Raw genomic sequence first — 51088 nt, 5'->3', positions numbered from 1 at the left:
CTCAGACTAATGAGCTTGTTACATGTTTTTCTTGACTTGGTAAGAATGCCATGGCTCTTGAACTTGTATTATTGACAAGATATTTGTCATTTGGTAGCTAGATTTTTTTTCCATTAGTAATAAAAATGGGGCTAACATTTTGAGCTTTTCAATGTGGTATTATTGGTTAAGTAAGAAACTGTAGAAGAAAGGCCTGCTTGATTTTTCTGTATTAGTTCAGGTCATAGTCGCCAATAACATTTCAGAGTTTTAGATGGTGAGGTTTCTCTCGAGCATAATACAGTGGGCTTGAAAAATATGGGAAAAAAAGAAAAAATGGTATGTTTTAAAAAAATTTGAAAAATGAGAGGAAAATAAAATATGTGAGAAAATAATAACGCAAACATCAAAAGATAAATATATTTGCAACAAATAAAAGATAGAAAATGAAAAAAAAACTGTTTGGTGTGAAAAAATTGAAAAAAAAGCGAAAAGCGCGTTTTTTTGTTTTAACGTTTTTTAATGCGTTTTTTTAAGTTTTAAATGGCATTTCATTTCTCATATTTTTTTCTCGTTTTTTCGAAAATAACTTGTTCTTTCTGACTATGGTTCAGGTTAGTTTCAGTTAGACTGCATATCAAATCTCTCTGCATAACAAAATGATTAGATTGGTATTTGCCATGATATCCTTTTCTTATCAGGAAATGGGTTGTATCATTTTTCACAAATAAATTGTCACAAATACTGTTTTTGGATTTTCGTCAATATTGAAGTTTTTCTTGGGTACTAACTGAGATATATCTTTGCCTTTGTCAAAAAAATTCAAGAGTTTAAAGTTATAGGTAATAGAAAAAATATGAAATTTGGGTTTCATATTTATTTTATTGCAAGACCATAGATAAAAAAAGTTGAAAATATTTACTAAAATATTAAAAAAAACATCAAGAAATATAAAGTGCAGTACAAATATTGGGGGTCTTATTGAATTTTATGCCCTTCTATGTTGAGAATCTTATTCATTACATTCCTTACACAGTTAAGAATTCTAGCCAGCCTATAGGCAACAAAGTGGGAAAATGGTGCATATAATAGTCACAGAAAACGCGTTTTTTTCGAAAGAACGCGAAAAAATGTGATAAATTAAATGACAGTTTAAAGCTTAAAAAAAACACATTTTTCTTTTAAATGTTAAAAAGGAAAAAAAACAAAACCTGTTTTTTTCACATTTTTTATTTTTTTCAGTTTTTTTAATGCCAAACAGTTTTTTTTTTTTTTATTTTCTATTTTTTGTTGCAAATCTACTTATCTTTTGATGTTTGTGTTATTAGTTTCTCATTTCTCCTATTTTTAGTTTTTAAATTTTTTTAAAAATTTACCATATTTTTCAAGCTCGTCGTATTATACAAAAAAAAAACCACGTCGTTTAAAACTCCGAGACGTTATTTGTGGCTATGATATATATATACAAAATTTCATAAAAACAGAAATTTAAAACAAATTCATACTCAATACACCATGAAGACAATGTTTAAAACTTAAAACAACAGAAAAAAATTATGGTTTGGCTGACCCAAAATTATGGTATCATGTGTAATATATGTCACATGGGTGCCGGTGAGGGGAGTGCATATCTATATATATATATATATATATAAATTTTTTATATAAGTAATTTTATTTGTCTATATTTTTAAACTTTCTTTTATCAACGTTACCTTGATTCGATATATCAATGAAAACTCGGCCAAAACATTTTTCAAAATGGCCAAAACTCATTTGACGTCGTGTCGGGCCGCACCAACACCAGCACCCACACCGATGCAGGTGCGGGTGTGCCACCATAGTTGGCGCACTGTGTGACTTAGCATGTAATTTAGATGATTCCTATAAAATGCCATGGAGATTATATATCATCCTATATTGTCTCAAAAAATATATGTAAATGTGTAGTCATAGTTTATTGGCACTGAAGTATTGCAGATCAAATTCTTCATGATACATTAGGGTTCATAGGGGCTTTTGGCAGTATGAACACTAACATATTGTTCCATGAACATGTCTTAAAAATTGGGGCAAATTTACGAAAAATTGCATTTTAATTTTTCATGAATGTACCCCCATTTTTTGGTACATACACATGGAACACTATGTTAGTGCTCTGACTGCCAAACACTCCCTAGGTTATACTTGATGCATATGAAAGAAGGCAAAGATTTGAAAAGTTGTTCAAAGGCAAACAATTATAAGGAGAACCTAACAACATAATGGTCATGAAATTGGATACAAATGCCTTATGAAAGATGTCACATGCATGTGCCTGCCCATATCACACCGAGAGTTGTTGCCATTAGATGCTATATTGAAGTTTACACTTATAAATAATGTCCAATGGTAAAAAGGTATATACATAAGCTATTGCTTGATTTTGTCCTTAAAAACTATATAGAAAGGCTATTTCTGTTTTTTGAACTTAATCTCCACCATCTAGGGTATGAAGTATAAAGAGATTATCTTTAAGTTTCACAAAAAATGTTTTATTAAAGGGCTCCTTTCTTATTGTAAATGAAGAAAAACTGGTTGGCTTTGGATGTCAGATATAAATACTTGGAAACAAGATCCTCCTTAGTCAACTATTAGGGTAATAAAAATTTCTTACAGGATCCAAATATCCAACTAAATGGGTTCAGGTCAACTAAGTATCCAAGAAAAAAACCATACTATCCATAACACACAAATAGAGGAGAAAGCTACTGACTGTGGTTGCAAAGCATAATTTTATCTACTGTGGCTGTAAAGCTAAAAAATTTTACAGATCTTCCACCTAGCATTCTGTGGAACTATTTGGCATCCATTTTGTTAGTGCACCAATTTCTTTTGCAGAAACGAGAAATTATCAAAATTCGTTTTCCGCAGACATATCTCATCTGCAACCAAGAGCCAAAGTTCTTAGTGAAGATCATCAATACTACTGATGCCAAATGTACCTGCGTGGTTACATCTGAAATCACCAACCAACATTAATTTTCTAATCTCCTCTGTCAAAACTGCTATTACTCTGTAAATATCTACAGTGAAAGGATGTGTCTGATCGCCCGACACGAATACATGAAGATGCTGAGCAATCTGAATCCAACTCTGTCCTGCTTCTTTCTGAACTCTTAGTTCATGCAGCTCCCTGCGTATTCTAGCTGCCTCATGCCACCTTGCTTTACCAGAGTAGATGTTAGAAAGCAGTACATACAGAGACGCGTCCTCCTCGTTCTCACCATCTTTGTCTCTAGATTCAATAGCTCGGCGACCTACTCGCTCTCCAACCACGGAATTCCCATGCACCATGCACGCAGACAGCAGCACACGCCACACTGCGCTGTCCGGAGGAAAGGGCATTATTAGAGCCAATTCCTCTGCTTCCTCTATCAAACCTGCTCTGCAGAGCACAGAAATGACACAGGTGTAATGGCCGACACAGGGAGGCAGCCCAAATTCTGTGCTCATTGATGTTAAAAGGTTTCGAGCCTCATCAACCATCCCAGCATTGGAGCAGGCGGTGAGGATGGCGAGGAACGTTACATCATCTGGTAATACACCCTGGCTTCGAAGTTCTGCAAACAATTTGAGTGCAGCGTCAACATTGCCCTGCTGAGCATAAGCCATGATAATGGCATTCCAAGAGACCAGATTGGGGGCTGCAAGAGAGTGAAAAGCAGCCTGAGCGTCATTTATAACCCCACATTTCCCATACATGTCGACTAGAGCGCTCCCCACAAAGACATTGGTCTCAAGTCCAATAGCCACAGCATAAGCGTGGATAATCCTTCCCTGGTCATAAGCTGCAGCATCTGCAGAAGCACAAAGCGCACCAGAGAGGCTGAACATATTGGCCTTCGCATCTGAAGCACGCATGAGTCCGAAAAGCTGAAGAGCATCCCAAGGACGTCCATTTTGCGAGCAGCAACAGATAATTCCTCCCCAAGAAACTTCATCTCTCTCAGGCATTCCATCAAACACTCGAAGCCCATCATCAACTCTGCCGCACTTGCCATACATATCCATAACCGAGCTACTCACGAATTTTTGCTGATCCAAACCGAGCTTAACTGCATGGGCATGGATTTGCAGACCGGGTTTCGCAGCCGATATTGCTGCACATGCATGGAAAATTGCAGAAAAAGTATGTTGGTTAGGGAGGGTGGAATGGCGGAGCATGGAGACGAAGAGATCCAGGGCGCGGAGGGGAAGGTAGGCATGGGCATATCCGCTGATCAGAGAGGTCCAAGAGACGACATCCGGGTCACGAATTTCGTCGAACACTTTGTTGGCACAACGAAGGGTGGCAGGCGACCTTGTGTATAAACAAATAAGGTTGTTAGACAGGAAAGGATCGAACTGGAATCCTCCTTTTATGATTTGCGTATGTAGTTTCTCGCCAGAGGTGAGGCTCCTGGAGAGGACGGCCTGCCGGAGAAGGTTAGACAAGTAAGATGCGTCCACCATCTTTCATGGTTGATCATCAGGAGGGAATACTCCACATATAGATTCATGCAGTTGAAGCTCACACAGCATAATATCAAGTACAAGATAAATCCACAAAACTCAACAGCAGATCAAACACTTGCAAGCTGCTGGTCACCATACTCCCGACCAAGATCTGATACAGAAAAGCTTGAACGGGGAGCTCTTCAGATTATTCAAAGCTTTGTGACGGTGATAACTGCTCCCACTTTGTCATTCGCAAACCTTTTGATCTTCTAGTGACACAGGACAAGCGATTTGATCTGCTTAAGGGTCAGATGTTTGACGTTCGCAAACTTTTTTACAAAATGTTCAAGCTTCCATGTTTTTTGTTTTTCTGAAATTTTTCAGTTCTTCTCTATCATTCGGCTTTCCGTTTCAATTTAGAAAACGATTTTGACAACATGGCTATTGATGATAAAATCTAGTGATTCCATTATGTTGGTCATATATACAAATCAAACTCATTGCGTTTCTTTTTGCGATGAATTGACTGCAATTGGACGTGCAGGTTATCATGTTGCGACGAGGTGATTTCCTTCCTTCTATGATCTATGTGCATTTTGTTATTTTACTTTTCCTTCGCTTGCAAATTTATGGCAGACTTGTGCTTTACTCTCACCTCAGCAACTATTCATTTAGATCATGAGGGAAGCTGAAATGCAGTTTGTGCGTTACATGCATTTTAACATTGTCCTCTTTTATGTTTTCTATACAGAGGGACGACTACTAGCTCTGGGAAATACAGGCTATGCTAATGCCAATATTTGTTTCATCTAGGGGAAACCAATAACTGTCTTAATTAATCGAAATCTCTTACTAGAAATAACATGATTTTCTATTTTTGTGTATGCAATTAATATGAGATGAGATAAAATGTTGCAAATTCATGAAAAAAACTATAACACGATGTTTTATGAATCTACTCCATTTCTTGTGGTACATTTATGGGATAATCACAATGTGTTACTGATGTCAAATGATCTTTTAGATATTAAGTTGCTATTGGAGACACCTATGTGATATTCTTGCTGTAATAACCCAATCCATTTCTAGGATTGGGCCCTGATTCAGTGGATCCCAACTCGCTCCCTAACAGTTTCGGTTTCAACTTAAAAAAGGTTAGGAACCAAGACAATCATATATTTAATAACCAATTTTATAAGCCCTTGAAGATCTCTCACAATCTTCAACACCAGACTAAATTTTACACGGGCCTTGGTTCGGCGGATCCCAACCTGTTCCCTGACAGTTTAGGCTCCAATTCTTTATAAACTTTTGAAAATCCCTCACAATTTTCAATACAAAACTAAATTTTTGGGATATTACATTTGCCTATTTACTTCGATGGATAATTTGATAGATTCTTGTCACATCTATGCCCATTGAGCTTAATATTAGTTATTCTAGAATGTTTTGATAATTGTGGCCTATTCAAAAATTACTTTGTTAGTGTTTCAAATTTCAAATTCTTTTGTCTATTTACATTCATTTCCATGTATTGTAGCTTCTTGGAAAACACTGAGGCTCTTACACAAGATTCTATGTACTTGCATGCATTTGTGTTGGAAACTATGCAAATGGGGTACAGATTTTGGTTAATTTACATCTCGAGAATGGGCAGCCACATGGCCCCCCCCAAAAACCAGGTGGGCATTGAAATACTTGATTGGGCTGCAAACATTTTTCAATGGATAGGGATGTCACTGTATCCAACTTGGATTGGACATCCCACTGATTTTTTAAATCGGATATAAAAAAAAAGTTTAATATTTAATTAAGAAATTATATCAAATTCAAATTTAAAAAGTGACACAAAATCAGTCTTCCATATACATAAATATCTCATCAGATTTAGATTCGAATCATGTTTAGTTTTAAACAAATAACCTATATCCAACGACCTTACATTTTGTAAACCAGCCAGATTCATTTCAAAATTCAGATTCTGATAATTCAGATGTGAATGTAAAAAACAGATTCAGATTGTGAAATCAAATTTTGGATTTGGATTCAGATATGACTTTTTTGTTCAAATCACATGTGAATATCCCAAAGGAATATGGTCAGTAACTGTTACAGCACCCACTTCTTGAAGAGGTAAATAGCATGATCAGTTGTGGTTCCATTTCAAAGAGATCTGTCACACAGTTTATATTTGACAGTTAATACCATATAGTTATGATTTCATCTGGCAAAACTTGATGTCCATATGGGAAATGTTTAGATTGAATACATAAATGAACATTGTGAAGATACTTTTTGTTTTGAACTACTCGACAGAAGAGTAGAGAAACTGAGAGAGAGGTACCTATGACAGGGCCGACGCTTTGTTTTTAGGTTGCATTTGTTTCACCACAGATCTAAGATCCGCAATGGTATGAGATTCCAAATCCATGGATTCAAGATCAGACCTCCTCCCTTCCAATCTCACCTTAAACCTATGGTTTTTAACATATAGCATGGATTTGAAATCTATGCTACCGAGATCCTCAGTTTAAACAATTGAATATCTTCCAAAACACACATTTTTATGCAAGATCTAAAGCTGTCAAACACAACCTAAGGGAATTGTCAAGTTGCAGATCCAAGGGTTTGGCTCTCCTTAAATCTATGGTTGTACCACATTGGAAATTGGAGAGCCATCCATGGATTTACATGGTGACTATGGATCTCAAGTCAAAGGGAGTAGGTGGGTCTTGACTGGGACCTGTGGACTTTAAATTACATGGATTACAACAAATTCATGATACGTTCCATGCATCCAAATAACAAATTTCATATCCTTGGTAAAAGTCAAGGATATGAAATCTTGGGATATAAAATTCCAAGATCATAAATCACTTTGTGGTTTTGTGGTCAATTGTCCAAGGTAGTGTTCAAAGAACAAGAGTCCAAGGTCAATTCCGATCCAATGCATCCATTTCATCCTTCATTGCCAGAAGCAGCTTCTGAGTCATGAGCTCAAGAGGAACAATAAAGTTGTGTTTGTTTCACCGCATATCTAAGATCCGCACATTTGAGGTTGGACCCTCCCTCCATCCACCCTAGTCCGACTTTGAATCTATCGTTTTTAACATATAATCTGAATTGGACTTTTATTTTCACATCTGAATCTGAACCCAACATTTAGATATACAACCAAATTTGAGGCACATCAAAATGAATATTGCTTAGTTGCTTAGTAAACCAAATTAAATCCAAATCAAAGTTCGATCAGATATTTACTTTAAAAAATGAATCTAAATTCCAATCGAAAATAGACAGGATATCATTTCTTAAATCCGAATGTGACTTGATTTCTTAATCGAATGTCCAATTTTTTCTACATTTTAACTTTTTTAAACTTTTCGTCGCATATCCGATTTTGAAGCGCCTGCTTTGCTAAAATTTCTTTTCGGATCGCATGTTAAGTTTGCTATTTTTTTTTTTTCTTTTGCAGATCTGACTCTAATTTGATAAAGAGCTAAGATTAATTGGCTAACAGGCTGGCCCTAGGAATCGGGACATTTGAGCGAAGGAATTTAAGAGATCGATCGAGATGCGTGCTGAAATTCAGGGCGATCTTATGCACTTCAAAAACCAACGTTTTTTTTGTATTCCTTTCGGCAAATTTCAACTGTACGGACACAAGGATCGTGTTGGGCACGTTGCCAGATCAGTTTTTCGTGATATCGACGCATGAATAAAAAGTTTACGACTCAAATTTTGAGAGCCTCGAGGTCGTCGGATTCAAAGCCAAGCGATGAATGGATCAAGATTTCCAAGCAATGAATCTCGCAAGTTTCTTGAATCTAGCGGATCACGTTCCCTTGGTCAGAGTTTTTTGAGGGAAAATGTTCGTAGATAAAAGAAACCCAGAGGCGCGTCAATTGCTGGTTGGAAGAACACTTTCCAAGCTTCTCTGAATCCGCCATTTCCCTCTCTCGATGTCAATGTGATCAGCATCGCTTCGGTGACATTGAACCAGAAGGGAGTCGACTCTCCCGATGATTGAAGTCCCGTACAGCTGCCTGCAGTGTTAAAATGGAGTTGCTTTAGTTGCCTCTGATCTAAGCAAAGGCGTCGACGGAAGGAGGAAGAAGAAGCGGAGGAAGATGAACAGAGGGAGGGATGAAAACTGATGCTGCGAAGCGACGGGATTAATTCTGTAAGTGTTCGTTACCTCTGCCTTGCTCATCACTTCGTTTCTCTAAATTCTTAATGTAGATGAGGGCGAGAGATTCAATCCAGCCATTGATAGTTCTTCGAGTGGGGGAGAATTCAGTCTGATTTTTCCTTGGGCGCTTCATCATATTGCGTTGCAAATTCATCTAATTCTCCAACACCGTTTCCTGATAGAACGATTCTGTTTTGATAGCTTCAGATCTCTGACCTAATTTTTTTCAAAGGTAAACAAGCATTATATTTTACTACTATATCAAAAAGAGGATTTGAGATTGTCATTTTATGGCCAAACACCGTGTATTTGAGGTCAGAGAAGAGACGATTCTGATCTTAAATCAATGGATTCCAATTCTCATTGATCTCAAATTACATTGGATTTCAAATCTAAAGCTATCAAATGCCCATACAACTCATCATACTAATCCGGCTACTGACTCAAAACCATTTGTTAAAAAATAAATAAACAATATTTAAAAAAATCAAATTGGTTTGCCACTTATTTAATTTGAATGAAGCTACTTTAATACCTTTGGCCTTAGCTGGCCGGGTTAGGGGTCATATCAATGCAGTGATTTTCGTGAGTATTTTTATGTTTTATGGTGGTAGGATGTGACATTCAAATTAAAGGGTGCATCGTTGCTATCGTTGACATCGACCCAACTTATGACCTCAGAGGTAGGAAGAATGGAGGGACTTTGGGGCCTCGTTTCGAATAGTGAGATGAACCAATATCACATCCCCCTCTCACCACGTGCCTCATATTTTGAGTGAGCAAGAAAAAGCTGAAGCCCAAGCTCTCACTCTTGTTCTTATCTAGTCAAGGTGTTTTTAGTGTCTGGAGATGATACTTGTTTTGACTTTAATCCTACTCTTAATAGAGCAGCGACTTTGTGATTGCAACTCTCGCTTTCAAGACAAGGTCAAAAACAATACTTTTATTCTTTATTTTCAAAATATCGTTAAAATAATACACCATAAAAACAGGCCCCTCCAAAGTCTTTTAAAAAGTTATTATTAAGACACCCATATGTTTTTCTGGCTTAGAGTCTACTTCAAGGCTTACATCTACTTAAATTGGTGGTTCAGTCTAGTGGTTGGTAGCTGTTGGTCACTAGTTTTAATTGCACGAACATCAACCTCTCTAATTATGTCAATATGGTGAGACTATAGTTATGTCAATATGGTGGGACTAGTGTATTAGTTGATGGGAATTCGGTGCTCATTATTAGACAAAGACGTAACCTTATATTACTTATATTACTTCATGTGTAGAAAAAGTGGCGCTTTCGCTTTTACTACGACACTTTACAATATTATTGAAGCACATTCATGAAACATGTGCTCAAATTTTTCGTAAATTTACCTAAATTTACCTAATTATTAAGATAAATTTATAAAACACTCAAATGGTGTAAGGCTGGGCACCGGGTCAGGCCACCGCAGGTACCCGGTACCGACTCGGGGTACCCGGGCCAGCCCGGCTTGTTATTGAAAGAGCTCGGGTGGGCCCGATAAACTCGATTTAAGTCAGATAATTTATTTTTTTAATTTTTTGTATATTTCAATATTTTATTATAATTAATTATATTTATATATTATTTTATATTTAAAATATTTTTTTAAATTTAAGCAGGCAGGTCTTGACCCAATGGGCAGGCTTAACACAGTGTTCCTACTCTTAAATAACCATTTAAGACCTTAACAGTCAATGTTTGAACCACTACGTGTAAGTGAAGAAGAACCCTTCAAGTATTTCGTATCTTTCTCCGTTACATCTTAAAAATTAAAAATGAATAAATTAAAGCAAAAATAATTTATGACGGAGCAGGTTATAGGTGGTATGAATTCAAAATGACCAAAATGCCCTTGTGGTAAAACGTAGGGAAAATGTCTTCCCATGTTAACCACTTAGCACGGAAAGCGCCTTCCATTGTGGCAATGTAGAAAATAAATGTTTGTATGTGTTATTTGTGGGTACCATTTTTATGCCATTTTGTGTACTATTTTTCTGTTTACGTTTTTTTATCTGCAATTTACATTAAAGTATCAATTTCTTTTAATATTTTTTTATCTTAATATTTTTAAAGATAAACCAGGAAAACATAAAGTAACTTCCTAACAATTTTTCTGTTTTTATAGTCTTTATATCTACGATTTTCACTTTTACATTATCAATTTCTTTTAATTTTTATTGACCTTAATATTTTTACTGATAAAATCCTAAGAGCATAAAGTAATTTCATTCGAGGCTGTTACAAATATTTATTGTCAACTTTAAAAGTTCGATACTTATTTTACGTATTACTTAGTTGTTCCTAGAAGTTGAAACATATTTCTCATTCTTATTATTTCTAAAATCATAAAATTACTGTTTTTCAAATTAATATATAAACAAGTCTCTCTATCTTTCTCATCAAATCTCTTTTGAGGAAGAGAAAATAACGAAGGAAGTTTCAATTCTTTCAAAACTATGCTGTCAAGATTTCATGTCCATGTAGAAATATGGCATAAAAAGTTGTATAGTTGTATATCTTTTTACCATCAAATCTTATTTAGACATGGTTTAAAATTAAATTGGCTTATAATTCTTCCACCCAGGAGCAGAGCCATAAGTTTTTATCTAAGAGGTACGAGACACTAGTATAAATTTTAAATTTTTAAGGAGCATCAATATGTAAATAAGAAAAATTATCCTAAATACCAATATTTTTTTTTGGTAGCTTCATGTAAGGATGAACACGAGTAAAGTCGAGCCCGAGTTCAGTTAGCTCTAGCTCGGCTCGATTAATGAAATTTTGAGCTCGACTCGGCACAAGCTCGAGAATAGCTTGACGGAAGTAGCTCGACTCGATTAAAGCTCGACAAACTCGTTTGAATAGAATTGATATTCATCGTTACATGTTGACCTCAAGCTCGACTCGATTAAGGCTCGACAAACTTGTTTGAATATAATAGATATTCATGGTTATGTGTTGAGCTCGAGCTCGACTCGATTAAGGCTTGACAAACTCGGAAACTCGTTTCAATATATCGACTTGATTAAGGCTCGACAAACTCGAAACTCGTTTCAATATATCGACTTGATTAAGACTCGACAAACTCGATTAAGGCTTGAGCTCGACTCGACAGTTACATGTTGAGCTCAAACTCAACTCGATTATTTGAATGAGTTGACTTGTGAACTGAAGCTCAAATCGTTAAGTAAATGACTCGGCTCGAGCTCGTTCATGAGCCGAGCTTTAACGAGTAGTAGCTCGACTCCTTGTTCATCCCTAACTTCATGTGGACAGTTGCCTACACCTGTCTCCACCCTGCTTCAACAGCCGTGTGAATCTCAGGGAACATACACCTGTCTCCACCGTGCTTCAACAGCCGTGTGAATCTCAGGGAACAGAGCAGTGTGAATCTCATTCACAAGTGACAGAGTTTGGAGAAAGAACATAAAAGGTTTTCCCTTTTTGTTGCAAGTGTCTGCACATTGCTTCCTTGCCCAAATTGGTTCCCATTTAATCGACGATCAGAACTTAGATATTAATAAATGAAGCAGCTTTGCTCCTATATTAAATGTTGGGAGCCCAGGTTTGGCAAAGTACTTGTTTTTGGCATCTTTTGATGCCAGATCTTCCTTTTTGTATATGACTCAAACACGCCAAAACATAAAGAGGAAGAAAAGGCCATCTTTTTTTCTGGTCATTTTTGGCACGCTATTTTTGTTGTTCCAGTCAGCCACAAAGCCAAGAGAATGTTTTTTGGAACGTCATTTTTGGAGGCAAAAACATGTATTCGGGTAACGGTCAAAACTGAGTTTGTGAAAACTTAATTTTAACAAAACGATATTTTAAAAAAAACGTGAACAACCCAGGTTATTCACGCCGATCTTATCTAGTCATCTAAAACACGCAAACTATGTTTCAAAAACTGGTTACAAATTAGGTTTTCACAAAACGTCTTTCTTGTAGGGCGTCTTCCAAATATAACTTGAGCCTTCGCCTATTAACTCAATTGGGCACATAAATTCTCCAATGAATTGGATACTGTTTAGGTATCTTTGCTGTCAAATCAAACAACCCTTGAAAGCACATTCTTCATCAAAGCAAAAGGAAATAATGGTTTTCTTATGGACCTCTAATAACTTTAGAGAACAAGAGTAACCCAGCAACATAAATCATATGTCTAATTGGTAGACTAGACTACCAATCTTTGTTTTCAGTTCTCAGTTCTAGTAGTGTTAATTCTTTGTGCTGCTAAAAAAGGATAGAAATATGCAAGTTAAAGCGTGTCCCGAAGCACCAAAATCAGGCGGAATGAGGGAAAGGTAAGAGCTTGGATGTTAGTCGGGAGATAGAATGAAATACTCATCAGTTTTAATCTTCTTAATGTTGTTTGTTTATTGATAACAATACAGATGAAGAACTCTCATCTCATGTTTAGGCAACCTTTGTAAGGTGAAACGAATGGCAATCTGACCCTCTCTGTAGGAAGGCTAGACTTGTTCGACTACTTGGTCTTCCTACTAGTTACCGAAAAACTCGAGAATTTGGGAGAGATACTAGAAAAAAAACATAACAGATTTGTTATTAAATGCTTTATTTGGTCTTGAAGTAAGCTGGATGAGCTCGATTTACCGCGTCCATAGGTTTATCGAGAGCCGAGCTGTTGATCACATCGCTTAATCCGAGAGTTCTGTAGAACTCGTTTCCTGACCTGACGCGCTTATGCTCCATATAGCTTGAGCAACAGCTCAAAGTTTGTAGTCTGTCTCATTCTTTCCCTGTGGGAAAGTAAGCTGAGAGCTTATTCTGTTCATGGTGGTTGGGCGCTTTATTCATTTTCGTAACCAACTTCCATAAATGCATCTTCTTTTACTTTTCAATGCTAGAACAGCTGGTCCAGCAAGGAATTGGATTCCTACCCACCAGTTATCCATCTCCTCTGAACCAACCGCGTGGATGGAAAGAGTGGATAGACTCTTTCTGCCTGTCATCTTCACATGCTTTGTCTCTTCTTTGCTACTTCCTTCCCTCAATTCAGTCTAAATTAATTGCTGATGAATAACTCCGCGAAAAGGAAAGAACGAAGTAAAGGCATTTACTCAAGTCATCGATAGGTGGTAGATATTACTGACCGCCGCTGTCATTATTAATGTTTTTCGTTTAAGTCGTGTTGAGCCTCGGTGATTTTCTGCTGAGCTCGAGTCTGGTTAGTACAATATGTGTGGGTACTTCTCGAATGCGAAAAGTAAATGAGCTGATGCGCAGCAAATGAAAATTGTTTGGTTTGTGGCAATGAACATGAGAGAATGGCTGCAAGGGGCCATACCAGCCGATTTTTTATGGGAGCCATTTCGGCCCACATAAAGCATCGTGGGTTGCCGATAAGGACCGGTGCCCACCGATGTTAACGTCCCTGATCACAAGGCATTAATTGGTTTTCTTTGATAGGTGGTAAGGGGTTGTGTAAGATTTTCTTAGACTGGAGTTTGTGAACTTTTCCTTTTCATGTGGCGTCTGTAATCAGTGACATGAAAGGAGACGAGTTTCTTTTGCCGTATGAGGGAGATTGAAGGAACCCCAACAAGAAGTTAATCCCTCATTTTTCATACCAGAAACAGGTAAGTTTGCCCTGTTCCTACATAAACCAATATTGATTTGTTCGGCTTCATAAGTAGCGAAGTACTTTTGGCTCCATTGATTTTTTCAGTAAAAAGCCTATGCCCACCAACCGTGCTGTTGAACCCGTGCCTCTTGTTTTTTCCATTCATCTTTTGAAGGTGGGGGCAGAGATCATCCCTTAAGCGTGGCCATCCTGTATGGTGCCAAAAGTCAATTCACGTTTCCTGTTTTCCCAGTGATCTCCCATTCTTGGTTGGAATTTTTTATAGTATAAGTTTTAGTTTCTGGAAGGTGATGATTTCACCTACCTGATTTTCCTTCTATTAACAAAATTTACAGTATAAGTAACTCTATTAAAGAGGAACCTCGTGATTAGTAGTAAAATTGGAGTGTTTTTTCTGAAGTCCTTCCGCTATCGTAGTTTTTGCCGAGACATTCGTGCATTAGATAAGTTGTTGTGTCAACTTGTTAAATGAAATGAGAAGAGCTGTTTGGCACCCGTTTACTGTTACTGTGATTTGATAACCTGTGCAGGCCATGGGAGGTTTATGTCCTTATGAAAATAACAGTAGACATTTTTATTATTTCTCGAAACTGCCATGCTTGTCAGGTGATGATGGAAACGCCGGTCATCGCGGCATTCAAGTCCACGGTCTGAAAGGCGTAGGCCGAACTCTTTGTCTTTTTCGTTTCGCCATTCTTCGTCGGCATCGTTGAAGTTCCGGCAGGAGAGGAGACGTACCGCTTTGATGAAGAAACAAAATAACGTGAAGCGGCATTGAGGAAGGTGGTGCCAAGATGGAGAAGAAGGAGAAGGTACTTCAGTACAGGAAGAGATTAGACAGCACGTTGATATCGCCTAAACTGACCAGCAAAGACTCGGTGAGAGCTCTTGTCAAGCGTCAACTTTTCCGGTCTTCCTCCTCTGGGCAGTTTGAAGGTTGGTGGATGGCTTCTTTCACACCCGTTTCTTTTGAGTTCATATTCGTGTTCCTGATTATTGGTGCGAGCAAAATCGTCCGTAGCTTCTGTAATTATCTGACTTTCGATCATAAGCTCGGTTGTGGGGAGCCATGAATCCGCCGCCATGTCTAGCGTGATTTGTCTATCTTGATCCTTTTTTCGTTCGACATGTCGATCTGAAATGAATTTGCCGAATCGGGATCATAGGATATCTCTTAAGAGCTGAAGCATGTAAATGCGGAAATCTCTGATTCTGATGATTGGTCGAGGACTCGATTATTTGCAGAAAAAAAAATGATATTATGGTCTGAATCTTATATAGACGTTTTTGTTCCAAAACGACGATTTGACTTCTCATCACTGATCATGTCAAATAGAAGAAGTCGCGTCTGGCTTCGCGCCAGATCATATTCAAGGGATTGGCTGTTTCACCATTCCTTTTCCGTGCACATGATCAAACGAGACAGTCTCTGAAATCCATGGTTCGGAACAGGCGGCTGTTCCCTTGTCCCTTGAGCAATCTATGAATGTTAAGCTATACCGGTGCCGATAACCCATCCTCGTGGAGCAAATAAAACTCGTCGGATCAGACCAAATAAAAGTTACATTTCTATAAGGAAAGCAAGCATCAATTTACGATTGTCTGAGTTTTGAAAAATTAATGAGTCTCCTAGAGGATAAAACGAAAGATTTGCTAAAGCCTTCAGGCCTGTCAGGGGGTTTGGCTGCCTTGCAATAGATTTATGATGCGTAACATGTGTTAGGAGCTAGTCATCGATTTTCACCAGAGTGGGCTTTATCTTTGTTCTCCTTTCTTTCCCTTGCGGCTTTTATGCAATGGGAAGAAAATGATCATGCTTAAGAGCCATTACCAAAGAAGAAAGGGCACACGATGAGTGAGTGTTTTCTTTATCATGAAAAACACGGGCCAACGATTCTTACATGTAAGGTGCTAATGTCTAAATTGATGTTCAAGGCACGTCTGCATACCCAAACCATCTCTTGCAGCAGTCCGTGAATTTTCTTCTATGCTGGTTTTTTCTTGTGCATTATCCGAAGTAGTTGCTGCATTCAGCTCTTTGTTTGTGCTTTAAAGTTTAAACCTCATTTATGATGTTGACATTGTGAAGGCGATCCAGAGAAGGTTGTAGAAAAACACACTGCAGATGTCTGGAATTTTCTTCAGATGCTGAGAAGTGTTCCAGGAAATGAAAATGATATTGCCAAGAGTCAATCATTGTCGCAGAATGATTGGAAGGTGAATTCTGTTGTAACTTTTTCCTGAAGTTGTTGGTTTAGAAATAAAGAAATATTTCTTTAATGTTTTTTTTTTCAGATTAATGATTTTTATTTCTATGCGTACATTAATCTTGAATGGTTTTAGCTATCATAACAATCCTTCAACTATACGCACGCATGCTTAAACACATTGATAAGCAAACACATAAAGTACATATCGATAGAGTAATAATGTAGATCTTTATTTCAGCATTTTAAAGTTTTGAAATTACTAGGGAAGATTGTTTTATTCAAAATAATGTTAAATTATTTTTTCTCGGAAAAATGGTGCTGCTAATCATTCTTACTACATGCTCAATCTGCTTGGGCTTCCTTAATTTTCCTTTTGATATGTAAAAGTTATGGGATTATGTTGGATTATCATTTGGAAAGCAACCAGATGCTTATAGCTGTGAAAAATTCAGACTACACAAGTAAACAAAAGTGTCTATATAATAATCAAAAGTAGCTAAAAATGATTTTGTATGGTGCATCTACTTTCCGCTAATTCGTATGGTAGGACCTGGTCCTCTGTTTTTACTTTGACAAACTCAGGGCCATCTTAATGCTTGGTCCTCTGTTTTTACTGTGACAAACTCATGCGTATATAACTTTGCGATTCCAAGTCAATTCATTCAAATTGTGGTTAATAATCTTACCATTTTGCACATGCACTTTTATTGTATTTCCTATTGTTCTTAGGATCTTGAATACTTTCATGTTCTTGTAGTTAAAGAAAGATGATGGTCAACTCCGTGTGATGTATCGGGAAGCTCCAAATGGCACTCCTTTCCATACTTTGCTTGCAGAAGGCTATGTTAATGGTCCTATTGATGTTTGTAAGTTCAGTTTCTAATTTTTCTCTTGGAAAAATTTAGCAACGGCTTATTGTGTGCAATAGCTTGTTATTCCTGCCTTTAGTAATTTCCTATCCTTTTCCAGGTTTGTGTGTTTCATGGGAGTCTGAGCTCTATTCCAAATGGTGAGAATATTATGTTTTTTGTTTGTAAATCTTACAAGTGGGAGTCACTCTTTATTAGTGAGACAACCAAATACATAACTGCTAAGTGCACAATCTCAGCAAATGTGTATAGGTTCTTGTCTGTTCATTTTGTTTGGTGTTTCACAGTGGCACTCTAACAGATAAAATTCATCCTGAGGTGAAACAGCAAATAAAACACTATTTGTGCATGTTATTTCATTTTAGTTAGATGCTAAGTTATGTGGGTACTTCGAGAAGGTCTACGTACCCACATACCTGTGTCACCGTACCCGTACCCAAACTGGGTACTTGGACATACTTTGGTACCTTTTAGACCGAGACTGCTTAATTTTACATTACTTAATTTTTTCCAACTCAGTTTTCATTTTGTTTTTAGAGTTATTGTTCATTAACATGAATGTTTTTATTTATATCACTTGTTTGTTTAAATGTTGCTTTCATTTTGATTTTTTGTGTTATTTTACACACATACACACACATTATATATATATATATATATATATATATATATATATATACATATATCCTACCATACGCCCGTACCGAGATTTTCTAAAGTTGCCGTGCTCATACCCAGATCTGCACCCATACTGGTACCTATGTGACTTAGGTTGGATGTCATGACATTGAAGTGGCTGAGGACATATTCTGCACCATGTAAGAATCTGTTAGTATGGTGCCCATCCATATTGATAAGTCTGAGTGTAATGTCCAGATTGGTAATTATGTCACCTTGATATAGATGCTATTAGATAAAATCATAAAAGTAGTGAACAATTTTTTTGGTGAAGTGGCCTAATATCATGGTTGTAAACATGGAAATATGTTTCCATAGTATCACTATAAAAGGTTTGGGCAATGTGCATACGCCTGAATTCTGATAGACCATTTTTATACATACATATTTATATGCATTCACCACTTGTTTTGACTATAAAAATTATAAATACGTAGATCTTCAAAATAAGGGGAAAATATTTGGGTCCGGTAAGGGCAGGTTGGTCGTATCCCCCTTGGGTTCTTTTAAATTATGCCTTGTAGGATCTGAATTGTAGTGAGGATAATCAGGTGTTCCATAAGGCCAGACCTGAATCTTGATTGCCAAGGGACACTCTGGAAGCTGACCAACACAATGACGGCTATCTACTAGCCATTACTTGCATAATGTATGCTAGGTCCTGAGGTCAAACCTTGGTCCCAAGCAGGTCAGTGCTGCATGAATTGGTTCATCTTCTAACTATTATACTTTGATTAAGTTGTACCAAGTAGCCATCATAGTGAACTATCATGCTTTATCTTTCTTTCTTTCTTTCCAAAATCAAGCAGTTGACCGTTACATTTTGACTGATTAAAAAAATTTATACATCTTGTGTGTTCATAAGTTTGAGAGGCTGAACTTCTGAGATATGACAAGATTAACCATTATCACTGAAACACAAATTATGTGCACAGTAGTTTCAGGATCTACATGAAACCCACTTAAAAAGAACTTGCATCATCCTATGTCATTTTGGATATGCTATTTGAAGCCAATGTCATCTGCAAATAGATAAGAATTAGACGACTAACTGCACATAATACTTGCTTGGTTTCTAGGATAATCCAGAGATGTTTGATTTGAGCAACATAAATTGATGAGAGATCTCCATTCTTATCTTGTACCACAGAAAGCATAGCATGGTTTTCCATCTTCCTACAGCTCTACCTCTAGTGCAGAGACGAAAATGTGTACTAGGTCATACCACATTATATCCGACTTTCTGTGTGGTCTACTGACCAGATACTTGAAATGGAGACTGGTGGGGTTGACTGCTTGTCATGATCTAATTAATGGATTTGGAATACTCATTTCGGCTCATGATTTTAAGCTATTCTTTATCAGGTGGCCCCAAGCTGTAATTCCACCATTCAAAGTCCTCTTGTCTACATCTTTGAAGAAAATTCGTGTTGGTGAGCAGATTTCACTAGTGAGGTTAGTTTTACCACCCTTTTACGTTTTTATAGGTTTTAGGATGTTTTCACTTCTAAAGCTGCAAAATTTCTGCACTGGAAGAAAGGATGAAAGTACCATGGCCGCTTTCAGTGAGAGAGGCTATTGTGCACTTTTTTGAGCTAGAACTCTATGAAGATGGACTTGTCATTGTGCTGTTTAATTCGGTAAAGATTCTTAAATCTAGAACTTTCCAGAATTTTTTTGACTGGCTAGATAGGATTTCAATCTTGTTATGCATGAGATAATAGTCTTTAATCCTGTCATAATCAGATTGATGTGGACCACGTAAATGTGAGCACCGATGGCTTCACCTCTGATGGAATTCCGGAGCCAAAAGATGTTGTGCGAATGGATTTGATTGGCGGCTTTGCATTACAAAAAGTAAGCTCAGATAAGAGCTATTTTAGGTAAGTTCCACTTCCTCTGCACTTTGGAAGTTATTGTGCCATGACCAAAAAAGTAGCCCATGTAATAATATAGGTGGGTGCTTTCAAATGGCAGAAACACCGGTAAAGCCTGATGGTTCAATACCTGACATGCAAAACATGAAGTGTCTCATGCCTGTGTTTGAGGTGTTTTGCATATGGTCATATAGATTTTCATGCAGTGACCGAAGAGTTCATGGTCAAATCTATACAAAAGGAAATAGCCAGAAGCTATTCTGTCCTCTTCTTGTCTTCTCCTTTTTTTGTTCTACACTTTCCAGGCCATCAAGCCTAGACACTGTCAAGAGTGAAGTTGGTCATTTGGAGCTCAAGCTGGCAAGGTCTACATGCAACATGTGGATTTGATAGTGGTACACTTTCAAATGATATCAGTAAATTAAGAGATGGAATGCACTGGCTTGCTATCAAGCCTTATTGAGAAGTTGTGGATGTTTTTCACTTCTGAATAATGAGGCTGCCTTTTTATTCCCCCATCAAACATTTCTTCTATGTGTTGTCATTTACAATGTAAGATGATGGAACCACCATGATCAATCTTGTGACCTGAAAATGTTTCTTAAACCATGGATCTCACTATTAGATTTAATGCCCATTTGCTAAACTAATTCAGCGGGCTTCCAAGTAGCTTCACATCTTTTGGTGGCTTATTGTGAAATTGATATTACACTAGCCTGGTTACTGCAGACCCCATTTTTTGGATTTGTTAGTCTACCTATCAATGATTCATGGGGAAAGATATAAAAAATACTAAATAAATAATGCTGTATATCTAAATGAATGGCTGAATTTGTGCCTAGAAGGGCTTAATAGATGTCAAGTTTGAAGACTATGTCTTGCTGGCCTTTTTTGTACTACATCCACCACCTATCTGTGTTGCTGCAGAAATACCACTTTAGCTTTGAGTAGTCCAACTAATGACTAAGGTTTCTAACATGCTGAAAATCTGAACATGTGCTGGCACACTGAACAATCAACTTACATTCTGCCAAGAAAGCTGTGGTTTATGTAGCCCTTTTCCGGTCTCTTTAGTAAAGGAACTTCATCTTGTGCTGCAGAACAATTGCAAACCTGGATATGAAGTTAGAATTTATGCCGCCTGCACTTATTAATTTTGTGGCGAGGCATCTTGTGGGGAATGGTTTTAAGCTTTACGAAAAGGTTCTATTCCTTACTTTGAGAATTCTTGCATTACTGTTTTGCTATTCTGCTGGATGACATTACCCTTATAAGTATCCTTCTCAGTTTTTCATTGATGTGGTTTCTATTGGGTATTAAATAGAAAGTTTGATTTTCTTGTGAATATCTCATGGAATATCTTATGGATTTTAAAATTTCAAAGTATAAAGCTAACAGAAAATATTACAATGTTTTCGGTTTCCCACTAATTTCTTGCAAGTACATTGATAAAAATAGAAAATAGTTATTAAAATGTTCGAAAAGAAATCCAAAGGATTAATATGCTTTTTCAATTAATGAAAAATATTGCAATTATGCAATAATTTTTCCTAGTATTGCAATAATGCAATAATGTGAACACAAAAAGAAAAAGAAAGTTTATCATAGGATTGCGTTCCCTCCCACAAAGAAAGAGAGGAGGTGGTGTTAAAACTGAAAATGGAAATTAGGATTACTTAAATGTTAAAAGTCAGTGTTCTGGCCTATATGTGGAAAAAACCTTCCACAGAAGAGACAAATCTGAAAAAGCAATAATCACTTAAGAAGTTAAGAACTGAATGTACTGGCACATAAGTTATGAGATAACTATTATCAAGCAAAAGAGAAAGAATGGTATTATTTCTCATGTGAGAAACGTGATTCATTTTCATTTTAGTCCAAAATCTGAAATTAAATGTAGTCCACAATAATTATTTAGGTTCAGTTTACATCCGAGGATGAGCAAACCTAAAACTAAGGTTTACTATTTAGTGATCTAGGAAAAAAATTGAATATTTGACAATGTGTGTCTGCTTACCTAAAGCCAACAACTCGGCTAATTGAATTTTATATATAAGCATCCACCTGCCAGTTGCTGTTGTTCATCATCACTATTATAGATGTAAAGTTATGTTTAAATAAGTGTGTTTGCTCCAGATACGTCACTGAGGAATGTTTTGGATATTCTAAGATTTTGGTCAGTATGCCACCTCAAATAAGGGAGACTCAAATTTGGATGGCCAAATTTGCGTTCATATGGTTGGTGAATGGTCATGTGGCTTTTTGAGTTCTCAGATGTCAGGGTGTGACCCTGGTGATTGAAAAAAATCAAGAGATGCTGGTGATCCAAGTGCTGCGTTAGCAACTGATAGAAAATTTAGGAGGTTGACCCACTTGTCGCAGTCTCCTCAACAATCAGACCTGCCATGTGATAGGAGCGTTAGTGCATTTTAGATTTTGTTCCTTAGTTCTCAAGCTCTGAGCAACTGTAGCAGTCAGAAGTCATAGGCATCTTATCTTTGTTATGTTGGAAGAAATGGATCTCAGGGTTTACTGCAATCGACCAAGAAAACTGACACTACAAGGACTTCTAATTAACAATTTGTCTGTTCCATCTAGTTGCCAGCAAAACCAAACACATGAATCATTTAAGCAAATCTTGGTACTTAAAGGCTAATTTTCAGCTTTAACAACATAGTCCTGCTATTTAGTTTTACTGAAAACACTTTGTCAAAGGTAGAACATCAGTGACCAATATTTGTATAGATTGTGTTTATTGTTTTAATTGTTTATCATGGTTGTTCTTTGTCAAATGCATTACTGTTCTTTTGGCTGCTGAAAAATTCCTTTGAATCTCTTCATACAGTTTTGAAATAGAATGGTTGACAGTGAAACTTCGTGAGCTGTAATGTTTTTTCCTGTTCTTTTCTTTTTATTCATCAATTCTAAAATGTACTTTGGCTTTGATGATCCCTTTTTTAATTGTTGAGAAAGGTATTACCCTTTTGCTTCTCACTTGTGATTTAACTAAGATAATGTACACAGTAGGTGTACTCAAATTTTTGTTATTTTGTCCTCTTTTGTGTTTGAGATTATTTTATAGTAAAATCGTTGTCATCCGCTCTTAATCTAACCATGAGTTTTGCTGTATGTCATATTTGCAAACTTCAAACGTGGTCTTCCTCTGACATAAATGTAATGGATCACTGGTTTAGGCCATCATTTCAGCAGCTAAAGGTGACAAAGATTTTGACACAGTCTTGGAGAATGGACCATTGTATGTTCAACTTCGCAATGGTCTGCTGAATCTTGGAGAGTCAGTGGATGCTGCAGACCATTCTAGAAGTGAACACTCCAGTGAAATAACTGATGAACAAACAGTTGCTGTTGTTAGATCTCCTATGCATGTTTCTGAGATTGAAATAGATGATGCGCAAGTGGCAGAATCATCTTTTGGATCACCATGCTCGTCAGAAAGTAGTGGTCAGGAGAAAGGAACAGTTAGTCACGAAGTCAAGCTAGCTTTGGAGATGCTGGATACTGCAATATCTCTTGTCCGCGAACATACCCTTACTCTTCAATCACCAATCCAGACAAATAATGTTTTGGATGAGTTGGTGTCATCCAATTCAAGGTCGAATGCCTAACATAGGTTATTAAATTTGCTTCTGAAAGCAACTGAACTGTTCTCATGAGAAATTTGTTTTGATAGAACGAATGGCCTTTTAAGGAAAGAAGCAGAGGTGCACACTGAAGAAGCTAATGAAGGAATGATTGCTAAGAATATGAGGTGAGTCTTGTATGTTTTTTGTATTTCCTGAACAAAATCTAATTAATTTGCATTCACCTTCCAATTTTTAAAAAAGCACAATTCCCTGGTTATCACCTCTCAAAGTTTACCAACTTGTAGGCAGGGGGTCAACAGGTCAGGTTTTTCCAGTCAGGTTCTACCAACCTGGAAAATGAATGTGAAACAACACATGTAATTTAAGAAACAATTTAGACATATATTTGTGGTCAAATTACATGTAATATATTCTTTTGACATATTACTAGTAGAAGCTGCCTATGCTTTCCGGTTCTTTTTGTGGTGACACCTGTGGTTATGATGTGGTGCTGTTTGTTTGATCATTTTTTAGTCATTCAGTTATGCAGGACGAAGCATATTAAGTTTTTCAAAAGCTAACATCCATATACACCTTCGTATGGCAAAAATCTTCACTCTCCACCAATTTTTGTTTTTCATTACATCCACTTAATTTGGGGTGTTATTCATAATAAAAAGGTTCTCTTGGTCATACCTTTGGAGTTAGACTGATCAGAAAAATCTCTCTCTCTCTCTCATTTTCTCTGAATATTTATGCTGAGAAAAGTGAAGGTGTAGTATTATCTTTGAACAAGACTTTTCTAGCTACCCAATTTTTTCTAGACAAGTGAAACTAACGGTAACAGAAACGAGGATACAGTAAAAAATTATTGTTCTAGATATTCTCTGAAAGGTGACATTTTTTGCTGTTTAGATTGTGAAACAGACTTCTTAATTACAGTTATTGCTAATGCAACATCTTAGCCTATCCTAATGAGATAATCGGCTATTTGTTCATCAGTTATACTATGGTAGATATTTGGCATGAACGTGTCAATATCTATCTCCATCTCTTATCAATCTGTTGCATGTTATAAGGCAGAAAAAGCTGATTTTAGCATTCGAGTGGAGAGAACTCAACTTTGATTTTGTTCTACTTTGTTGCTAATAGGGATCTTGAAGCGGAACCAGCTACATCGCTGTTGCCAAAGGTTGGCATTGCAGGAGAAGAAACAAGTCCTTGGGATGAAGAGGCTGCTGACAAGTCAGACTCAGACAACTCCAGAAAGGTTTTTGGTGAAGTTGATGTGAAGACTAATGGCATTCACAAGAGTCGTTACTCACCTTTCAGATGGAAAATCTTTGAGAAGAAACAGCGGATTTGTTGCTTAAACATTGTATAATATTCAAAAAGCGGTGCTGTTCCTACCGCGGTCCATCGGCAGGTCAACATTAGCAGTCCAAATGCTTGAAGTGGTTCACATGGAATTGTGACGACCTGCTGACCCGTGTTGAGAAGCCAAACTTCCAGGAAATGGGAGTCTAAATCATGCGCTGAACAGGAGTTGCATCTGCAGCCTTACCATAGAAAAATGAAGTTATATTATGTGTTCATCCTGACTTTTAGAATAACAAGATCTCTCTGCAATCTTCCCCTTGTTCTTGATTCTCTTCCTCAATCTTAGAATGTGATTTCCTTAATCTCATGGCAAACACTCTCGTCATTCCATTGTAAGTGCCTCTGGAGATGACGTCCACTATACTTTCTGTTAGTCATGGGAGATAGAGTTCGAAGCCCCGGATCTGTTCTAGTCGTTGTTCATGTTTAGAGTCTGAAATGGAAATTTTGTATGGTATCATGCCATGCCAAGAGATTTGATGGATAGCATCCGGAAGTAAAGGTCTACACATAAGGATGGGGCACCGGCCACGCGGCCTACAGGCTTGGCTGACAGCCCAGCGGTCTCCACTCTTGGTCTCTTCCTCATTCATCCGTTTGCAGCACTGGTGGAAGCTATGCGTCCCAATTAGCAGATCGGTTTACAGGCGACCCACGGGGTGCATGGCCTCCTGTTAGCAGGCTAAGTGCTGCTGCTAATCCGTACAGTTGCACCATCTCAGTTTGAAATATAATGGCTGAGAAGAGGAAAAGTTCATATTAGTGTGCGTGCGTCGGAACAGATCCAAGTGTTTCATGGAACACTTGAACAAGTGTTACGTGAAGTCTACCCAACTTTGGAACAGATTCATTAAACACCCACATGCTGTACCTAATGCTAAACGGCCTCTTTATGGTGACTCGGTGAATATCTACAATCAACTAACCAGAGGATGTGCATCTTTGACGACATCATGTAAGTGTGTTTCAACTTGGAAAAAGAAATACAATGGCCGACTGTATGTACAGATGCATATTGGATCGATTGAGCTTGGCGTGTCCTGCATACACCGTACTGGCAAGGAGGCTGATACACACCGTATTGGCAAGTCACAAATACGAGCCCATCATACGAAATGGTTCAATGTCCAATTGTGAAGCCCTTGGAACAAAAGGATGAACTGAACAGTAGCTGCACAAGGCAGTTTAAGCAGTTCTTTGCAAAAGATTCTTCATCAAGGAGGCTTTTTGGAGGAGAATGTTTGCTCTTTAGATTGTCAGGGAAAAAGGCGTCCAGGGAGGAGAATATTTTCTCCTCAAGCCTATCCCTGGTGAAGAGATTAGATGGGCTATAAGAGAAGCAAATTCTGACAGTTTTCCAGGCCAAATGGCCTCCCAAATTTGTTCTTTCAGAAATATTGGATATTGATGGCCCAGATGTTTTCTAATGTGGACAGCAACTTTTTCCTTAAAGGCACAATGATAGCGAGAAAATCTCAATGCGTTCATTCTAAAGAAAGATAATTAAAATCAGATCTCTAATTTCAAATGCTCCAACTACTTAGTTTTAAGTATTCTAACTAAATTCCTAAAAGGAGAAACCAACCAATAATATGCCCATGCAAGTGCATTTGATATGCAAAACAACTTAGATCCAACTGCAAAAGGGAAAAAGGAAAGTACCTTTCTTTTTTTTCTTTATGGTGATGGTGAGTCCCCACCACCAAGCCTCCTTATGATGTCCACGCCATTAAAAAATTAAAGCAATAAAAGAGCAGGGGTTGACTTAATTAGATCAATTACAATATCTTAAAGAATTGACATGATTCATAATCCTACTGGAAGTATCATAGTTTAAATTTTTCTATCGGAAAATATTTTTCTGGCTTTTCTCCGAAGTAGTCTAGTAGTTGATAATTGGCATCGTATCCTTGCCTCATATTGCTTTGCAAATTAAATTCCTATTTTTTGACTGTTAATGCATGTCGACCCTCTTACAAAATGTAGAAGTAACTATTTGTAATGCTTTATCAAAGCGCTGCGTGATAACTATAGAAAAAGAAAAAAGTCTATTATGATTTTCCTCAAAAGAAAAAAGTTGGCTTCCGTCCTTCTACTCGGCAGCTTAAACTCATGCTTTCTGAAGTAGCATTTCATAGGACGAAATATATGAACGCGATGCCCATCTTCAAAAATATAGGATTCAACATAAACCATGTCGATCGCTCTACACGAGTTTTAAAATGAACGATTAGCCCTTTTTGGCCTAAACATGATTTAGACATCAGAAAATCATAATATTATGCTGATTCTTACACTTTTGGACGAAGTATTATGTGAGTGGTAGATTTTGTTCGACTCTCAAATAGAGGTCCATTCACCTCATGGACCAAACATAACCAGAAAGTAAAGCCCCAGTAGCATTGTCGTTCACAGAAAGCTAAGTGGCAGAAAATATCTTTGTTAGATTTCATAACCTTCCGTTGCTGCAGTAGACAGCTTTCTACGCTCAGTTTAGTCAAGCGCATAGGCCGTTTTCTTCCAAGGTTGTACAGTAGGCAGAGGACGGGACCCGTACCGAATTACTTTTCATGCGATAAAGAGAAGTTTGTATAACATAAGCGTAAAGATTGAAGCTATCCAAATTTTTACTGATTACGTAAAAGGAGAATTCCTCAAACACCGAAGGGTATTGAAGATAATCCAAGGGGAAGGAAGACAAAAGGAGAGATGGAAACACACAGCATAAACGCATGAAAAATTCTGGCAAAAAAAATGCCAAGCAAATCAAAATTTCAGCATTCAACTTTCCGTCATGCTAAGCAAAGCACCTTTCTTCCTGTAAGCATTTTAATGATAAAGAGAACAGTTGCGACTTAGGTGGGCTTTATACAACAGGCAACTGCATGTACATCAAACGCTGTTCCAATTGAAATCCACCAGAACTCTTAAACAATGAATGACAGACAAGCTATTGTTAGTCACATCTATACCTTTGAAGGTTTCCGAACACCAGCACCCAATTATGATTCTCCAATAACAAGAATAATGACACTGTCTGAATAGTCAACGACGCTTTAATGCTTTTTCAAGATGAGCTCTTATAGCTCTCAATGTCTGCAAACACCAGCTGTGGTTGATTCTTCCTCATAAGCCAGGCGTACTTGCACATCTTTATGTAACTATGAATCACCAATGACAAGAATAATGAAAAAAATATATGCCCTTAAAGCTTATGTATCTGAAGAGTCGTCAAAGCTTTAGCGCCTCTCTAAAACCAATGCTGAAGTTGTTCTGTAGGCCTTTCTTACCAAAAGCTGGATTACCCTTCTGCATCATTGCTACAAACTCATTGTAATCTATTCGTCCGTCCTGAGAAGTTGAAAGTTCAAAAGAATTAATTCCTGTCTTATAGTAAAGAATTACAAAAACAATAAGATTGTATTTGATCCATATACAGCATAAAACAAACACACTTTCCAAGGTGGCGACCAATGGCCTAAAGCACACTGCTGAAATGTAAACATGCCCAAACATCTAGCAGTAATTAAGCAGACAGCCTTCACACAAAAGACAAAAAAGGAAATTTTAGTCAGTTTGTAGAGGCAACTCACATTATCCTGATCTACTTCATAGATCATTTCTTCTAGGCGTACATCTTCTATACCAAATTCTTCACAGGCCTGTTGAAGTTCATCTTGTGTGATGTAACCACTGCCATCTTTGTCAAAGTATGAGAAAGCTGCAAATAGATGGTCCTCCCTCTGTGCTTTGTTCAAATGAAGAGTTGCAGCAATAAACTCTCCATAATCTATGGTCCCACTGTTATCCACGTCTGCCTGCAAATTATGATTTGAACAAGTGCATTGGTCGGACCGGAAAAAAAAAACCAAGAGATTTATCATTCATCATATGAACATGGTACGTATTAGCCATATATCTGGATCCTAGACAGAAATGCAGAAGATATTATACCGACAAATATGCTGTTCCCTAAGTCTTGATGGCTTTTTAAAATATTGTGTATGAAACACAAGGGCCATGGTAAATACCTAGTGCTTTGTCTAGGAAACAGAAGCATCTTTCATGGGACTGTTTGTCTATGACTATAAAGCACAGTGATTTTCATTAAACCTGAAGAACAACAGAAAACTTTGTTTACAACAAAGAGCTGCAAATTAAGTAGCATGCTGTAAATTTACAGCATGTCATTCCTGTTTTGCAGACTTAATGGGGGCCTGAAAAAAAATTTAAGTCACATAATGAACTAACTAATTGAATGACATCAAAAAACATTATCAAGATCTTTAAACATGCCGGAAACTCAAGGAAATCAAAAAAGAAAGATTCTTGGACCACAAAATTTTCAGCTGCTGCATAACATTCATACAAGAACTGGAGATACTTACTGCTTCCATTAGAGCATGGATTTCATTCTCCGTCAGATTAGCACCAACCCTTTTTAAACCTGCCTTAAGCTCCTCAAATGTGATAGATCCACTATTATCAGTATCTATCATCCTGAACATCTCTTTCAACCCAGCAATCTCTTCTTCAGAGAGACTATCAGCAATGACCTGTAGGGAGGAACACCATCAATTAATCAAAAATACAAATTGGATATGAATCTTCTAACTCATTTCTGGGAACAAAGATTATCAGATAGTTCCCACATCTCCTAATGATGTTCATAAAATACAGATGAACTACTATGAATCGGCACATATGCCGCAAGTTGATTAAGAAAATGAATAGAATAGTTAAAGGGCAATACTTACTCTCAGGGCCATTTTCTTGAGCTTATTCATGGCAGAGAATTGCTTCAAACGGGACAGAACTGCAGAATCAAGAGGCTTATCGGGAGCAACACCATCAACTTGAACCCATGGGTGACCTGGAAAGAAGCCATGAACATTAACTCATTCAGAGGAAAAAGTTTCATGAAGTCCTGACTATCAGAAAGGCCTTGTTTATTCCATTTTCCAGAAAGGTTCTTTAAAAAAGCTTGACACTATTTGATCTTAAAAAAAAAGGATGCAATGCTTATGAAAAATTATGTAAAATGCTACAATGAGAAAAATAAAGCAGAATAAATAAAATTGACATACATCTGCACAAATACAAACCAGATAAGAACATATTATTATGAGGATAAAACTTTAATGTGGTCAACCGTGTGAAACACTATATCCTGAAGCAGGTAGAAGAAAATGCTAAGGCCAACTAGTCTTGCAGATCCAATTGGTTGTTCAGCTGGTTCATGTAGCATTTTTCCTTCACAAAGGCTGATTATACTTTCAAGAGGTTTTAGTTTTCTTTCTTAGTTGTTCGTGGACCCAGGTTACATCCGATCAGATTATTTCAGAACAAACAAAGAAAAGTAAAGCTTCCATGAATTGTTTTTTCATAAAAGGAAGGATCTGAACCACCTGCCTGCAAGGTTGATATTTCAATGCAGTGAAACAGGCTAAAAAATAAAAGTACTTGGAGGTACACTGATAGGAATCAATTACACAATCACAAAATATCACTACCTCCATACCATTTTGGTCAGGAACTCAAGAAAAAATAAGCATGACATGACCATCAAAAACTGGCCATAGAAACTTCAAGCAATAGAGTAGGAAAAATGATTATAATGCAGCCTTGTTTAAATGAAACTTCAATTTTGATCAGGCATAGAACCATCTTTCTGCACCTTTTATAATTGTTTGCAACATTTTATCTGCTGGTATATGAAAAAGTTGGTGTCCACATACTAATCAGATTGAAAAACTAGATTCCAAAAAAACTATCTTGTGAAAAAAAAAAAAAAAAACATGAACTGGCTACTTTGAAGCAGCCAGAAATTTTCTGTCGGTTTTCTCCCTCCTCCTTCTGTCTAGTTAACGGGAATATAGTCATGTTTTAGTCAAATGGGATGTTGTTTCCTTTTAGACAAATGATTTATCAGCTTTAGATATCTTTAAAAATAATAAGCTTCCAATCAGTGAAACTTACATAAGACCTCATGTGCTGTCGGCCGTTTTTTGGGATTCCTAGTGAGCATTTTCTTTAGCAGATCCTTTGCTTCATCTGAGATTGCAGGCCAAGGATCCATTGAGAAATCAAGATCACCATGCAAAACCTGATCGAATATTCCCTGCTCAGTTTCTGTGGTAGAATGCAAATAATGAATGGTCAAGTGTAGCACCTCCGTTAACAAAAAACTTTGTAAAATCATAATGGAGAATGAAACAGAATACCCAAGATTCTTACCAGCCCAAAATGGTGGAACGCCAGATAACAAAATGTAAATGATGACACCTGCACTCCAAACATCTGCCTCCGGTCCATAATGCTTCCGGAGCACTTCAGGTGCTACATAGTAAGGGCTTCCAACGACATCACTGAATGTTTCTCCTGCAGAGAGGTTCCAGTGGATGGTATAAGCATAACCATGCATTCTAAAGGGACAAGACGCTATAATTGTTGTCTTCTTGTGTTGTCCGCACAATGTGAATGTCCAAATTTGAGATGTATAAATTTTAGAAAGTTAAGTCTTATCTGAAAAGACTCTAATTTTTCTGAAAATAGCTAGTTCATTATCTTTTTGCATTGATCTATGCAGCTCTTCGAGTGTCTAGAAGTTGACGGCAAGGAAAAAGGAACAAAGGCCAAAAGAAACTAGTTGAGATTGACCATGTTAATGCAGTTAAAGAACTTGGTGTATGTGGATAAAGCCATTATAGATGTTGGCAAAAACCTGATGGTTGAATGGATCTAGTTTTGTTTGTTCGCAGAAGAGGGCTTTATTCAAGCAACAGTCTCTCAGAAAATTCAGTCCTGGGTTTTGTGATTCTGTGATTGGTGTTGCAATTTGTATAGGATTTGGTGACAGTGTAAGAGATGATCTAGAGATGCACCCGGTTGCACATTTGTGTATGTACGTTTAGTTGCATATCATATGGCAGATAACGAGTAAATCACACTGGACAACAGGGAGCTAGGGTAAGAAAACCTTCATAGCGTGAAATAAAAATGGCAGATCTCCAACTAGTAATGAACCACGTAGTATGATCCACATGATAATTCAAGTTTTTACCAGAAACTTTCGTTCATTTCCCAGTGAGTTTTTTTTTTTTTTTTAATGTTCGTAATGGCTGACTCTCGGCTTGCTAGTGCCTCTATAGATCAACAATCAAAAAAGAAGAAAGAACAGGAGAAAGTAAGAACAGATAATTAGGCATTGAAGGCAATGACATCCTAAGTTCGTAACCAACTCATACAAGCATCAGATTTAAATGAAATGTGCATTTGATTCCGATAGTCATGTAACGATATTACGTTCGTTCAGAACGATGTGTATTCAATGTCAGATAAATTTATGAGCGCAAAGTCTAACCATCTAGATTGACATATCTATAGTGATATGGTTGAAACTCCAACGAGAGACTACGGAAATGAGGGTAGAACTTGTACACATGCTAATAGAAGCAAAATTCTAGTGTGAAGAGAGAAGCTCAGAAAGGAGAGCATCAGAACCTGACCATGTAAGGAGGAGAAATGGTACAGTGAGCAAATGTACCTGGTTTAAAGAATATTGATAATCCAAAGTCAATAGTTTTGAGAGAAGACTCCTCTCTCTTATCAACAAACAGGAAATTCTCAGGCTTTAGATCACGATGCATGACTCCTAAAGAATGGCATGCTTCCACGACGCCCACGATGACTCTCGCGAGATCAGCGGCCTTTCTCTCTGAGTAATGCCCCTTGGCAACGATCCTATCGAAGAGCTCTCCTCCAGCACACAATTCCATCACCACATGAACAGCAAGTGCATCTTCGTAAGCTCCTGTGATCGATATCATATTCGGATGACCAGCAAGGTGGTGCATTATCTGAATTTCCCTTCTCACGTCTTCAACGTCGTCCTCGGCTACCAACTTCCTCTTTGCAATAGATTTGCAGGCATACTCCTTTCCTGTGGTCTTCTCTACGCAGAGATACGTAGTCCCGAACTGTCCCTGCCCTAGCTTCCTTCCTAAAGTATAGAGATCCTTCAAATTTTCTGTCTTCCTCCCGAGAATGCAGCGCCGAAAACTGGGCTGCCTCTTTACTTCAGAGTCTGATGATGCTTTCTTTGGTTTTACCCCCTCGGGTTCTGATGATGACTCTGCCATTCTTACGGGTGAAGGAGGCTTATCTTGAACGGGGAGCGGCTCGCTGGGCTTTGATTCTTCTTTCGACTCCGCTGTTGCTTCGGAACTTCCCGTTGGAAGAATCTGATCCGTCGCCTTCGTCTTCCACAGGCTGTAATGGCCAGTGGCAACGGAGGAGATACTCTGCAAGAAGCCATTTTTTGTAATGTTCGGGCCAACACACGTATTCCCCATCAAATAGCACTCTTAGTTTCCAATTCTAAGACCTTCTCCGAGATCTATCCCACAACAGATTCGTGTTCTTCTCCAAGGAGTATGCACTAACAATCGCGAAAGAAAGTTCTCCTCCTTGATCCGTCTCCCATCATACTAAGACCGAGATATTGACCAAGAAAAGTGCTAATTCCCACCAAAATCAACTGCATTTATGAAGAACAATAGCAAATGCCAACGGCCAGATGGTACCATCAAGTTAAAACCGAAGTAGAATTGTACAACGGGATCGCAGATAAGGGTGGTCGAGAGTGAGACTCCCGATGAAGAACACGAGATGAAAATCTAACAGATAGACCCAAAGAGATCGAAATGGAACTCCAATAGCCTAGCTGTGAACAGAAAGAAACACTCCGTAAATTGAGAATCAAGACAGCAGAACAAAGTCAATGGGCGATGACTAAAAAAGAGCAGGAAAAAAAAAAAGATGAAGAAAGAAAAAGAAAGAAACAAAGAATAGGTCAGAAAGACTAAACGGAATGAACTAGTAACAGACGGAGAAAACGACTACGCTTGTCATTTCATTTCCAACGCACACGAAGCTTAGATAGAAAGCGAGAGCGGCAACGCGGCAACGGGTAGGAGGGAAGACGGTGGCGCCATTGACGGAGGGGGACAGAAGGAGGGAACGAGGGAGGCCCGATAGTATAGATTTCAACCCCACGACGTCGGCTTGATTGTAAAACACACCACCTCTTAGCAATTTTTAAAAACATAAATTGCACCTCGAGAAAAAGGCGCAAATCAAATTTTAATTTCAGCAAAAGGTGAGGAAAAAAAGGCCTAGCACTTATTAAGAACCTTCTGCCCTCTTTCTTCAACAATTAATAAATAAATAAATAAATTATATTTCTGTAGCCTTGAGCCGAGTTTATCATGGACCGAGCCAACTCTTCCGTAGGGCGGGATGGACTGGGTCCAGGCACGCCAAATTGGACTGGGTCAAGGCAATGAAAGTGAAGGAAGTAATGGGCCCGTTGCCGGTTAGGGATATGTCAATAATTCATATGAGCCATACTAAAATCTTTAAAATTTTTACTATCTTCACCATAATTTTTACAAGTTTTATCGGGCCAAACTACAATATTTTAATTAAAACTTTTTTTTTTTTCATTCACAGGATCGGGCTCAAATGTAGCTTTGAATTTTTTATGCCAGTTTGAAACCGGATTTGATTTAGTAGAGAAACTGAATTTGTTTACAATAGATCTGCTTATTCAGTAAATATTATGTTAAAAATAATCATATAGGTTGGTGTAGGCAATTGACCACATAACTTCTTAATATTTCTTTATTTTCACATTTACCGTTTCAAATATCTAGTTGTTTGTGCTCCGAAGACATTTGAAAGAGCACTATTCTAATAATTTTTTCTGGCTTCAACACTAGAAAATCTCATTTTAAAGCAGTCAATGTTATCGGAAGTGAGTCCGAGACGGGCATTGACCAAGTTTGGCCGGGTCAGTGTTTGTAAATATCGGTATCGTGTTGATTTGTATCGCTTCGGGCAATGAAATTTATTATCATATTTATACTTTGTCATATTACTTTGTATGAAAATATTATATTTTTTATTGGAGTATCGGCTGATGTGGGGATAAACGAATCGACCCGGTTCATGCCAACGTCACGTCAACCGGACCTGAGGCGGAATTAGGGCGACGATATTGCTGGCGTTGTTTCTTGCGAGAAATCTGCAGATTTGGATTTCATTTCCGAATTCCAATACAGCTTTCCGCCGATGGAAAAGCTTGTCATAAATTTGAATGGAGAAGGAAAGTTTGATTCCAGCTCAAGATAGGTTGTTTCTTCTGGATGCCAATTCTTCATGTAAATATTCGGATATACTTTTTTTTTTTTGGAATATTCAGATTCTAATTTGGATTTGGATATGAATGAAAAGTTTCGTGTTTGAATCTGAAATCTGATTTGAATTTATTATTGGTCAGTGAAAAGTTTCGTGTTTGAATCTGAAATCTGATTTGAATTTATTATTGGTCAGTCAATAATTTGAAACGCAAGGGAATGGAAAAACTTTTGCAGCTTTCTCATTAAAATTAAACCCTTGAACAAGAAGCAAGTCTCTATGTTAGGACGCCTAACAAGGAAAAGAAATCCTTATTGGATTCCAAGTTTATCTATAATTTCTGTGGAGAATAGTAGTACTAAGCATAAGCATCGGCCGACCCAACTCATAAAAAGTCGGGCTCGGGTCGGTCGGACATCCGAAACCAAGCTAGGCCTGACACCCCAAACTCGGTCCATTAAATTATAAATATATATTTTAATGTAAAATAATATATAAATATTAAAAACCATAATAAAGTATTTATAACTATTTATAAAAATAATAAAATATATTAAAAAAACTGTTATCGAGCTCACCCAAACTGGCTTGATAACATTTTGGGTCGATCCAATGCCCTTTTTTCTTGATCCAAGCCCAAGCCCGAGCCAAACCGGGTACCAGGTACCTACCGGCCTCCCGATGCCCAGTGTTAAGTAGTATCCCGTGTGGTTGAATGAGGTGCTTTGTAGTTTCGTTTCTCATAGATGGCTATCTATGCAAATTTATTATGTATTTAATCCACTTTTTCAGACTTTCCATATTTGAACCATCCCTGAGCTGGATCCCCTCCATGGGAAGGATCCAAATCCAAGTGAAGAAGAAAACTTTACTAAGGATGATGATTTATTGGGGGAGATTTTTGGAGGTGGAGGGTCTTCATTTGGTTGGTTATTTTAATGCATTTGGGAATTAACGTGCAGGCACGTATTTTGCCAACTTAATAATTAAATATTTTCCACCGTTCCCACCTGTGAAGCTAATCAGAACTAATATTAATCTACTTTGTAAAGGTCAGACATTCGTAAAAAGAGACGGTGTTGAGCTATTTTATAATTTTTTTTTACTTTTTAGTCTTTTTATTTTTTATAAAACTCTTTCATTTATGGGCATGTAACCAGCTTTAGATATTTACAAATTACAAAAATATGTCCAACCAATTAGGATTAAACTCCTTTTTCTTTAAAAAAAAAAAAAAAGGAGGACCGAAACTTGCTTAGGAGCATACGAGTAACGCTGGGCTTGTTAAAAATGAAAAAATCAAAGCCCGGCATTCAAAACGAGCTAGCCCGAGGCCCGACCTGTTTCTAAACGGGCCGGGCCGGGCCCATGTAATATCGGGCCTCGGGCTTCGGTTTATGCCTGAGGCCCGGCCCGACCCGATTATTAAAGGGCCGGGCTTTGAGGTGGGTTGCTACTTGCTAGCCTCTAGCTCACTCAAAAAATGAGCACGAACGTAAACTATATGTGCACTTAATAAAATAACAAAAACAAGAACAACACCAACAAATAGAAAGTAGTCCTTTGGAGGAGCACTCGATGCAACCGACGATGAAGTAAGTAGAGCAGCTGTGTGATGGCGGCGACCGACGGGAGGACCGGAGGAGGCAGCCAAGGGGCGACGGCCAATGAAGAAGACTGTAGGAGGTAGTCTCGAGCTCGCGGCGATGAAATTTCTTAATGAAACCAAAAGAGGAAAAGAAAACCTAACCCATAAAAGTTCCAAATTCTCTAAGTTCATTCTTTTTAAAGAAAGAAACAAAAAAAAACTCATGTCGGGCTTATCGGGCCGCCACCGATCACAGTGAGCCCAGGCCGAGCCGAGCCCGATAAATTTGGCCCGAAAACTTTTTTGTCAAAGCCCGGGCCCAAGCCCGTGGCGGGCCGGGTACCGGGTACCTAGCGGTGGCCCGGCCCGATGCCCAAACTTACATATTAGCATTCAACAACAATATAACGTTGCAGGAAGTGTTTGATTATTTTAGATTTGAAATCCACAAAAACATTATATATATATATATATATATATATATATATATATATATATATATATATATATATATATATATTATATATATATATATATAGTTCTTGTGTCTTATTAATATACCTTGTTTTAAAGGTAGATTCATAAAACCCTCACATAATTGTTCTAATGGTAAAAAGTAAAGGCACTTTGTGAGTGTTTCATAAATTTGTCTTAATGATTGATACATGTTCATTACACATTAGAACTATTGTTTCATAAACCTACTCTTTTGAAGTAGATTCACAAGACACTTACAAAGTGTTTCTATTGCAAAACTACCTCGTGGTTTAAATGGATCAATGAAATAAATGTGATATATTTTTCTTCTATCAAATTGAACAAATAAAAGTTAGTTCAAATGAGAGTCCACATGCATCTACAAAACAAATCAAAATGATATGACATACTTAATATCAGCATATCTAATATCTCGGACCCTTCATGAGATATATGGTCAAATGGTTGAGGTATATCAATGTGGAAATAAATAATTTGTGTGAATGCGTGGGCAATTGCCCATACAAGCGTCCACGTGCCTCTGCTACTGCTAATGATATTTTTACGAGTATACTAGGTTGGATTAATATTATAACTTACTTCACAACTTGGTGTTAAATGAGAAGAAGTATAGCATTTTGGAACCAGGAATATTTGAAGGCATGCGTCACAAAATGCTGCATTTGGAATTAGTGACATAAAAGATGACGAATTTGTATTTGACAGCGCCATCGCCGTCTATTCCATTTTGGCTTTCCCTTTTTCTGCCGACTTGTAACGGCTGTTTTATGCTCTCGAGTGCTTCGCGGGTAAATCAAGAAAGAGGGTTCGCCCTCGGATCTTCTTGACTGGTGCGCTCTTCCTTCCCCCCTTTCTCTTTCTGATTCTCTTGGCATTGGCTCCAAGAAGATCGTTCTCGTGCGTGGGGCCTGTTGTTTGAGTCATGCCTGCCTGCAGTCGTGTAAGAGCAAGGAAAGGAATGAAGCGAGAGGATGCAGGCGAACCTAGGTTCAGGCGGAGGCAGAGTCGGTGGAACGCGACGAGCTTTTCCGGCTTCGGAGACCCCTTTGCTGGGTTTGCGAATCGGAGGAACCTAATGTGGAATCTCTCGCAGCAGACGAGGGGCTTTGCAAGATCGTCTGATCGGCAGCCTTAAACCTTCTCTCGCATCAGATGAACCCCTTTCGCCTCCTTTGGCAGTCATCGGAGGGTCTGATTTTCAAGTATTGTTCGTTTCTCCATTCTTTCCTTCATACCCAAACCACTGTCCATTTCATAAACTTTCCTCTTCTTGTCCATCACGTTTCCGTCCTATTCATCTTGTTTAGCATTTTTTTTCTCTCTCGTTCCTTCTTCATCGATTTCAGTCTAGAACCGCGTCTCTTCAGAGCACGAATTTTCTTGCGGACGAAACATTTTGCTCGATCCTCTCACTACAAGAAAACTGGGCGATGCCCACGGTCGTCGCCCATGGATATGACCGCTGGATTCTGGACACTGGCGAGGACTGGAGGGGTCCATTTCGAGGGGAATATCACTCGGATCATCATCGTTTCCTGCATCATGGCTGCCACTGGCGGGTTAATGTTCGGATACGACGTTGGGATTTCAGGTAAACGATTTTGATTAATTGTTTATTAATTTTCTAGCCCCTACATTCGAAAATCTATTATTGGTTGCAGTATATTGATCGCAGATCGTAGTTTTTTCCATATTGTTCCTGTCATTGGAAGGCCGTCTCGGTTCACTTTTAACTATTTCTTAATTTCTTTTCGAAAATATGAAAAATCGTTTAATTAGCTTTAGAGATCCGTCCGTAGATTCTATGCCTTAAAAGTTTTAGTTTCATCGCGTGATTCACACTTGTTAGAAGGCATGCTCTTCTCTGCAGGGTTGCCACGTCTGTTTTTCTTCTTCTTGTTTCATATCAGGATACAAGGAAAAATATTGTTTTCCGTCTAGCGAAATTAATCACAACTTCCTGTTTATTCCTCAGCTCTACATTATGTTTTTCGCCCTTAACCCCCAGCATGGTATGCAAACTCAGGATCTGAAAGTTATCTCACCTTTCTGGTGTTTGAGAGACATTTTTGATTTTTTTATTGCCTATTTAATATTGCTGCAATAACAGCTTTGTTGTTATCTTTATTCTATGTGAGGTTCTACTTTCAGTTGCATCCTTTGGAAGCTTAGCAGTAAGAGCCGAATTCTATTTTGTTTGAGCATACCAAGCATTTTATACAGATTCAACATTAGATTGATAATCATGATAATTCTGCCATTTTGCCCTTCTTGGTTAATAGTTATTTTTATGTTATTGAGAGATATTGTCCATGCATGTGCTTGTCTACCTAACATATGCACACATAACTAGCTGAAAGGGACGGTGTATTTTTGACAATTTGCATGTACACTAATTTTTATGAAATGTACTGAAATTTAAGAATCAATAAGGTTGATTTTGTTGCTTAAATGTGATACAAGTTTAATCTGAGTTGAAATGTTGGCTGTTGCTTGACCCATACATCAAATAGATCATCCTGAGTGCAAATCTCACCCTGACAGTGGCTTTCTGCAATCACAGAACTAGACCCTAGATGTGTCGTAGGTAAATCTGCACATAAAAAAAAAGTGTCACAGGCAAAAACTTTTCAAGCAATAAAATTGTGACATAGACGTAGAAACTGTGTAGTTTATTACAGACATACGTCAGAGTCATGTTACATTGTTACTTCTATCTTGGCGATGCTTTATGATTTTGATTACATCTAATTTCTGCAAATTCCTTAAAAGTTAAAAGCCCTAAGCTTATATGCCTTCCAGACCACTGGTTGCTTTGTGCTGTTGCTCATTGAATGAGTATTTTCTATGTGATCTAGATCGGCGTACTACTTTGTCCATTTTCAGATATTGTGGTGGAACCAAGTGGAAAGTTGTTCTTATTTTATAAGAAAGGAGTTCCTGAGAGATAGCTGCTCTGCCTGCAAATTATCATTCATTTCTCCTTCAAATATGGCCCTGGTTTTTGTAATTTGCAACCCATTAGGATAGGGACTATTTCTGTTAATTAGATTAAAAACAAGGGTAGAAATCAGTCTTACAATGGCCAATTTGAAGTCCCAATATCACAGTCAAAGCCACCACAGGGAATAAATCATGAATATGTTTATGAATGAATGACCATACAAACTTGCAGTCAGGCCATAAGTTGCACAGGAAGAACATTCACTTATTTATAGACTATAAAATTGAATAAAGAAGATCAAAGAAGAAGATTGGCTGTTGGACTAGTTCCTACACAACAGTTACAAATGTAGCTGTTGGAAATAGTCCACGGCTAGCACTGCTAAGAAAGCTAAAAAAAAAAATGAAGCAGTAAACAAGATGAAGAATATACTGCTAAGAAAACTAAAAAGAAAAATATGAAGCAGTAAACAAGATGAAGAATATATATATTATATATATATATATGTATTCTTCATCTTGTTTACTGCTTCATATTTTTCTTTTTAGTTTTCTTAGCAGTACTAGCCGTGGACTATTTCCAAATATATATATACACATATATATATATATATATATATATATATGTAGAGAGAGAGAGAGAGAGAATATTTATAAGCTTAGAGTAGTAAGTTGAAATTTCTATCAAATCATTGTACTCTTTTTTTTTTTTTCTTGCAATATGTTGGTCCTCCAGTCATTTTTCACTAGTCTGTTTAAGAATATTAGAGTTAATGAAGGACAACTTTTCTGATTCTCCTCCTTTGTTGTCAACATGGTATGAGAGGTGGCTTGAATCTAGGGCCATCTGACACCATCTCTAAATGTGTTCTGATATACTCGATTGCAGGTGTTTTTCTTAGTCGTTATGGTCTACTTCCTAGACGTGTTCATCACCAAAAATCTGCTGTTAGGAGATCTGGGATCTCGTCAGTTGCAACAAACAGCAATGCCCCTTTCTCTTGATTGCCCAGGTAAACCTAATACTTGTGAACATCATCTAGATGGGCACATATATGATGTTGTGCTAGTTGCTATTGGAAACTCAGATGTGGATGTGAGCGTTTATCGTGGAAAAGAAATCAAATGCGTGTCTGATTTGTGGGCATGGAGAAGCAGTTCAGTTGTGGGTCTGGTTGTAAGCTTTGTGGATGTTGTTGAAAGGTGAAATGTTTAAAACTGTTTTTTTGTGGAAATATTCAGATAATATATAAAGTCTGGTCACTGTCTATATGTTTTGAATTTGTCGATGATTGCTGTGAAGTCGTTGAAGTCTGACTTGTATGAAGTAGTTTGGATCTGATTTTAAAAAAAAAAAAAAAATTCATGATCATATATGAAGCTGTGCAATTGCTGGTTATATTTGAACATTGAAGTAATAGAATAACTTTATTGATCTTTCTATTTCTTTATAAGGTTAGATTAGTTAGTTACATATAGGTTTTGAGCATAGTTAGTTACATGTAGCATTGACATACATCATGTTTCTAGGCTCACTTTTCTTGTTTGCATGATTTGTTATGTTGATTGTGCGAAATGAAGGATCAAGTGCACATGTAAGGGCTATTTTTTTTATTTTTTTGTTTTATTGAAGTTTGTTTATATGTTTTTGGTTATTTCTGAGTGCTTGCATACTTTAGAGTAAATTCTGCATCTTCAGCCTGTGAAGAAACAAAAAAGAAGTGATCTAGTTTTCAACCTGTATAATTCTGTTCTTCAGCATAATTTTGTTTGAGATTTAAAATTCGTTTAAAAACATTAAATCTAGTTGAAAAGTTCTAATTTTTGGTCTGGGCATGTTTTAACTTGTCTTACACAAAGACCTAAGGCTCCTTCTGGAAAATCTGTTTGGAAGAGACTCATTTTGACCTGTTGGTTTCAAACTGTCAATTTGAACCACACTTAATTCAGATGTTACCATCATTTTATGTGTTGTCTTACTAAGTTCCGTATAAGCACCTTGATGAGTTATTTGACATTTGTTCCATCATTCAGACAAACAATTTTTTAGGGGAGACCCTCAAGATCATCATGTTCCCAATTTTTCTAGTTTGAAAAACCCTTGCATTATAGACTGTTTTTAGTTTACAATATTCACAACTTTCACAAGTTTTGTAAATTTGGACATTTTATAAGTAAAATTATATCTTATAAGAATTTTAATTTTTCATTTTTCTTCAAATTTTGTAAATGCAGTTTAAAACTCATAAATCTTTGCACTTTTGAGAGACTTTGATAGTTTGGCTTTTCTAAGCTCACATTTTCTGCAAGTAGAATTCTTTGCACTATTTGAAAGATTGCTAAACATTATAACAAATATATTTTTGTTTTACAAATTTTTTTACATGTTCTATGAGGCTTCCTTCGTTTTGCAAAACAGGTTGTAATTCCCCTTCACCAGATAAAATCAATCAGTGCTTCATATACACAGTGTAATTATGTTAAATATTTGATTATTGGTTTAGAAATAGTAACTATAATTGCAATATTTATTATATGCCTTAAATTTTATACTTGCTATTTTGATTAATTCGTTTAGGAGGGCGCTCCTCCAGCAGGGGCTGTTTTGGAAAGAAAGAATGTTTTTCTTACCAAACGCCCCTTAACTGGAGGAAGTGATGGCACAGCCTTATTTATTCTGGGTTTTCTATGCAATATTTTGGCTCAAAGAGGATAAGAATGAGTGACACAACCAGGAAATCTCGGCATACGAATTCATGCAACTACATGTGAAACACAGCATCAGGAATGCCTTAGCTGTGGGCGATCACACTCTGCAAGTACCTCTCAACATTGTCTAGCTGGCAGAGTTCTTTAATGTAGTCCATGGTAGCAGGAGTATCCATCCTAAATGCTGAAAGTCCTCTCAGAATTACTGTAAGTACGTCTATCACTTCTTGCTGCCTTTATGGCTTCCCTTGCTGCACAGTGCACTGACGCTGCCATAAGTAATGGTGGTTCTCCACAAGTTGTTCAGAAAGGTACGTGATCAATCAGGACTTGTGAGACTGATGAACCAGGCCAGGGGTTGAAAATTTTCCCTGAGACCGACACCAGTATGTGGTCCAACGGGATTGCGCCGGAAAAAAAAAATCAGCTGATGAACTACGCTAGGAGTTTAATACTTCGCTTAAAAAATGTGGTCTAACATTTCTGAACATTACTGAAACCATATGTTGCCACCTATATATAGATCACATTCACTTGAATTTTTTCTGAACATTCAAAGTAGTAAGAATGAAAACATGAAGTATAGCAGCATGGTGATACATAGCACCTTTTGAAAATTTCAAAAGCTTAACACAATCTTTAATTTGCTAAGTTTTTGCACCTATTGCTTTGAACTCACATTTGTACTGTTGTGTGATTTTGACATTTCTTTTTGGTTTTCTAAGGTGCCGTTTTTGAAAGTTCTCTATGTAATATTTTTGCGTGATTTGTAGATTCTTGTCCACCATAACATCTATCTTTATTTTTCAAAGTTTTGTACATATTTTGAAACAACTAGAGTCTTTTTGAGGAATTTCAAAAATTTCTACTAAGTGTTTTTAAAACATTTTAAACTGCTTCTAATTTGCTAACTTAACAACTTTCACAAGTCTGATGAACTTTGTTACCTTTTTTATAATGAACACAATTGAACTTTTTTACATTTTTTTTTATAATGAATACAAACCTTTTTGTCTAACTTGACCAATTTTAATAAAAAAATTTGCGAATTTGAACTTTAACAAGTCTTGAAATTTTAATAACTTTTTAGATCTTTGGTTTTTTTAAAAATTTCCATGTGTTGTGTTGAACAATATAATGGATTTTTGGCTCAAATTTTGAAAAAACTTAATGTTTCTATCGCAAAACACTATTGTAATATTTGAAATTTCTTTGAAACTGACAAGGGTTCTTTTGACTGTTACAAAAGTCTTGTCTCTCAAACTCTTTTAGTTTACAAGAACTCATAATCTTGACAAGTTTTGTCAACTCAGATGTTGAAACTTTTCTTATTTGCATTTTTTTGAAAAAAATTGCAAGATGTGATTTGAAAATTATTTGATTTTAGAAAACTCTTGGCACTTTTTTTACTTCTTTTGGAAACATTTTGAGGTGTCATTTTGAAATTTACACTTTTTTGAAAATTTCAAGGTATCTCACTTTTACAAAATTTTGCAAGCTTTCAATTGGTTGATGTTTTTTTTTTGTGAAAAGTTTTCAAGGAACACATCAAGTTTATAAACTTTTATGAGTGATTTTGACAATGATTGTAACATGTTTTTAACTATTTTTTGTGAAAATTTTGCACTATATGATATTTCTCTTTGTTTGGTAAATGATTTTGTACGTTTATTAAAATTTTGCTTTTTAAAACTGTTTTAGCTTACAAAACTCGTATTTTTTTCATGTTTCTCAACCTTGAATCAGATTTCACGAGTCACTTGTTTAAAATTTCAAAGCTGAACACATTTTTCAATTTTTAAAATTTGCACTTATTATTTTGAACTCACATTCATTCGGAGAATTATTTTTTGTTTTCTAAGTTATTACTTTTTTAGAAGTTTTTTTGTTAAAATTTTGGCACTATTTTCAAATTCTTGGAAATCATGTCATTTATTTTTATTTTCAAAATTTTGTACATGTAAACATTTTTAGACACTTTCAAACTGCTTCTGATTTTAAACTTACAACTTTGACAAGGAAGACCTTTAAAGTTTTAAAAACTTGTCACACTTCAATTCTTAAAAAGTTTTGAAGCTTTCATATCAAAATTTTTTGTGTTTTACAAATTTGTTGCACTTTTTACACATTTTATATGGAACACAAACTCTTTGACTAACTTGACAAGTTTTAGTAAAAAAATTTCTAATCACATGCAAATTGTTACAAAACTCACAAGTTTCATACGTTTAGCAACTCCCTATTTTGACAAGTTTGGAAACTTTTCAAAGCTTGGTACAGTTTAGCTTTTGAAAAAAAAGTTAAGTGTCGTGTTGAATTTACAAATGGGATTTTTAAGCGAATATTGAAAGTGATTTCAGCTCTTACAAGGCAACATGTTTTTCAAGAGTTTTTGGTAAATGTATTTCTATTTACAAAACCTTTACACATTTATACTGTATTTAGTTTATAAGAACTCATAACTTTCACAAGTCTTTTATTTTAGATTGTAAGAACTCCCAACTTTCACAAGTCTTTTATTTTAGATTGTAAGAACTCCCAACTTTCACAATTCTTTAAGCTTGGGTCTTGAAACTTTCAAATGCTTATTTTGCAAGATGGTGCACTTTCAAAACATTTTGAGAAGTTTCAATTTTCTGAAAGTCACAACTTTCAATGATTTTGCAACTCACAACTTAAAAGAGTAAAGCATGAAAATTTTTAAATGTTTGATACGTTCAATTTTTAAAAAAATTTTAAGCAACTTCTAAATTTTTTAAACTTTGTTAGTGATTTTGATAATGATTTTAGCATGTTTTTAAACGTCTGTATGAAAGATTTACGTTATTTGAGATTTTTCTTTGTTTTGTAAAAGTTTTCCTAGTTTTACAGATCTTTTGCAAACGTTCAATTTTTTATAAACTGACAACTTTCACAATTATCTTTATAATTTCAAAATTTATCATGTTCAATTTTTTGAAAAGTTTTGAAGCTTCATTAGAAATTTTTCTTCTGTTACAAAAGTCTTACACTTGTTATAGGGAAAACAAACTTTTTAGCTAAGTCGACACATTTTAATAGAAAATTCGGCAGACTCTTTCAAACTATTTTCATTGACAAAGCTCATGACTCTTACAAGCATGTCATCTTTCAACTTCAACAAGTTGTGTCTTGAAATTTTTAAAATCTCGATAGATTCTTGTGTTTTTTGTAAAATTTTCAAATGTTGTGTTGAACTTTTAAATTCACTTCTTTAGCGAATTTTGAAAATGATTTCGGTTTTCAAATGATTACTTATTTATAAATGTTTTTTGTCAAAACTTTGTATTGTTTGGAATTTCTCTGAGCATGGTAATGTTTTCTTTCTTTTAGTTTTACCAGACTCTTGCATTTTTCAAACTCTTTTTAATTTACAAGAACTCACAAATGAGAGTTTTAAATCCTTATTTTGCAATGCTTAGGCAGTGAAAGTTTCAAATCCTCGTTTTGCAAAGAAGCAAAATTTTGAAACCATATCCGACAAGTCCTGAAAGTGAAGTTCCCAAGCCACGCGTTTTGACCGTGAAAGGCGCGAGCCAGATGACCTTCCAGAGCAGTCCCATATAAAGTAACAAAAGAAAAGGTCTCTCGCACCGTTCCTTTCTTACCAAAAATACTCATGACTCAATCCTACCATTCAACAGACGGAACTCTCTCTTAGTCTTGTAGGGCGCCTAAAGAGGGAGGTACGTTATATGACGGAAAACAAAAAGAACAAATTCAACATTACCGAACAGAGGGAGGTAATAAACACTGACAAATGCGGATTACGTTTGTACTAAAAGGCGACGGGCCTTTCACGTCCACGTTCTTTAAGAGACAGCCGGCTAGCTAGCTTTGAGTAAAACAGTAATGTAAACATCCTTTCCTATCTTCTTGTCCTAGAACCCAAATCGGTAAGTTAGCATTTAAAGCTTAACTATATATATTATTATTTTCTTAACATATCAGCCCACATAAAGGCGAATCGGCTGATATAGTATCAATTTTAGCAGGTACGCATTATATGGGCTGACACAACCGCATGTGATTTCGATGTTCCCGCAACCCAATCCGCGTGCCCATGGAAAAAGGATGGCTTAGACGTCGGTGCTCTTGCCAGCATCTTCAGAATCGCTGATAGGGATTTCAAACGGACCATCCGCTGATTTTGTCGACCGGTTCCTGGACTCCCAGTCGCGTGAAAATCCGCTCAGTGATTGGAAGTAGTTCTTCATTTCCTCTGCTGCCTCGATGAAACGTGAGAAGCTACCAACGATCCCCTGCTCAAGAAACTCGAGGTCGCTTCGGAGCCCAGGGAACGTGAACGGCTCGGGATTGGAGGATTCATATGGCAACGAATCAATGCTGGTATTGTACGTGACGTTCTCTTCAGAGTATTCTGTGTCCGACTCCACCACTTCCACGGGCCTGCACGATTGGAAAACAGAGCATTTTATATGACTAAGCAAACAAGTCGGACGAGCAGCTTCTCCTACGACAGCTAGTGACGAAGTATAATACCCCAAAAGGATGGTGTTTTACAAGAATAGTTATCAAGGTCAAAACACGAGAGCGCTGCAGGGAAAAATTCAATGCAGAAAAAATCAGATACTAGCATCTGCCCACAGGCATCCTGATGATAGGTAAAAATCCCCCGAAATTAGATGGGTTTCTACATGAGAGCGAATATTTGGCTAAAGGCAAGCTTGGACTGAAGTCAAAAAAACTTGGAAGAGGAAGTTTCCACAGGTCATGAAGAACTTGAAGACAAACTAATTACAGATCTATCGTGCCCAATTTACTCAACCAGAACATAAGATATTTTAATTTATTCAATTATATGGACGAAAATATAAATTAAATCCAAAAAATACAGCATCGTGTTTGTCTTTCTTACCTAACAACCTGTCATGTTCTAGTTATAGGACACCCACCATTCGTAGAACAAGCACATGCAATACAGGTACACGAAACAATCGGTTCCATTGGCCCCTCCATAACAGCGCATCTACATGATAATGCCTCATACATGCACCAAAGATACTACCGTCGCAAAAATCATCCACCAAATGCTCATGATCATACCCACGCAATGCAGCCCCATTATCAAGATATCAAAACAACAACATACTGATAGCTCTAAAGAGACCAGACTGAATTTCAAGTTGGTGGTATTAGTTCTATGCTCTGGATAACACTTGGCATAAATTAGCAGGCACATAAAAATTTGGAGAACATCAGCTTTCACTATAAAGGACGAATTAGAGCCAGAGACAGCCTCTTTGAAAGTACTTTTGACCTGGTTCACAGACTTTCATAAAATCTGGAAACCTCAAGCATGGAGGCTTCAGCTCACACACCACAGCCACGATTGCCTTACACCACAGCCATGATTGCCTTTTCACCTAAAGGTAATAACAGTAAACAGTAAACTACACAAAATTGCAACCAAAGTAAACACAAAAGGTTAGGCCCCAGACATCATCAAGGAACACACCGTTCCTTGTGGTTAGCCAAGACAAGCTCCAGCTTGTTCATCCTTCTAGATTAGCAGAATACAAATTGGTCTGTGGAAACTTGGTTTAAACAGTTAAAGCCATTGGATTCAAACAATCAACCTCATAGTTGACACTTGATAACCACCAAGTATTTGCGTATATCTGTTTATGTAATCTAATATTTAGAGTTTAATGATATTACTAGTTTCAAGGGGTATAAGATCCTCTAATGTACATGAAATACAATATGAGGCTTGCATAATATGATGCACTACTAAGTACTTTCCATATAGTAAATGGGACTGGTTGAATTGGAAGGGGACCCGAAGACTTTTCCATTTGTGGGTATAAAATCCCCCTCGTGCCTGACATGTACATCCTTGGGAGTGTGAGGAAGTTTTTCCTCGACTTGAAGCTCAATTTTGTGTTGAAGAAACAAGGTCTCCTTGTCCGTAAAAGTTTATTTCACCATGAAAGGTATAAAATCTTCCATCTCTAATATAAATTTTGATTTTAAAAAAATGGCTTTAACCGACCCTACACAGCAACAAACAGCAATGCACTCAAATGCAAAGTGATAATCAGCTAAAACTTGTTTCCAATTATTGTAAAAAACCAATTGCCATGGGGAGATCTCGGCAAAAGCACCAACTAAAAAGAGACACGGTTCATAAGTTGATTTGATATACACTTGTACTCTAAGTGTGTTGATTATTTTTTCACTTTTTAAAGAAAAAAGGAAATTATGAATCAGATATAAAGTAAATTGATCCTACCAACTTGGAGCACCTTGAAAAAGCCATCACCATATTCCAGGAAATGGTACATCTGGTTATGAGGAGCCTATATATGTCAGAAGGTAGAGTTTGAAGGAAAAGACGATGGATTATCATTTCGTTTGTCATTTCATGATGTAAAAGATTTTAAGTTTATTCCTTAGTGATTTATGTGACTTATGCATGTTAAACTGATTGATGTTCATCACTTCGTTGATATATTGTATCACATATCATTTCATGATATGTAAGTTATGGTACGCACTTTGCAACAATGCACCCACCTAGCCTAACCACAATGTAAACACATTATCATGCACCCAGATTTTACAAAAAGGCCAACCAAGCAAACAACCTCTTTTAACGCTCGCGTCACTTCATCTAGATAAGTGCCAGCTCTAACAAGCCAAAGATCATTCACTTCTTCCCAACTAGTCACATCCATAATATAGACAAAATAGACATTTCATTATATCTACGGAATTGAGTTTACACAAACAAAAGAAATGGTCCCTTATATTTATTTATATTCATAAGGCCTATAATTCATGACAAGTGAAATCCCAACCCAAGGTCAGGTTCAGAAATTAAAAACACAATGTGCACAAACATATAGTAAAATGGAAAGCATGGACGTCCTTTCAGATTTAGACTTGTTTATTGCCAATAATTCATTCATATTCATCAAGATAGGAGCCATGAGAGAGAGAAAGATAATAACTATGTTAAACATGATAACAGAGTGAGAAACCTATTAGACATGCCTGTTCGCCCATCTAATCCTCTTAGTGGCTGACATCCTTTTGTTCTGCAACAAAAATTCTACTCTGTATTACCATCTTTCAAATTCCGGAAAACTTCAAAGTTCAAACACCAGAACCTGTGGTGTTATCATTTCCTTAGGCAGTTAATGTCATTGGTTTTTGCACTATGAATTTTTTCACTTTTTGGATCTAAAAATCTTTAGAATATGCATCCTATTCTAGATCTAAAAAATGTTGCAAATAAGTCTGCTCTAACTATGGTTGCTGTTCTTGGCTAGCTAAAAGCATTGTTTAGATGGACAAAAGAACATATTGAATTAAATAACCGTACAAGAAACTTACACAGTTGAAAGATCAAACTAGAGCAAAGTTTCAGCACCTAACGTCAGAATAATAAATCGAGACAAAGCATAACACAGTGTTTTAGAATTAACAAAGCAAGCAAACCATATTCTTCTGGAAGCAATAAAAGAAGTGCAAACAATTCGCACTTAAAAAATAGTTTTTTGTATTCAATTAGCTAAAATCTATAAGCCATCTGTAGCTCTGTTACCTAGCGAAACTAGAATATGCCCCTTCTCCAGTACCGTTCAATAGGCGCCAACTCATAGCAAAAGCACCAGGTATTGAATTCACGACATCTTTCCTAAGGGTCTTTAAGGCCAACCCATTAAACACTTCAACGAAACTCTTATGTATACCGATAATTTATTCATTCTGCTTAAGTTGGCGATTTCTCCGCTACCGATGAAAAAAATAACCAAACACACTACAGAGGAAAACATAAATCATATCTATACCCCTTTCAGTCCACTAGAGAAGCCAACTTGAGCACTCACAATAATGAAAAACCATCAAATGAATGCATGTAACAAATTCAGAAAAGCCATGTCACCAAAAAACATTTATCGGTAAAATTCGGGAAAGAGAAAGAGCAAGGATAACGAAAAAATGTAGACTAATCCAGTAAGACATGAAAAGGACCTTCGGCACTTCTGGACATTACACCTCCAGAAACCCCATGAGAGAACGACAAGCATCCTCAGAACGAGCAAGGAAGAAGAACGGAGAGGACGTACCCAGTCTTTGATTCAAAGGAATCTACATGCTTGCCGGCATCAAGGGTAAATGAATAAACAACACACAGGCTTGTGAAAAGCACGACAACAATCGACTCCGAGCAAAAAACAAGAGGAAGAGAAAAGAAAGGTAGGAACCGACCTTCCGACGCATTTGCGAA

At 36.9% G+C, this 51088-nt stretch overlaps 4 protein-coding genes and 1 long non-coding RNA gene across 16 annotated transcripts in view; 2 read left to right on the top strand and 3 right to left on the bottom strand.

Moving 5' to 3' along the window:
• Positions 1 to 2925: 2925 nt before the first annotated feature.
• Positions 2926 to 4473, bottom strand: LOC116267662 (putative pentatricopeptide repeat-containing protein At3g47840). Its single transcript, XM_031649532.2, has one exon. The coding sequence runs from the start codon at positions 4471 to 4473 to the stop codon at positions 2926 to 2928; it is 1548 nt and encodes a 515-aa protein (XP_031505392.1).
• A 3850-nt stretch (positions 4474 to 8323) lies between these two features.
• LOC116259495 (uncharacterized) lies at positions 8324 to 25132 on the top strand. Of its 2 annotated transcripts, none has more exons than XM_031637363.2 (12): positions 8324 to 8641; positions 14881 to 15210; positions 16364 to 16491; positions 17242 to 17350; positions 17454 to 17493; positions 19397 to 19486; positions 19572 to 19671; positions 19778 to 19914; positions 21009 to 21111; positions 23103 to 23521; positions 23600 to 23677; positions 24645 to 25132. In XM_031637363.2, the coding sequence occupies exons 2-12, from the start codon at positions 15069 to 15071 to the stop codon at positions 24874 to 24876; spliced, it is 1578 nt and encodes a 525-aa protein (XP_031493223.1). In that variant the 5' UTR covers positions 8324 to 8641; positions 14881 to 15068; the 3' UTR covers positions 24877 to 25132. The 2 variants fall into 2 exon arrangements, with proteins under 2 accessions (XP_031493223.1, XP_031493214.1); XM_031637354.2 differs by lacking the exon at positions 8324 to 8641 and adding an exon at positions 13856 to 14269.
• A 2447-nt stretch (positions 25133 to 27579) lies between these two features.
• LOC116259470 (calcium-dependent protein kinase 10-like) lies at positions 27580 to 33929 on the bottom strand. Of its 5 annotated transcripts, XM_050075453.1 has the most exons (8): positions 33742 to 33877; positions 32419 to 33597; positions 31110 to 31253; positions 30852 to 31004; positions 29630 to 29745; positions 29261 to 29428; positions 28466 to 28690; positions 27580 to 28223 (listed from the first exon to the last, which is right to left on the bottom strand). In XM_050075453.1, exons 2-8 carry the CDS (start codon positions 33224 to 33226, stop codon positions 28104 to 28106), a joined length of 1734 nt encoding a protein of 577 aa, XP_049931410.1. In that variant the 5' UTR covers positions 33227 to 33597; positions 33742 to 33877; the 3' UTR covers positions 27580 to 28103. The 5 variants fall into 5 exon arrangements, with proteins under 5 accessions (XP_049931410.1, XP_031493186.1, XP_031493195.1 ...); XM_031637326.2 differs by having other exon boundaries at positions 30852 to 31253; positions 33802 to 33929; XM_031637335.2 differs by having other exon boundaries at positions 30852 to 31253; positions 33762 to 33892.
• Positions 33930 to 37937: 4008 nt separating this feature from the next.
• Positions 37938 to 46941, top strand: LOC116260607 (uncharacterized). 7 transcript variants are annotated; one of them, XR_004174151.2, is made up of 4 exons: positions 37938 to 38360; positions 38505 to 38749; positions 40991 to 43017; positions 46821 to 46941. It is a non-coding gene; the product is annotated as an uncharacterized LOC116260607 (long non-coding RNA). The 7 variants fall into 7 exon arrangements; XR_007574268.1 differs by having other exon boundaries at positions 38466 to 38749; XR_007574271.1 differs by having other exon boundaries at positions 37938 to 38749; positions 40991 to 41114; positions 41190 to 43017.
• The window catches only part of LOC116260586 (fra a 1-associated protein-like), a 4938-nt gene continuing 422 nt past the window's right edge, over positions 46573 to 51088 (bottom strand). The window contains exons 1-2 of the mRNA XM_031639042.2: positions 51070 to 51088; positions 46573 to 47238 (exon numbers count right to left, since the gene is read on the bottom strand). The exon at positions 51070 to 51088 is cut by the window's right edge and continues 422 nt beyond it. Coding sequence (XP_031494902.1) covers positions 46908 to 47238; positions 51070 to 51088 — 350 coding nt within the window. The 3' untranslated portion in view covers positions 46573 to 46907. The remainder of the gene's footprint in view (positions 47239 to 51069) is intronic.

The sequence above is a fragment of the Nymphaea colorata genome, chromosome 1 (genome assembly GCF_008831285.2).
Source record: "Nymphaea colorata isolate Beijing-Zhang1983 chromosome 1, ASM883128v2, whole genome shotgun sequence".
In the NCBI taxonomy this organism is placed as follows: domain Eukaryota; kingdom Viridiplantae; phylum Streptophyta; class Magnoliopsida; order Nymphaeales; family Nymphaeaceae; genus Nymphaea; species Nymphaea colorata.
Note: the sequence above shows the minus strand (reverse complement) of the source record. Positions and strands in the feature narration are given on the sequence as shown.

What these genes read in the sequence shown, in the direction of transcription:
- LOC116259470 (XM_031637326.2), bottom strand. Translation starts at nt 33,226, where the DNA reads ATGGGGAATACGTGTGTTGGCCCGAACATTACAAAAAATGGCTTCTTG. An exon ending in ATCAATATTCTTTAAACCAG is followed by an intron (nt 31,254 to 32,418) that starts GTACATTTGCTC and finishes ACCTCTCTGCAG; the next exon opens with GAGAAACATTCAGTGATGTC. An exon ending in TCAAGAAAATGGCCCTGAGA is followed by an intron (nt 29,429 to 29,629) that starts GTAAGTATTGCC and finishes TCCTCCCTACAG; the next exon opens with GTCATTGCTGATAGTCTCTC.
- LOC116259495 (XM_031637363.2), top strand. Translation starts at nt 15,069, where the DNA reads ATGGAGAAGAAGGAGAAGGTACTTCAGTACAGGAAGAGATTAGACAGC. An exon ending in CTCCTCTGGGCAGTTTGAAG is followed by an intron (nt 15,211 to 16,363) that starts GTTGGTGGATGG and finishes GACATTGTGAAG; the next exon opens with GCGATCCAGAGAAGGTTGTA. An exon ending in TTGGTGTCATCCAATTCAAG is followed by an intron (nt 23,522 to 23,599) that starts GTCGAATGCCTA and finishes TTGTTTTGATAG; the next exon opens with AACGAATGGCCTTTTAAGGA.
- LOC116267662 (XM_031649532.2), bottom strand. Translation starts at nt 4,473, where the DNA reads ATGGTGGACGCATCTTACTTGTCTAACCTTCTCCGGCAGGCCGTCCTC.